Source organism: Triticum aestivum, chromosome 7B (genome assembly GCF_018294505.1).
Source record: "Triticum aestivum cultivar Chinese Spring chromosome 7B, IWGSC CS RefSeq v2.1, whole genome shotgun sequence".
NCBI classification, from domain to species: Eukaryota; Viridiplantae; Streptophyta; class Magnoliopsida; order Poales; family Poaceae; genus Triticum; species Triticum aestivum.
In genome coordinates this window covers 486842712-486914800 of record NC_057813.1, presented here as the reverse complement: position 1 = coordinate 486914800, position 72089 = coordinate 486842712, and the positions used below count along the sequence as shown (strand labels likewise).

Genomic DNA, 72089 nt, shown 5'->3' with positions numbered 1-72089 from the left:
AGAAAAAGAAATTATAAATCATTCAGGAATCCGGATACTTACGATCTCGCCGGAGGCCTGGCCCTTGAAGGCCATTCTTCCTCGCCAACGTTGATGTTGGCGGAGCTGTCCGGGGGAATAGTCCTTCCCCTCTTGGACCCTTCGGCCTCCCCTGTTGGGGAAGCCTTCCTCTTCCTCTCTCCCTCCTCTGGGAGAGAGTCCTCTTTCTCCTCCTCGTTTTCGGGGGAGGAGTCCGCCCCGGAGTCGTCGGACACCTGAAAACGGGAACTCTTTCGAGCACCCGTGGCCTCCTTCTTGGCCTTCTTCTCCGGCACCACGTGCGGTGCCGGAACCAGCAGCCTCGCTAGATGGGCGTCTACTGGGTTTTCTGGCATAGGAGCCGGGCAGATAATCTGCTCCGCCTTCCTCATCCAGTCCTGTCAAAGGAAAAGGGGAAATTAAAACCCGCATAGAGTCAAACTATGAAAAGCAAGTGTCCCGTAAAGGGGTAGAATCACTTACCTCGTCGGCTTGACGCTGCGAGCGAAATCCGCGATCTTCAGTCGCGGATGCGGGGGCTTCGGCGCCCTTAAACAGCACCCTCCAGGCGCCTTCGTACGTCGTGTCGAAGAGCCCGCTCAGCGCCTGGTGCTGCTCCGGATTGAACTCCCACAGATTGAATGCCCGCTCCTGGCATGGGAGAATCCGGCGGACGAGCATGACTTGGACCACGTTAACCAGCCTGAGCTTCTTCACCAGCTTCTGGATACAGGCTTGGAGTCCCGTCAGCTCCTCCGAACTACCCCACAGCAAGCCCTTCTCTTTCCAGGAGGTGAGCTGCGTGGGGATACCAGATCTGAACTCGGGGGCCGCCGCCCACGTAGGGTCGCGCGGCTCGGTGATATAGAACCACCCCGATTGCCACCCCTTGACGGATTCCACGAAGGCCCCTTCGAACCAAAGGACGTTGGGCATCTTGCCCAACATGGCGCCTCCGCACTCCGCTTGAGTGCCCTTCACTACCTTCGGCTTGACATTGAAGGTCTTGAGCCACAAGCCGAAGTGGGGCTGGATGCAGAGGAAGGCCTCGCACACGACGATAAACGCCGAGATGTTGAGGATGAAGTTCGGCGCCAGATCATGGAAATCCAGGCCGTAGTAGAACATGAGCCCCCGGACAAAGGGGTGAAGTGGAAAGCCCAGTCCGCGGAGGAAGTGGGGAAGAAAAACGACCCTCTCATGGGGCCTGGGGGTGGGGATGAGCTGCCCCTCGTCGGGCAGCCGGTGCGCAATGTTGCCGGACAGGTAGCCGGCGCTGCGCAGTCTTTCGATGTGCTCCTCCGTAACGGAGGAGGTCATCCACTTGCCTCCCGCTCCAGACATAACTGGGGAAGGTTGAGACGAGATGTGCGGGCTTGGGCGCTGGAGCTCGAGTGCGCGGAGATGGATAAGCAAAGGAGGAAGAAGGCGTAGGTGAAAAGGTGAATCCTTATCCCTTATATGGGCGGGCGAAGTCTACGCGTCCCCCACCGGCCTGGTAAAACTCGCTTATCCCCCAAGCGTCACCATCAATGGCGCGGATGGGTTACCCACATCCGTATTGATGAGAATCCCGGATTAAGGGGGAACATGATCTCTGCTTCGACAAGACGTGCCAAGGAAACCGCTTCGCTAAATGCGCTGAGGTGGTAGAGTAAAAAACGATTCAAGTAATGGCTTGGTAGTGGCGTGACGTCATGCCGCAAAGAACGTCAGCAGATTGAACTTGTGTATATATTATTCTCTCTACGGTGGAATGTGGAATTTATTTTGCAGAGCCGGACACTATCCTGGTGTTCACAATCTTCTATCATTCGGAGGAGGAACCCGCCTTGCAATGCCAAGCAATATACGCGCCGGACTTATCGTCATTGAAGCCTGGTTCAGGGGCTACTAAGGGAGTCCCGGATTAGGGGGTGTCCGGATAGCCGGACTACCATCATCGGCCGAACTATCATCGGCCGAACTATCATCATCATCGACCGAACTCCAAGACTATGAAGATACAAGATTGAAGACTTCGTCCCGTGTCTAGATGGGACTTTCCTTGGCGTGGAAGGCAAGCTTGGCGATACGGATACGTAGATCTCCTACTATTGTAACCGACTCTATGTAACCCTAGCCCTCTCCGGTGTCTATATAAACCGGATGGCTCTAGTCCATAGGACACAACAACAACCATTACAATCATACCATAGGCTATCTTCTAGGGTATAGCCTCCTTGATCTCGTGGTAGATCCACTCTTGTAAACATCCACAATATCAATATCAATCAAGCAGGACGTAGGGTTTACCTCCATCAAGAGGGCCCGAACCTGGGTAAAACATCGTGTCCCTTGTCTCCTGTTACCATCCACCTAGACGCACAGTTCGGGACCCCCTACCCGAGATCCGCCGGTTTTGACACCGACAATAGGAATGGAATATCTTGGCCTCAACACATGAGTAGGTCGTTCTTTCTCAGAAATGGTAAGTTGGAAGTGTAGGTTTAGTCTGATGCCTCTCTCCACGAATGAAGAGGAGGTGGAGGGGTATATATAGCCTCCACACAAAATCTAACCGTTACACACAGTTTACCAAACTCGGTGGGACCGATTCAACAGACTCGGTCGGACCGATTTAGTAAACCTAGTGACTGTTAGTGATTTTTGGTGGGACTGACATGCAACTCGGTGAGACCGATTTGGTTAGGGTCAGGTCATAACGTAATCTCGGTAAGACCGATTACACAAACTCGGTGAGACCGATTTTGGTAATAAGCTTTCCAGAGAGTTGGTTAGGTAAACTCGGTGGGACCGATTTGCTCTTTTCGATGAGACCGAAATGTTACAAAAGGGAAACAGAGAGTTTACATTGCAATCTCGGTGGGACCGATCGCTCACTTCGGTTTGACCGAAACGTTACGAAGGGAAACAGAGAGATTACAATCCCATCTCGATGAGACCGAGATCCCTATTGTTAGAACCAATTTGCCTAGGGTTTTTGGCAGTGGCTATGACATTTAAAATCAGTGGCGCCGGATAGGAAGAATCGGTGTGACCGATTTTGGCTTTGGGTTTAGGTCATTTGTGGATGTGAGAAAGTACTTGAGGGTTTTGGAGCATATCACTAAGCACATGAAGCAAGAGGCTCATTAAGCAACACCTCATCCCTCCTTGATAGCATTGGCTTTTCCTATAGACTCAATGTGATCTTGGATCACTAAAATATAAAATGAAGAGTCTTGAGCTATTGAGCTTGAGCCAATCCTTTGTCCTTAGTATTTTGAGGGATCCACTTTCATCATCCATGCCATGCCATTCATTGAGCTTTCCTGAAATATATGTCTTGGAATAGCATTAGCTCAATGAGTTATATGTTGTTATGAATTACCAAAACCACCTAGGGATAGTTGCACTTTCAATCTCCCCCTTTTGGTAATTGATGACAACATATAGATCAAAGCTTCGACAAATGATAATAAGATTGAAAAACATCATCGCTTTGAGAAGTATGTGATAAGCAAGAGCTCCCCCTAAATTTGTGCATAGTTTAAGATTTGCTTTGGACTGCAAATGCACAAGGAATTAGGCTCATGGGTTACTCTTCCATGTCACATACATCTTGGTGGAGCGCTCAAAATGATAAAGATTGAATACATGCACTCATCACCAAGCAAAGTGAATGATCACATAGGATAGATAGGATAATATCATCAATCATGCATAAGTGTAGCTTATGATTAAACACATGATCATCAATGTCTCACAAGAATAGCATAGTATCTCAAGCACTCAAAAGCAAACAAGTTTTAAACCACCAAAGCAAGAGAGAACGAAAGCAACACACTCTCTCTCGAAGCCTATGATCTATACATGTTTCTCCCCCTTTGGCAACAACTTACCAAAAAGTTCATAGAAAATGCATAGTGCTAGATTGACTCTCAGGCTTGATCTTCAGTTGGTGGTGTAGAGATGGCTCCTTGGACAAAGGCTTCAGTTGATGTAGAGGGAGCTGGAGGAGTTGGTGCTGGAGCTGGTTGCATTGGAGCTGTGGCTGGTGCAGATGATGTTGCTCTAGTGTCTGGCACTGACACTGCAGCTGACCTCTGAGCTCTAGGCACTCAGGCTGCATGTCATCCTGCAGCTTCTCCACAACTGACTGAATCTCAGTTACCTTGACATCAAGATCATAGAATTTTTGTTCCATGATTCTTTCCAAGCTTTCCTAATTCTGAGTTAAGGTGGCCAATCCCTTCTCATCCTTAGTGTTGATGCTATCAAGTAACCAAGCTGCCCCTGCTTGTTCTTCAAGAAATACTCAGATGCCTCCTCTTGAGTTGGCATCTTGGCAGCCTTCTCCTTCCTTGCCTTATCTGTCTTCTCTTGAGCTTGAAGTGATGATGGATCATCCTCATTCATGACAACCTCATTGTCCTCAAAGTCTGGATAGAGAGGAAAATGTTCCCTATCCAATAGATATTTGCTTGTGCCCATCTTTGAGTTAATCAACTCCTGAATCTGAGGGGCATATCCACAACTCCTCTTATGATCTGCTGCAGTCCTCTTAATGGTTTCTACTATAAGGCTCATGACCTTGAATTTCTGAGGCACATCAAACAAATTCAACATGTTGATTGCATGCCCTCTGATCATGTTGTGGTCACTAGACTTAGGCAATAGAGTGTGCCTTAGGATCCAGTTGACTGTAGGCAGCCCTCACAGAAGAAAGTGGACTGATCCAAAAGAGAAAGTCTCTAGGGCTTTGTCTGGGATCTCCTTGTACATATGTGCCATGGTATTGTGTCCCATTTTATTGTTGGCATATACATCCAGGTCATCATCATTTTCCTTTGGGGCATTTATCAAATTTGCCCACTCCTCAACAGTTGACTGGTACCTTGTACCTTCAGACATCCAAACTATCCTTCCATCTGGATAGAAGTGTGCTGTGGAGTAGAATTGCATTATGAGTTCATCATTCCAGTTGGTGAGATTCTGCCCAACAAAATCTGCAACTCCACAAGCAACAAAACTGTCTTGTACTCCTGGATAGTGTTCTTCATTTTCCTTCATGTAGGTCCAGTCGACCCACCTCATATCACACACAATGGGCTTTTTGTCCAACAAGATTGTCTCATAGAAGTCCTGCTGTTCCTTTGTATGGAACCTGTAATCAACAGCAGTTCTTCTCCTTGTGGCATATGGATCTGCCATCCTCCATAGCCTCAGCTCTAAATCTTTTCTGATGTTCATGTCCTCAACTACACGATGGGCATCATTATGGTCTGGTATCTTGGGCTTGAGCTTCCTCAGAACTTGTCCTTCTTCATCTTCCTCCTCAGCAACCTCAGGCACTGGGGCCTTGTTCTTCTCAGCAACTGGAATACTCCTGGTATTCCTCTTTGGTGCAGACTTGGCCTTGGGGGCAGCTTTGGGTGCTTCCTTGGGCTTAGATGTTGCAGCCCCTGATCTAATAGCATCTCCCATAAGCTTTGGTGCCTTTGGTGCTGGTGCAGCAAACTCTCCTTCTTCTTCCATCATGGAAGGTTGCCCAACAACTCTGGCCATGGTCTTCTTGACTCTTTCCTTCCTTTTCTTTCCTTCAGCAGCTGGCTCTTTGGGATCAGGATTTTCAGGAAGTTAAGTTGATGCTCTGGCTTTGGACATTGGTTGTCTTCCTGCAGGCCTTTTAGTCTTCATGCCTGGCTTTATGTTCTTTGCTGAGCCATACTCCTTGTTGAGTACTACTTTCTTGGAAGTAGCTTCATCCTCTTCAGCTCTATAATCCTCATCTTCAGAGTCTGAAGTTCTCTTCTTCCTTTGCCTGGTAGCAGCCTTAGGCAGGTTGCTAGGAGTGCTCCTGCTGCCTTCATCTGAAGTGCTGGAGGGACTAGTGCCCTCACTCATTTGCATCTGCCCTTCTGACCTGTTCTGACTGTCACTCTGGTCTGACATGCTACAAATTCTGACTGCTAACCCTGTGAAGAGTTATAGATGAGATGGAGTGGATGAGCATCACAAAATGCAGAGATTTTTGCAAAAGAATGATTCAAAAATTCAGTTTTAGTTCTCCATAGAAAGCATTTCAGATCAACCGATTTTCAAACTCGGTGATACCGAAGCAGTTTTGGAACCTAAACTGATGAACTCGGTTGGACCGAGTCACAGTTCGGTGGCACCGAGACTGCTAGGGTTTCACAAAGTCCTAAAATCGGTTGCACCGATTAGCAATTCTCGGTCAAACCGAGAGTCACTAGTGCAATGGCATAAGCCAAATCGGTGGGACCGAGTTTTTCAACTCGGTGGGTCCGAGATGGTTTCGGCGGAAACCTAACCCTAAATTTTCAAATCTCATCTAATCTACGGATTGCATTGACTGGATAGGAGTGTTTCAATCGTGGCAAGAATCAATAAGAACACAATGTGCTAGGAATCGGACGAGGATAGCACTGTGATCGAGTCCATACCCTAGCTTGGCGATGAACTCGCTATGGCGGCAACGGCGGGGTTGAATTCCATTGACGGCGGCGGAGACCAGCGACAGGAGGCGGCTGGCGACGAGGAGACGATCCGGAGACCTTGGAGGCAGAGCGAGCTATTGCGCGGGCGAAGGGGTTCGGAGAAATTTCCAAATTTTGCCCGTGACTATATATAGCCCGACCCTGTCGGTGTGACCGAGTGGAACAACTCGGTGGCACCGAGATGCATAACTGTGTTCAGTTACAGCAACTCGGTGTGACCGAAAAGTTCAAATCGGTTGCACCGAGATTGAAAACCTAGATCGACTTAGTGATCTCGGTAGGACCGAAATGGAGGAATCGGTCAGACCGAGAATCACAAAGAAGTTTTGGAAGTTTAAGTCTATGACGAATCGGGGACTCCGAGTGCTCCTCACACAGAGTGGTTCGAATCTGACTTGATCAAATTTTGTGATGTAGCATGAATAGAGTTTGAGACAAGAAGAGCATAGATAGCTAGAGAAAGTTCTTAGGCATTCTTGTCCATCCACTTGGCCAAAAGAAGGAAGAACCAAACAATCAAAACAACAAGTGGATGTCCTTGAATGAGTAAAATATGCACCAACATGCTCACACAATAAGATGGCAAATGAAATATGTGGCAAAGCATGCATACCAATTCTAGCATCTATCAGACAATTGGCGATGACTAGGTCATCTATATATATGAGTATATTAACTTAGGAGTCAAATGATAAACATTTGATCATAGGTCATACTCATCGTTTAAGCCCAAGTGGGGTTACCACTTTTACATAATGCATTGATGTGTTCACACCATTAGAGTTGCTTTGACTCAAGTCTTAGAGTTAAGCTCCCCCTAGATGTGAGATCCCCTTTTAGAGGGATGAACTAACCTTGGGTTTTGTCGATGATGACTTCATGTAGGTGTTGGAGATGTGGATGCTCAATGTTGATGTAGATCATTTGGAGCAATCCATTGGAGTGAGTTGCACTTTCAACATACCTACATGGGTTAGTCCCACAAGGAACAAACAAGAATATCCATAGACATAGAGTGATGCACACACAAGATGATGTCCATGAAAAAATTAGGTTACCTTGTTCCTAACCTTACCAACATGAGGGTTTGTGACTCCTTGGACTAGTGCAAGATGTGGAAGTTGATTGCACTTGTCCTTGCCATAATAATATGAGTGAAGAATGTTGGCGGAGTCACCCTCAAGAACTCTCTAGTTCTTCTTCTTCGGGATCCACATCATCTTGATGGGAATCCTTGGAGTTTTAGTTGTACTTGATGAGGTAGAACTTGACGTAGTCTTGGGAATCCACTTGACCGAGACCTTAGGTGCTTCTTCAAATGCATCAATCTCTTCTTGAAGCTTGTCCTTGCCTTTATGGTCTTGTGGTGGAATATCATCTTGAGCTTGCGTTCCCTTGAAGGAAGTAGGATCATACTTCTCTTGTTGAGGAACAAACTTCATCTTGGGGTATTGATCTTCTTCCCACTCAACTCCATTGGCATTGAACTTTCGTTCAAAACCAACACCTTGATTCTTCCGGTGCCTTCCTTGCTTGCGTACAATTTCCTCGAATTGCTTACTCCCGGCAAGGCTCTTGTAAACACCTTTCTCTATAATTCCCTTCAATAAGCTATTTTCTTGCTCAAGTGTAACTTGGCTAAGAGAATCATTAGTGGAATCAAGAGAACTACTAGAAGCAACAATATTGGATTTGACATTATTATTGTTACTACTAGAGGAAGTATCTTTCTTGTACTTGTTACTGGACTTGACTTGAGGCATGTAAGTAGATAGGAGTAAATGCTTGGCAATGTAAGAAGAACTTTTCTTACGGAGATCATCATTGATTGCTTTTAAGAACTCATGCTCTTGTCAAGATTGAGCTTTTCAAAGCGTAACTTCTCATGAGCCCTTAAAAGTTCTCGATGATCTTCGAAGATAGTTTCATGAGGCAACTTAAGAGTGTTTAGTTCTTTAGTTAGAAGCTCAATCTTCTCCTTATCATTGTTATTCGTTTTATCTTGATTAGCATGATTAATTGACGTTTCATCATAGTATTCATTACTAGAGTTGTCAACAAGTAAATCATCATCCACAAGCAAGTCATCTTCATCACTATTGAAATCAACATATTCAGGATGTGTTACCTTTGGACCTTTGGCCATGAAGCATCTTCCAATTCCTTCATTAAGTGAATCAAATATGTCATAGGAGTTGGTTGACACAAGTGCTATACCGGCAACACCTTCATCTTGAGTATATTCGGAGTCGGAGTGATAGGTTCTCTCGGAGTGTTTGTCGGAGTCGGAGCCGGAAACCCATTCACCAACATGAGCTTGATGTCTTCGTTTTGTGTAGCTGCTTGATGACTTGTCCTTCCTTTCCGAATCCTTGCTTCTCCGTGAGGATCTTCGTTCATAACGATCATCTCTACTCCTCCTCTCTCTTGGTGGTGATTCTTCTCTTTTGCTTCTTATTTTTAGAGAATCCTCTCTTCTTTTGTAGGGTGCCGTACACTCATTGGAATAGTGTCCAGGCCTCCCACAATTGTAGCAATTGCGCTCTCGACTGGAAGAACTTTTGTCATGGTAAGACCTTGACTTGGAGCTTCTTTCTTTGCTTCTACTCTTGTAGAATTTGTTGAAGTTCTTCACCATTAAGCTCAATTCTTCATTGAAGGCTTGTTTCTCACTTGATGATGTGGGGGCTTCACTTGAGGCTTTGTAAGCACCACTTGACTTGTTGTGAAGTTCCTCCTTATCCTTGAGTGACATCTCATGAGGAACAATTCTTCCAATGACTTCCGTTGGCTTGAGATCTTTGTAGTTTGGCATCATTTGGATCAATGTGCACACGGTATCATACTTTCCATCCAATGCTCTTAGGATCTTCTTGATGATGAATCTGTCGGTCATCTCTTCACTCCCTAAGCTGGCAATCTCATTTGTAATAAGAGCAAGCCTAGAGTACATTTCAGCGACACTTTCACCATCCTTCATTTTGAACTTATCAAGCTGAGTTTGGAGCACATCCAACTTGGATTCCTTGACGGATTCGGTACCTTCGTGCATATCAATCAAAGTGTCCCAAATTTCCTTTGCATTCTCAAGACGGCTGATTTTGTTGAATTCTTCGGGGCACAATCCGTTGAAGATGACATCACAAGCTTGAGCGTTGTATTCAGAATCTTCAATTCTTCCGCATTAGCTTCACGGTTCGGCTCTCTCCCATCAAATAATTCACCTTGCAAGCCAATACAAATAATAGCCCAAACGGCGGGGTTATGTCTGATAATATGCATTTTCATCTTATGCTTCCAACTAGCAAAATTAGTACCATCAAAGTAAGGACCTCTACGGTGATAATTTCCCTCGCTAGACGCCATACTCTCCTAGGTTGTGAAACCAAGGCTATGACCACCAAAAGCTATGGAAATCAAAGCAAATGGAGACCAATGCTCTGATACCACTTGTAGGACCTTGAAGTATGTCTAGAGGGGAGGGTGATTAGACTACTTGACCAATTAAAAACTTAACCTTTTCCCAATTTTAAAGTTTGGCAGATTTTAGCTATCTTAGGACAAGTCAAGCAATCATCACACAGTTCAAGCAAGCATGCAAAGAGTATATAGGCAGCGGAAATTAAAGCATGCAACTTGCAAGAAAGTAAAGGGAAGGGTTTGGAGGATTCAAACACAGTTGGAGACACGGATGTTTTGGCGTGGTTCCGATAGGTGGTGCTATCGTACATCCACGTTGATGGAGACTTCAACCCACGAAGGGTAACGGTTGCACGAGTCCACGGAGGGCTCCACCCAAGAAGGGTCCACGAAGAAGCAACCTTGTCTATCCCACCATGGTCGTCGCCCACGAAGGACTTGCCTCACTAGCGGTAGATCTTCACGAAGTAGGCGATCTCCTTGCCCTTACAAACTCCTTGGTTCAACTCCACAATCTTGTCGGAGGCTCCCAAGTGACACCTAGCCAATCTAGGACACACCACTCTCCAAGAAGTAACAAATGGTGCGTTGATGATGAACTCCTTGCTCTTGTGCTTCAAATGATAGTCTCCCCAACACTCAACTCTCTCTCATAGGATTTGGATCTGGTGGAAAGAAGATTTGCGTGGAAAGCAACTTGGGGAAGGCTAGAGATCAAGATTCATATGGTAGGAATGGAATATCTTGGCCTCAACACATGAGTAGGTGGTTCTTTCTCAGAAATGGTAAGTTGGAAGTGTAGGTTTAGTCTGATGGCTCTCTCCACGAATGAAGAGGAGGTGGAGGGTATATATAGCCTCCACACAAAATCTAACCGTTACACACAATTTACCAAACTCGGTGGGACCGATTCAACAGGCTTGGTCGGACCGATTTAGTAAACCTAGTGACCGTTAGTGATTTTCGGTGGGACTGACATGCAACTCGGTGAGACCGATTCGGTTAGGGTTAGGGCATAACCTAATCTCGGTAAGACCGATTACACAAACTCGGTGAGACCGATTTTGGTAATAAGCTTTCCAGAGAGTTGGTCAGGTAAACTCGGTGGGACTGATTTGCTCTTTTCGGTGAGACCGAAATGTTACAAAAGGGAAACAGAGTTTTTACATTGCAATCTCGGTGGGACCGATCGCTCAACTCGCTTTGACCGAAACATTACGAGGGGAAACAGAGAGATTACAATCCCATCTCGGTGAGACCGAGATCCCTATCGGTAGAACCTATTTGCCTAGGGTTTGTGGCAGTGGCTATGACATCTGAAGTTGGTGGCGCCGGATAGGAAGAATCGGTGTGACCGATTTTGGCTTAGGTCATTTGTGGATGTGAGAAAGTACTTGAGGGTTTTGGAGCATATCACTAAGCACATGAAGCAAGAGGCTCATTAAGCAACACCTCATCCCTCCTTGATAGTATTGGCTTTTTCTATAGACTCAATGTGATCTTGGATCACTAAAATATAAAATGAAGAGTCTTGAGCTATTGAGCTTAAGCCAATCCTTTGTCCTTAGTATTTTAAGGGATCCACTTTCATCATCCATGCCATGCCATTCATTGAGCTTTCCTGAAATATATGTCTTGGAATAGCATTAGCTCAATGAGCTATATGTTGTTATGAATTACCAAAACCACCTAGGGATAGTTGAACTTTCACCATTATTATCATACTACTTTGCTACTAAATACCTTGCTGCAGATACTAAGTTATCTAGGTGTGGTTGAATTGAGAACTCAACTTCTAATACTCAAGAATATTCTTTAACTCCCCTTGTGTCGAATCAATAAATTTGGGTTGTACTTCACCCTCGAAAGCTGTTGCGATCCCCTACACTTGTGGGTTATCTAGCCTCTCAGATGAGTTGTGAGTAGTTTACCACAGACCTTCGGATCCATAGTTATTAGCTAGATGGCTTCTTCTCTCTTTGAATCTCAATACAAAGTTCTCCTCGATCTTCTTGGAGATCTTTTCGATGTATCTCTTTTTGCGGTGTGTTTGTCGAGATCCGATGAATTGAGGGTTTATGATCAAGTTTATCTATAAGAAATAATTGAATCTTCTCTGAATTCTTTTATGTATTATTGGTTATCTTTGCAACTCTGTTCGAATTATCAGTTTGGTTTGGCCTGCTAGATTGATCTTTCTTGCAATGGGAGAAGTGCTTAGCTTTGGGTTCAATCTTGCAGTGTGCTTTCCTAGTGACAGCAGGGGCAACAAGGCACGTATTGTATTGTTGCCATCAAGGATAAAAAGATGGGGGTTTATACCATATTGCTTGAGTTTATCCCTCTACATCATGTCATCTTGCTTAATGCATTACTCCATTCTTATGAACTTAATACTCTAGATGCAGGCACGAGTCGGTCGATGTGTGGAGTAATAGTAGTAGATGCAGAATCGTTTCGATCTACTTGTTGCGGACGTGATGCCTATATACATGATCATGCCTAGATACTCTCATAACTATGCACTTTTCTATCAATTGCTCGACAGTAATTTGTTCACCCGCCATAATACTTATGCTATCTTGAGAGAAGCCACTAGTGAAACCTATGGCCCCCGGGTCTATCTTTTATCCTATAAGTTTTCCATCTACTTTTATTTGCATCTTTTACTTAGGGTTTTGTTTGTTTGTGTAGGTGCGTGGGACTTTCGAGGAGCCTCCTACTGGATTTATACCTTGGTTCTCAAAAACTGAGGGAAATACTTACGCTACTTTGCTACATCACCCTTTCCTCTTCAAGGGAAAACCAACGCATTGCTCAAGAGGTAGCAAGAAGGATTTCTGGCGTCGTTGCCGGGGAGGTCTTCGCTCAAGTCAAGACATACCAAGTACCCATCACAAACTTATCTCCCTCACATTACATTATTTGACATTTGCCTCTCGTTTTCCTCTCCCCCACTTCACCCTTGTCGTTTTATTCGCCCTCTCTTTCCCGTTCGCCTCTCTCTTTCGCTTGCCTTTTGTGTGCTTGTGTGTTGGATTGCTTATCACGATGGCGCAAGATAATACCAAATTGTGTGACTTTTCCAATACCAATAATAATGATTTCCTTAACACTCCGATTGCTCCTCTTAATGATGTTGAATCTTGTGAAATCAATGTTGCTTTGTTGAATCTTGTTATGAAAGATCAATTCTCTGGCCTTCCTAGTGAAGATGCCGCTACTCATCTAAACAACTTTGTTGACTTGTGTGATATGCAAAAGAAGAAAGATACGGTTAATGATATTGCTAAATTGAAGTTATTTCCGTTTTCACTTAGTGATCGTGCTAAAACTTGGTTTTCGTCTTTGCCTAAAAATAGTATTGATTCATGAAATAAGTGCAAAGATGCTTTTATCTCTATGTATTTTCCTCCCGCTAAGATCATCTCTCTTAGAAATGATATTATGATTAAACAACTTGATCGTGAGCATGTTGCCCAATATTGGGAAAGAATGAAATTAATGATTCGCAATTGCCCTACTCATGGTTTGAATTTATGGATGATCATACAAAAAAATTATGCCGGATTGAATTTTGCTTCTAGAAATCTTTTAGATTCGGCCGCGGGAGGCACTTTTATGGAAATCACTTTAGGAGAAGCTACTAAACTCCTAGATAATATTATGGTCAATTATTCTCAATGGCACACTGAAAGATCTACTAGTAAAAAAATTCATGCTATAGAAGAAATTAATGTTTTGAGTGGAAAGATGGATGAACTTATGAAATTGTTTGCTACTAAGAGTGCTCCTATTAATCCTAATGATATGCCTTTGTCTACTTTGATTGAGAATAATAATGAATCTATGGATGTGAATTTTGTTGGTAGGAATAATTTTGGTAACAACGTGTATAGAGGAAACATTAATCCTAGGCCGTTTCCTAGTAATTCCTCTAATAATTATGGTAATTTCTCCAACAACTCTTATGGAAATTTTAATAAGATGCCCTCTTATTTTGAGAATAGTATTAAAGAATTTATGATCTCTCAAAAGAATTTTAATGCTTTGCTTGAAGAAAAATTGCTTAAAGTTGATGAATTGGCTAGGAACGTCGATAGACTCTCGCTTGATGTTGATTCTGTGGAACGTAGATCTATTCCACCTAAGTATGATATCAATGAGTCTCTCAAAGCCATGAGAATTTCCATTGATGAGTGCAAAGAAAGAACCGCTAGGATGTGTGCTAAGAAAGATTGCTTTGTAAGAGCGTATTCTTCTAGTTTCCATGAAAATAATGATGAAGATCTAAAAGTTATTGATGTGTCCCCTATCAAATCTTTGTTTTGCAATATGAATATTGATAATGATGGGACTGAGGATGAGTCAACTTTAGTTAAAAGGCGTCCCAATGATTCGGAGTTTTTAGATCTTGATGCTAAATTTGGTAAAAGTATGATTGGAGAGGTCAAAACTTTACATAGCATTGAACCCACTATTATGGATTTCAAGGAATTTAATTATGATAATTGTTCTTTGATAGATTGTATTTCCTTGTTGCAATCCTTGTTGAATTCTCCACATGCTTATAGTCAAATAAAGCTTTTACCAAACATATTGTTGATGCCTTGATGCAATCTTATGAGGAAAAACTTGAATTGGAAGTTTCTATACCTAGAAAACTTTATGATGAGTGGGAACCTACTATAAAAATTAAAATTAAAGATCATGAATGCTATGCTTTGTGTGATTTGGGTGCTAGTGTTTCCACAATTCCGAAAACTTTATGTGATGTGCTAGGTTTCCATGATTTTGATGATTGCTCTTTAAACTTGCACCTTGCGGATTCCACCATTAAGAAACCTATGGGAAGGATCAATGATTTTCTTATTGTCGCAAATAGGAATTATGTGCCCATAGATTTTATCATTCTTGATATAGATTGCAATCTTTCATGTCCTATTATTCTTGGTAGACCTTTCCTTAGAACGATTGGTGCAATTATTGATATGAAGGAAGGGAATATTAGATTCCAATTTCCATTAAGGAAAGGCATGGAACACTTCCAAGAAATAAAGTCAAATTACCTTATGAATCTATCATGCGAGCTACTTATGAATTTAATGCCAAAGATGACAATACTTAGATCTATTCTTGCTTTTATGCCTAGCTAGGGGCGTTAAACGATAGTGCTTCTTGGGAGGCAACTCAATTTTATTTTTGTTTCTTGCTTTTTTCTTCTATTATTAATAAATATTTCATCTAGCCTCTGTTTATATGTGGTTTTATGTTTTAATTAGTGTTTGTGCCAAGTAGAACCTATAGGATAACCTACGGTAATAGTTAATTTGATTTTGCTGAAAAACAGAAACTTTTGCGTGCACGAGAATAATTTTAATAAATCACATAAACGTGTTTTTCGTTGATTCTTTTTGCAGTAGATAAATAGACAAATTGCCCAGGACTTCCTATTTTTGTAGGAGTTTTAGAGTTCCATAAGTATTCGAAAGTTACAAATTGCTACAGACTGTTCTGTTTTTGACAGATTCTGTTTTTTGTGTGTTGTTTGCTTATTTTGATGCATCTATGGCTAGTATCAGGGGGTATGCACCATAGAGAAGTTGGAATATAGTAGGTTTAACACCGATATAAATAAATAATGAGTTCATTACAGTGCCTTATGTGGTGGTTTTTCTTTCTTGCACTAACGGAGCTCATGAGATTTCCTGTTGAGTTTTATGTTGTGAAGTTTTCAAGTTTTGGGTAAAGATTTGATGGACTATGGAATAAGGAGTGGCAAGAGCCTAAGCTTGGGGATGCCCATGGCACCCCAAGATATTCAAGGACAACCAAAAGCCTAAGCTTGGGGATGCTCCGGAAGGCATTCCCTATTTCGTCTTCGTCTATTGCTAACTTTACTTGGAGTTATATTTTTATTCGCCACATGATATGTGTTTTGCTTGGAGCGTCTTGTATGATATGAGTATTTTCTTTTTAGTTTACCACAATCATCCTTGCTGTACACACCCTTTGAGAGAGAGACATGATTTGGAATTTATTAGAATACTCTATGTGCTTCACTTATATCTTTTGAGCTAGATAATTTTGCTCTAGTGTTTCAGTTATATCTTTTTAGAGCACGGTGGTGGCTTGATTTTGTAGAAATTGTTGATATCTCATGCTTCAATTATATTATTTTGAGAGTCTTTTAGAACAGCATGATATTTGCTATGGTTATAAAATTTGTCCTACAGTGATGAGCATCCAAGTTGGGTATAATAAAAACTATCATAGAAAGTGCATTAAACACTATGATCAATTTGATGCTTGAAAATTGTTTTGAGATATAAAGGTGGTAATGTTAGAATCATGCTAGTTGGGTTATTATGAAATTGAGAAATATTTGTGTTAAGGTTGGCAAGTCCCGTAGCATGCACGTATGGTAAAAGTTGTGTGAAAAATTTGTTGCATGGGGTGCTCTTTTAATTGTCTTCCTTATGTGTGGAGGTCGGGATCGCACGATAGTTAACTCCTACCAACCCTTCCCCTAGGAGCATGCGTAGTAGTACTTTGCTTCGAGGGCAAGTAGAATTTTGCAATAAGTATACGAGTTCTTTATGACTAATATGAGTCCATGGATTATACACACTCTCACCATTCCACCATTGCTAGCCTCTATTATACCGCGCAACTTTTGCCGGTATCATGCATCCACCATTTACCTTCCTCAACACAGCCACCATACCTACCTATTATGGCATTTCCATAGCCATTTCGAGATATATTGCCATGCAACTTTCCACTATTCCGTTTATTATGACATGCCCCATCATTGTCATATTGCTCTTTGCATGATCATGTAGTTGACATCGTATTTGTGGCAAGGCCACCTTCATAATTTTTCATACATGTCACTCTTGATTCATTGCATATCCCGGTACACCGCCGGAGGCATTCACATAGAGTCATATTTTGTTCTAAGTATTGAGTTGTAAATCAATAAAAGTGTGATGATTTTCATTATTAGAGCATTGTCCCAAGTGAGGAAAGGATGATGAATACTATGATTGCCCCACAAGTCGGGATGCGACTTCGGACTTTATAAAAATAAAAGAGGCCAAAGAAGCCCATACAAAAAAAGAGGCCAAAGAAGACCACCAAAAAAAGAAAAAAAGGAAAAAAAGAAAGAAAAAAAAGAGAAAAGAAAAAAATAAATGAGAGAAAAGAGAGAAGGGACAATGTTACTATCTCTTTTCCACACTTGTGCTTCAAAGTAGCACCATGATCTTCATGATAGAGAGTCTCCTATGTTCTCACTTTCATATACTAGTGGGAATTTTTCATTATAGAACTTGGCTTGTATATTCCAATGATGGGCTTCCTCAAATGCCCTAGGTCTTCGTGAGCAAGCAAGTTGGATGCACACCCACTTAGTTTCTTTTGTTGAGCTTTCATACATTTATAGCTCTAGTGCATCCGTTGCATGACAATCCCTACTCACTCACATTGATATCTATTAATGGGCATCTCCATAGCCCATTGATACGCCTAGTGTTGGGGAATGTAGTAATTTCAAAAAAAATCCTACGCACACACATGATCATGGTGATACATAGCAACGAGAGGGGAGAGTGTGTCCACGTACCCTCGTAGACCGAAAGCGGAAGCGTTAGAACAACGCGGTTGATGTAGTCGTACGTCTTCACGGCCCGACCAATCAAGCACCGAAACTACAGAACCTCCAAGTTCTAGCACACGTTCAGCTCGATGACGTCCCTCGAACTCCGATCCAGCCGAGTGTCGAAGGAGAGTTCCGTCAGCACGACGGTATGGTGACGATCCTGATGTTCTACCATCGCAGGGCTTCGCCTAAGCACCGCTACAATATTATCGAAGAGGACTATGGTGGAGGGGGGGGGGGCACCGCACACGGCTAAGAGATCAAGAGATCAATTGTTGTCTCTCCCTGGGGTGCCCCTCTGCCCCCGTATATAAAGGAGCAAGGGGGAGGCGGTCGGCCAAGGAGGAGGGAGTAGGACTCCTCCTTTCCTTGTTGGAGTAGGAGAGAAGGAAAGAGGGGGAGAGGAAGAAGGAAAAGGGGGCTGCGCCCCTTGTCCAATTCGGACCAGAGGGGGGGCGCATGCCTCCTTCCTTTTGGCCTCTCTCCTCTATTCTCGTATGGCCCAATAAGGCCCATATACTCCCCGACGAATTCCCGTAACTCTCTGGTACTTCGAAAAATACCCGAATCACTCGGAACCTTTCCGAAGTCCGAATATAGTCGTCCAATATATCGATCTTTACATCTCGACCATTTCGAGACTCCTCTTCATGTCCCCGATCTCATCCGGGACTCCGAACTCCTTCGGTACATCATGACACATAAACTCATAATATAACTGTCATTGAAACCTTAAGCGTGCGGACCCTACGGGTTCGAGAACTATGTATACATGACCGAGACACGTTTCCGGTCAATAACCAATAGCGGAACCTGGATGCTCATATTGGCTCCTACATATTCTACGAAGATCTTTATCGGTCAAACCGCATAATAACATACGTTGTTCCCTTTGTCATCGGTATGTTACTTGCCCGAGATTCGATCGTCGGTATCTCAATACCTAGTTCAATCTCGTTACCGGCAAGTCTCTTTACTCGTTATGTAATGCATCATCCCGCAACTAACTCATTAGTCACATTGTTTGCAAGGCTTATAGTGATGTGCATTACCGAGAGGGCCCAGAGATACCTCTCCGACAATCGGAGTGACAAATCCTAATCTCGAAATACGTCAACTCAACAAGTACCTTCGGAGACACCTGTAGAGCACCTTTATAATCACTCAGTTATGTTGTGATGTTTGGTAGCACACAAAGTGTTCCTCCGGTAAACGGGAGTTACATAACCTCATAGTCATAGGAACATGTATAAGTCATGAAGAAAGCAATAGCAACATACTAAACGATCAAGTGCTAAGCTAACGAAATGGGTCAAGTCAATCACATCATTCTCCTAATGATGTGATCCCGTTAATCAAATGACAACTCATGTCTATGGTTAGGAAACTTAACCATCTTTGATTCACGAGCTAGTCAAGTAGAGGCATACTAGTGACACTCTGTTTGTCTATGTATTCACACATGTATTATGTTTCCGGTTAATACAATTCTAGCATGAATAATAAACATTTATCATTATATAAGGAAATAAATAATAACTTTATTATTGCCTCTAGGGCATATTTCCTTCAGTCTCCCACTTGCACTAGAGTCAATAATCTAGTTCACATCGCCATGTGATTCAACACCAATATTCACATCTATATGTGATTAATACCCATAGTTCACATCGTCATGTGATCAACACCCAAATGATTTAGTAGAGTCAATTATCTAGTTCACATCGCTATGTGATTAACACCCAAAGAGTACTAAGGTATGATCATGTTATGCTCGTGAGAGAAGTTTAGTCAACGGGTCTGTCACATTCAGAGCCGTATGTATCTTGCAAATATTCTATGTCTACAATGCTCTGCACGGAGCTACTCTAGCTAATCTCTCCCACTTTCAATATGTATCTAGATTAAGACTTAGAGTCATCTGGATCAGTGCCAAAATTTGTATTCCACTAAGGATAATTTTGACCAATATCTAGTGATCTACTCCTAGATCACTATTGTACTCCCTTGCCAAACCAGGGCAGAGTATATAATAGGTCTGGTCCATAGCATGGCATACTTTTATAGAACCTATGACTGATGCATAGGGAATGACTTTCATTCTCTTTCTATTTTCTGTCGTGGTCGGGATTTGAGTCTTACTCAATTTCATACCTTTGCAACACAGGCAAGAACTCTTTCAAAATCTTGTCAAGGTATGTACTCATTGAAAATCTTATCAAGTGTCTTGATCTATCTCAATAGATCTTGATGCTCAATATGTAAGTAGCTTTATTGAGGTCTTTCTTTGAAAAACTCCCTTCAAACACTCCTTTACGCTTTCTAGAAAATTCTACATTATTTCCGATCAAAAATATGTCATTCACATATACTTATCAGAAAGGTTGTAGTGCTCCCACTCACTTTCTTGTAAATACATGCCTTTCCAAAAGTCTGCATAAAACCATATGCTTTGATCAACTCATCAAAGCGTATATTCCAACTCCGAGATGCTTGCACCAGTCCATTGATGGATTGCTGGAGCTTGCACACTTTGTTAGCACCTTTAGGATTGACAAAACCTTTTGGTTGTATCATATACAACTCTTCTTTAATAAATGCATTAAGGAATTCAGTTTTGACATCCATTTGCCAGATTTCATAAAATGTGGCAATTGCTAACATGATTCAGACAGACTTAAGCATCGATATGAGTGAGAAAATCTCATCGTATTCAACACCTTGAACTTGTCGAAAAACCTTTTTGCGACAAGTAGAGCTTTGTAGATAGTAGCACTACTATCAGCGTCCGTCTTCCTCTTGAAGATCCATTTATTTTCTATGGCTTGCCGATCATCGGGCAAGACAACCAAAGTCCACACTTTGTTCTCATACATGGATCCCATCTCAGATTTCATGGCCTCAAGCCATTTCGCGTAATCTGGGCTCATCATCGCTTCCTCATAGTTCGTAGGTTCATCATGGTCTAGTTACATGACTTCCAGAACAGGATTACCGTACCACTCTGGTGCGGATCTTATTCTGGTTGACCTACGAGGTTCGGTAGTAATTTGATCTGAAGTTTCATGATCAATATCATTAGCTTCCTCACTAATTGGTGTAGTGGTCACTGGAACTGATTTCTGTGATGAACTACTTTCCAATTCGCGAGAAGGTACAATTACCTTATCAAGATCTACTTTCCTCCCACTCACTTCTTTCGAGAGAAACTCCTTCTCTAGAAAGGATCCATCTTAGCAACGAATATTTTGCCTTCGGATCTATGATAGAAGGTGTACCCAACAATTTCCTTTGGGTATTGTATGAAGACGCACTTCTCTGATTTAGGTTCGAGCTTATCAGGTTGAAACTTTTTCACATAAGCATCGCAGCCCCAAACTTTAAGAAACGACAACTTTGGTTTCTTGCCAAACCACAGTTCATAAGCTGTCGTCTCAACGGATTTTGATGGTGCCCTATTTAAAGTGAATACAACTGTCTCTAATGCATAACCACAAAACGATAGTGGTAAACCGATAAGAGACATCATAGGTTGCACAATATCCAATAAAGTGCGGTTACGACGTTCGGACACACCATAACGTTGTGGTGTTCCAGGTGGTGTGAACTGTGAAACTATTCCACATTGTTTTATATGAAGGCCAAACTCATAACTCAAATATTCTCGTCCACGATCAGATCGTAGAAACTTTATTTTCTTGTTACGATGATTCTCCACTTCACTCTGAAATTCTTTGAACTTTTCAAATGTTTCAGACTTGTGTTTTATTAAGTAGATATACTCATATCTGCTCAAATCATCTTGTGAAGGTCTGAAAATAACGATACCCGCCACGAGCATCAATACTCATTGGACCGCATACATCAGTATGTATTATTTCCAATAAGTCACTAGCTTGTTCCATTGTTCAGGAGAACGGAGTTTTAGTCATCTTGCCCAAAAGGCACGGTTTGCAAGCATCAAATGATTCATAACCAAGTGATTCCAAAAATCCATCTTTATGGAGTTTCTTCATGTGCTTTACACCGATATGACCCAAACGACAGTGCCACAAATAAGTTGCACTATCATTATAAACTTTGCATCTTTTTGGCATCAATATTATGAATATTTGTATCACTACGATCGAGATCCAATAAACTATTTTCATTGGGTGTATGACCATCGAAGGTTTTATTCATGTAAATAGAACAACAATTATTCTCTGACTTTAAATGAATAACCATATTGCAATAAACATGATCAAATCATATTTATGCTCAACGCAAACGCCAAATAACATTTATTTAGGTTCAACACTAATCCCGAAAGTATAGGGAGTGTGAGATGATGATTATATCAATCTTGGAACCACTTCCAACACACATCGTCACTTCACCCTCAACTAGTTTCTGTTTATTCTGTAACTCCTATTAGCAACCGAACAAGTATCAAATACTCAGGGGTTACTATAAACACTAGTAAGGTACACATCAATAACCTGTATATCAAATATACCCTTGTTCAGTTTGCCATCCTTCTTATCCACCAAATATTCAGGGTATTTCCGCTTCCAGTGACCATTTCCTTTGCGGTAGAAGCACTCAGTTTCAGGCTTTGGTCCAGCTTTGGGCTTCTTCACGGGAGTGATAACTTTCTTGCCGTTCTATTTGAAGTTTCCCTTTCTTTCCCTTTGCACTTTTCTTGAAACTAGTGATCTTGTCAATCATCAACACTTGATGTTTTTTCTTCATTTCTACCATCGTCGGTTTCAGCATCACGAAGAGCTCGGGAATCGTTTTTGTCATCCCTCGCATACTATAGTTCATCATGAAGTTCTACTAACTTGGTGATGGTGACTAGAGAACTCTGTCAATCACTATCTTATCTGGAAGATTAACTCCCACTTGATTCAGTGATTGTATTACTCAGACAATCTAAGCACTTGCTCACTAGTTGAGCATTTCTCCTCCATCTTTTAGGCGAAGTATTTGTCAGAGGTTTCATACCTCTTGACACGGGCATGAGTATGAAATATCAATTTCATCTCATGGAACATCTCATATGTTCCGTGACGTTTCAAAAACGTTTTTAGTCCCAGTTCTAAGCCATAAAGCATGGTGCACAAAACTATCAAGTAGTCATCATATTGAGGTAGCCAAACGTTCATAACGTCTGCATCTGCTCCTGCAATAGGTCTGTCACCTAGCGGTGCATCAAGGACATAATTCTTCTGTGCAGCAATGAGGAAAATTCTCAGATCACGGACCAAGTCCGCATCATTGCTACTTAACATCTTTCAACTTAGTTTTCTCTAGGAACACATATAAAAATATAGGGAAGCAAAAACATAGGGAAGCAATAACGCGAGCTATTGATCTACAACATAATTTGCAAAATACTACCAGGACTAAGTTCATGATAAATTAAAGTTCAATTAATCATATTACTTAAGAACTCCCACTTAGATAGACATCCCTCTTTATCATCTAAGTGATCATGTGATCCAAATCAACTAAACCATGTCCGATCATCACGTGAGATGGAGTAGTTTTTAATGGTGAACATCACTATGTTGATCATATCTACTATATGATTCACGTTCGACCTTTTGGTCTCCGTGTTCCGAGGCCATATCTGTATATGCTAGGCTCGTCAAGTTTAACCTGAGTATTCCGCGTGTGCAACTGTTTTGCACCCGTTGTATTTGAACATAGAGCCTATCACACCCGATCATCATGTGGTGTCTCAGCACGAAGAAATTTTGCAACGGTGCATACTCAGGGAGAACACTTCTTGATAATTAGCGAGAGATCATCTTAAAATGCTACCGTCAATCAAAGCAAGATAAGATGCATAAAGGATAAACATCACATGCAATCAATATAAGTGATATGATATTGCCATCATCATCTTGTGCTTGTGATCTCCATCTCCGAAGCACCGTCGTGATCACCATTGTCACCGGCGCGACACCTTGATCTCCATCATAGCATCGTTGTCGTTTCGCCATCTATTGCTTCTACGACTATCGCTACCGCTTAGTGATAAAGTAAAGCAATTACAGGGCGCTTGCATTTCATACAATAAAACGACAACCATATGGCTCCTGCCAGTTGCCGATAACTTGGTTACGAAACATGATCATCTCATACAATAAAATATAGCATCACGTCTTGACCATATCACATCACAACATGCCCTGCAAAAACAAGTTAGATGTCCACTACTTTGTTGTTGCAAATTTTACGTGGCTGCTACGGGCTGAGAAAGAACCGTTCTTACCTACGCATCAAAAGCACAATGATAGTTCGTCAAGTTAGTGTTGTTTTAACCTTCTCAAGGAACGGGCGTAGCCATACTCGGTTCAACTAAAGTTGGAGAAACTGACACCCGCCAGCCACCTATGTGTGAAGCACGTCGGTAGAATCAATCTCGCGTAAGCGTACGCGTAATGTCGGTCCGGGCCACTTCATCCAACAATACCGCTAAACCAAAGTATGACATGCTGGTAAGCAGTATGACTTGTATCGCCCACAACTCACTTGTGTTCTACTCATGCATATAACATCTATGCATAAAACCAGGCTCAGATGCCACTGTTGGGGAACGTAGTAATTTCAAAAAAATTCCTACGCACACACAGGATCATGGTGATGCATAGCAACGAGAGGGGAGAGTGTGTCCACGTATCCTCGTAGAACAAAAGCGGAAGCGTTAGAACAACGCGGTTGATGTAGTCGTACGTCTTCACGGCCCGACCGATCAAGCACCGAAACTACGACACCTTCGAGTTCTAGCACACGTTCAGCTCGATGACGTCCCTCGAACTCCGATCCAGCCGAGTGTCGAAGGAGAGTTCCGTTAGCACGACGGCGTGGTGACGATCTTGATGCTCTACCATCGCAGGGCTTCGCCTAAGCACCGCTACAATGTTATCGAGGAGGACTATGGTGGAGGGGGGGGGGCACCGCACACGGCTAAAAGATCAAGAGATCAATTGTTGTCTCTCCCTGGGGTTCCCCTCTGCCCCCGTATATAAAGGAGCAAGGGGGGAGGCGGCCGGCCAAGGAGGAGGGAGTAGGACTCCTCCTTTCCTTGTTGGAGTAGGAGAGAAGAAAAGAGGGGGAGAGGAAGAAAAGAAAAGGGGGATGCGCCCCTTGTCCAATTCGGAATAGAGGGGGGCCGCACGCCTCCTTCCTTTTGGCCTCTCTCCTCTATTCCCGTATGGCCCAATAAGGCCCATATACTCCCCGACGAATTTCCGTAACTCTCCGGTACTCCGAAAAATACCCGAATCACTCGGAACCTTTCCGAAGTCCGAATATAGTCGTCCAAATATTGATCTTTATGTATCAGCCATTTCGAGACTCCTCGTCATGTACCCGATCTCATCCGGGACTCCGAACACCTTCGGTACATCAAAATACATAAACTCATAATATAACTGTCATTGAAACCTTAAGCACGCGGACCCTACGGGTTCGAGAACTATGTATACATTACCGAGACACGTTTCCGGTCAATAACCAATAGCGGAACCTGGATGCTCATATTGGCTCCTACATATTCTACGAAGATCTTTATCGGTCAAACCGCATAACAACATACGTTGTTCCCTTTGTCATTGGTATGTTACTTGCCCGATATTCGATCGTAGGTATCTCAATACCTAGTTCAATCTCATTACCAGAAAGTCTCTTTACTCGTTATGTAATGCATCATCCCGCAACTAACTCATTATTCACATTGTTTGCAAGGCTTGTAGTGATGTGCATTACCGAGAGGGCCCAGAGATACCTCTCTGACAATCGGAGTGACAAATCTTAATCTCGAAATATGTCAACTCAACAAGTACCTTCGGAGACACCTATAGAGCACCTTTATAATCACCCAGTTACGTTATGACGTTTGGTAGCACACAAAGTGTTTCTCCGGTAAACGAGAGTTACATAATCTCATAGTCATAGGAACATGTATAAGTCATGAAGAAAGCAATAGCAACATACTAAATGATCAAGTGCTAAGCTAACGGAATGGGTCAAGTCAATCACATCATTCTCCTAATGATGTGATCCCGTTAATCAAATGACAACTCATGTCTATGGTTAGGAAACTTAACCATCTTTGATTCATGAGCTAGTCAAGTAGAGGCATACTAGTGACACTCTATTTGTCTATGTATTCACACATGTATTATGTTTCCGGTTAATACAATTCTAGCATGAATAATAAACATTTATCATGATATAAGGAAATAAATAATAACTTTATTATTGCCTCTAGGGCATATTTCCTTCACCTAGTTGATGTGAGACTATCTTCTCCCTTTTTGTCTTCACAACCACCACCCTATTCCACATATAGTGCTATGTCCAGGGCTTGCGCTCATGTATTGCGTAAGAGTTGAAAAAGCTAAAGCGCATTAAAAAGTATGAACCAATTGCTTGGCTGAAATTGGGGTTGTGCATGATGGGAGTATTTTGTGTAATGAAAATGAAGCATGGCCTAACTATATGATTTTGTAGGGATAAAATTTATTTGGCTATGCTATTTTGATAAGATATGATTACTTGTTAGTATGCTTGAAGTATTACTATTTTTATGTTTTATGAGCTTTTATCTTGAATCATTTGGATCTGAACATTCATGCCACAATAAAGAAAAATACATTGAGAATTATGCTAGGTAGCATTCCACATCAAAAATTCTGTTTTTATCATTTACCTACTCAAGGACGAGCAGGAATTAAGCTTGGGGATGCTTGATACGTCTCCAACGTATCTATAATTTTTTATTGTTCTATGCTATTATATTACCCGTTTTGGATGTTCATGGCTTTACTTTAAACTTTTATATCATTTTTGGGACTAACCTACTAACCGGAGGCCCAGCCCAAATTGCTGTTTTTTTTGCCTATTTCAGTGTTTCGAAGAAAAGGAATATCAAACGGAGTCCAAATGGAATGAAACCTTCGGGAGTGATCTTTTTGGAAGAAACGCAATCCAGGAGACTTGGAGTGGACATCAAGAAGCAGCCGAGGCGGCCACGAGGGTGCCCGGCGTGCCCCCACCTTCGTGGGGCCCTTGTGGCTCCCCTGACCTACCTCCTTGGCCTATATATATCCACGTACCCGAAAACATCTAGGAGCACCACGAAAAACTATTTCCACCATCGCAACCTTCTGTATCCGCGAGATCCCATCTTGGAGCCTTCGCCGGCGCTCCGCCGGAGGGGGAATCGACCGCGGAGGGCCTCTACATCATCTCCAAGGCCTCTCTGATGAGTTGTGAGTAGTTTACCACAGACCTTCGGGTCCATAGTTATTAGCTAGATGGCTTCTTCTCTCTCTTTGAATCTCAATACAAAGTTCTCCTCGATCTTCTTGGAGATCTATTCGATGTAACTCTTTTTGCGGTGTGTTTGTCGAGATCCGATGAATTGTGGGTTTATGATCAAGTTTATCTATGAGAAATAATTGAATATTCTCTGAATTCTTTTATGTATGATTGGTTATCTTTGCAAGTCTCTTCGAATTATCAGTTTGGTTTGGCCTACTAGATTGATCTTTCTCGCAATGGGAGAAGTGCTTAGCTTTGGGTTCAATCTTGCGGTGTCCTTTCCCAGTGACAGCAGGGGCATCAAGACACGTATTGTATTGTTGCCATCGAGGATGAAAAGATGGGGTTTATAACATATTGCTTGAGTTTATCCCTCTACATTATGTCATCTTGCTTAATATGTTACTCTGTTCTTATGAACTTAATACTCTAGATGCAGGCACGAGTCGGTCGATGTGTGGAGTGATAGTAGTAGATGCAGAATCGTTTCGATCTACTTGTTGCGGACGTGATGCCTATATACATGATCATGCCTAGATACTCTCATAACTATGCACTTTTCTATCAATTGCTCGACAGTAATTTGTTCACCCAACGTAATACTTATGCTATCTTAAGAGAAGCCACTAGTGAAACCTATGGCCCCCGGGTCTATATTTTATCCTATAAGTTTTCCATCTACTTTTATTTGCATCTTTTACTTTCCAATCTGTATCATAAAAATACCAAAAATATTTATCTTATCTATTTATCTCTATCAGATCTCACTTTCGCAAGTTTCCGTCAAGGGATTGACAACCCCTTTATCACGTTGGTTGCGAGGTTCTTGTTTGTTTGTGTAGGTGCGTGAGACTTTTGAGGAGCCTCCTACTGGATTGATACGTTGGTTCTCAAAAACTGAGGGAAATACTTACGCTACTTTGTTGCATCACCCTTTCCTATTCAAAGGAAAGCCAACGTAGTGCTCAAGAGGTAGCAGGAGCCGCTGCTCTTGGAGCGGCCCGACTCGACCCGCTGCTCAGTGAGAAGGAGGCGGGAAAAGACCTTGTGCGCCATCATGGGGTTTGAGTTGCCCCACTCATTGATGATCTCGACCAAGGCATCATACTCCTCGTCAAGACCATTGACAATGAACGAGTTGAACTCAGAGTCGGTGAGCGGCTGTCCGATGGAGGCCAACGTGTCGGCACGACCCTTGACCTTGTTGTAGAACTCAGTGGTCGTGGAGTCAAGCTTTTCACACTCCCCAAGTTGATGACGGAGCGCAGAGACACGAGCCTGCGACTGCGCCGCAAACGAGTGCTCGAGGATGGTCCATGCCTCATGAGACGTCTTGGCGAAGACAACAAGGCCGACAACAGCCGGAGTGAGCGACCCCTGGATGGAGGAGAGGTTCGCCTGGTCCTGCCCCGTCCAAACACGGTGCGCCGGATTGTAAACCGGGCCGTGCACGCTATCAACCAGCGCAGGGGGACAGGGGAGAGAGCCGTCGACGTAGCCAAGCAGGTAGTGGCTCCCAAGAAGCGGGAGGACCTGCGCACGCCAGAAGATGTAGTTGTCCAACGACAACTTGATGGTGATGAGATTGCCGAAGTGAAACGGCGGCGGCGGCAGGGAGCCCGTGGAGTAGGCTGCCGGAGGCGTATGCACCATAGGGGCAGGTGCCACGGGTGCGGCCGCGGGAACGGGCGCGCGGTAGCCGGGCCAGACGTAGCAAGGCAGGCCATCAGGGCCGACGTGGAGGCCGACAGTGGGGCGACGGCGGCATCGCCGATGAAGGCGGGCGAAGAGGCGCCCGTCGTGGCGCCGGAGGTGTGAACCACCAGCGCGTTGCCCGGCATCGAGGAGAAAAAGGAGCTGACGCTCCTCGTCCCGATCGGGAGTGTCGCAGCCGCGGCGGAGTTGAGGGGCCGGGAGAGGAGAGCCACGAGGGAGGCCGGCAGATAGCTGGCCGTGGAGGAGCCGGATGCGGCGGAGCCCGACATGGCGGCGGCGGCGCGATCAACAAGGACGGCGGCGGCGCGACGCGATCGAGGAGGACGGCGACGGCGGCGTAGGGTTTAGGCGGAAGCGATTGACCTAGTCTGATACCATGTAAGACAATAGGTTTGGGGGAACTGGCTCAACCCTCTAGAGGTGGCCTATATATATATATACATGTATATATATATATATATATATATATATATATATATATATATATATATATATATAATGAAGAGGTACAACGTTACATCATACGTACACATACGTACACATATACAGAAGCTATACAGTTTAACAAATTGTGATTATGTTTTGAGGTGGTTTGTACTTCTTATTAATAACCTTTGTAATAAAATAGATCTCGGTTCTTTCCGCCAAAATAAAAATAAAAATAAGGTAGAGATAATTAAGATGATGTGCCCTCACATTATGGTGTTCGAAATGTTGCATATGCTATGCATAGCAACCCAAGAATAGTATGATAAGAGACTCTAAACACCGGAGCGAGAGGCATGCAGGGGCCGAGCACGCTCCCTGAATCACCTTCACTCATGGGCATGGCGACAAGGTACCGAAGCATGCGCGAGTTGCGCTCTCCTCTATCGTCGCTTCACCACTCCCTAATTATACACCACTCTCTTCTAGACACGCCCGGCCGAGCTATATATTCCTCCCCGTTCCTCGTCACCTGGATCGAGCAATGTCCCTGATGGAGCTCACCGTCCTACCTTCATACACCTAAAAATCAAGGCCATCACGAGGTAGGAGGAGGGGAGCTCGATCGATCCTAACGGTGAGTAATAATCTACTACAGCAATAAAGGAACCATGGAGGGGTTCCAGTGGAGCAGGCCCGTCTCGTTGCTCTTGTACGCCGTCTTCTTCCTGGCGGCGGCGGCCGTGTCGGAGGCCAACATCGGCGAGTTCGACGAGTACTGGCAGCGGCGCCAGCTGGAGGCCAGAGCCCGCGCGGAGGCCACCTACCATCCCAACCCCATCGAGGTCGCCAACAGCTTGAACCGCGCCGTCCACAGGACCGTTCGGGAGGAGAGCGGCTCGAGGAGGAAGTTGCTGGGACTGCACAAGAAGTTCGCCGGGCCGTGCAAGGCGACGAACCCGATCGACCGGTGCTGGCGGTGCCGCGACGACTGGGCGACGGACCGGATGCGTCTGGCGCGGTGCGCGCAGGGGTTCGGGAGGCGGGCCACGGGCGGGCTGGGCGGGAAGATTTACATCGTCACGGACGGCGAGGACGACAACGTGGAGGAGCCGCGGCCGGGCACGCTCCGGTGGGCCGTGATCCAGAATGAGCCCCTGTGGATCATCTTCGCCAGGCCCATGCTGATCAAGCTCAAGGAGGAGCTGCTGGTCGGCAGCAACAAGACCATCGACGGCCGCGGTGTGCAGCTGCGCATCGCCGACGGCGCGCAGGTGACCGTGCAGTACGCGCACAACGTGATCATCCACAACATCCACGTGAACGACCTTATCGTGGGCAAGGGCGGCAGGATCCGGGACTCGCCGCAGCACATCGGGTTCCGCACCCAGTCGGACGGCGACGGCGTGAGCGTCTTCGGCTCCACCGACGTGTGGCTCGACCACCTCTCCCTCGCCACCTGCCAGGACGGCCTCATCGACGTCATCGACCAGTCCACCGGCGTCACCATCTCCAACTGCCACCTCACCAACCACAACGACGTCATGCTCTTCGGTTCCAGCGACAGCAACCCCAAGGACGAGATCATGCAGATCACCGTCGCCTTCAACCACTTCGGAAGAGGCCTCGTGCAGAGAATGCCAAGGTCATCATCATAATGTCAAGCTAAAATTAAGCTGGTTAATTTGTGCTCACAACATTTATAAATCATTTTCTCTTGCTTAATTATCAGGTGCCGATGGGGATTCTTCCACGTGGTGAACAACGACTACACCCACTGGCTCATGTACGCCATCGGCGGCAGCAAGAACCCGACCATCATCAGCCAGGGGAACCGCTACATCGCGCCGCCGAACCTGGCGGCGAAGCTGATCACGAAGCGGCTGTACGCGGAGGAGGCCGAGTGGAAGAACTGGGTGTGGCACTCGGAGGGGGACCTGATGCTCAACGACGCCGTCTTCACCGACAGCGGCGGCCCCAACCAAAGGAAGTTCGAGAAGGATGACCTCATCCCGCCCAAGCCGGGATCGTACGTCACCAGGCTCACGCGCTTCGCCGGCTGCTTGCCGTGCAAGCCCGGCAAGCCCTGCTAAACCTTGGTGGCCCCGCCGGCCGGCCGGAGCCGATCCCTTCCGAATCTTCAATTCTCTATATAGCTTTGTTCAATTCTTTTACTCAAAGATTCGTGTATGTATTACTAGGACATTTGAGTAGTCTACGGGGTTCAGATCAGAGGACCCTGTAGGTTGTTCTTGTACATGCATTCGCCGTGTCAGCAGCCAGGCGACGCGGAGGGGATGAAGGGCAGAGAGAGAACATGTTTCTGTCTAGGTCATCCTGCTTACTTAGGGGAGGTGGAGGGCCCGACAGAAGGCATGCAAATATTGAAGAGGGCCGAGACTAATTTGTTAACGGTTATTTTTAAGGTTTATTGTCTGTTTATTTCTATTTTATTTCAACTTTCTATACATACATACATGCAAAATGCGCAAGTGAACATGTGTGCAATTTTCCCCGCGTCGATGAAAACATTTTTAGAAACAAGCTTGTTATTGTTGGGGCTGGACAATCACCCACTTCCTACAATCCGGCATGAACCTTTGGGCCAGGTTGTCTCTTACCTGCTCATGAAGTCAGCAGTCAGTTCAAAAGATTGACCTATTTGAAATGGAATCTCCGGATTTATGTTTATTTTTAATGCACAAGTTCACCGACACAACAAATATACAAACGACCCTTTTCACTCGTAGTGAATTTTGAGGATAGTTTCAACCAATTAGTTAGCAATGTTCCATCAAAAAAACTAGCAAGCAACAGAATAAACTCAAACAACATATGCATGTGACACTTAATTTAACGTGGAAAAACACCATTGTGGCTCACACAACTTCACCATTAGGATGCTAAGAACAAAGTCATCTCTAGGACCTCTCTCAATGTTGCCAACCGGCACAGTAGCGGAGCTAGAAGCAGATTGCGCCTGGGGCTAAGCTATATGAGTGAAAAATTTCTACGATTTTCTATGCTTTCTCTAAAGGAATTACAAGGGAATTTCTTAGTAGGCCGGGCTACAGCCCCAGCTGCCCCAGGCCTGTCTCCGCCACTGAACCGGCAACAACAACCACCATCACGAGAAGTAAAACATTCCAGCAAAGCTGAGTAACACAACTTGTGTCTGTTTTTGAATGTTACAAACGGCTTTCAAATCGCTGAATCAAACAATATCAAATTTGGCATGCACACATACACACGAATTCATGAGACCCCCTAAAGAATTTAGCTCAGTACGACATTGTTTGCTTACCCAATCTATGCATCTCCTAAAACTACTTTGTGTTGAGACTACAACGGTACGAACTGACAAAACCACCCTCAATTAGATGCTCCACTGACCCAATCTTCAAACCAGCTAACCACATCGAAATACCTAAAGTAAGGACGACCCCATCAAATTTGTTGTCAATTCAAGCACGTTTGAGGTTCCAATCACCAACTTAAACATCTTCTAGTCAGATGCGGCAAATCTAGACAGAACCTCTCTCCTCCTCCTCCTCCTTCTCTCTCTCTCTCTCTCTCTCTCTCTCTCTCTCAGGTTGTGCTCTTATTGTGTGATCTCTTTCACTCTCACAATGGAAGCCACCACCAGCTGAGTGGAGTGACTAGGGTTTTCTTCTTCCCTCACTTCACTAGGAAGCACTCACAATAGTTGGATGCAAATGCACGTTTGACTTATGCGCTGATGTTGGGCTGCTAACACACCTCCATGTCTTCTTGTTGTGTGCCCTCCTTCACTCTCACGATGACAACCCACCAGCTGAGTGCAATGGGTATGATTTTCTTCTCCCATCACTTCACTATGGTGCACTCACAACTGTTGGATGCAAATCAGATCAATGGATCACATGTGTTGGACTTTGTGGGTTGATGTTGGGCTTTCAACACACCACCATGTGGGGATACTTGGACCAACAATTGTTCGGCTTTAAGAATGAAGCCCTTAAGTAACAAACAAGAGTGTCGACTAACAACTAAAACAAGGACACGTATCTACTATCGTGTTGATGGGGGCGTGGTTTGATGATATGGTAATTTGGCCAATAGCACATAATGATAACCGCATGAGCAATATTAGGCCTTGCGCACACCATAACATTTATCAAACTAAACCTAGGACCTAATACTCGTTTACGAATTGTACAAAGTAGACAAAATATATTTTGACCATCATTCTTATGTATTTTTTCTACAAATAACATATGCTTGTATTCGAATAAATTGTATATATGTTTACTAATACTTGTAGGTAGTGTATAGTTGTTCCTTTAGAAATGATAAAACAAGTCCAATATAGATAACAAAGAGACTTAGATGAATACAAGAAACATAACTTCTTTATAAGACACAAGTTACACTAAGGTCGTCGGAAGTCGTGGTCTCCAAGTCCTTCTCATCTCGATTTTCCTCTAAGCCTCTAGTACCAGAAGTTGCACAAAGAAAATCCTACATAAAGTACGACTAATCTCAGGGGATCTTAAGAGCCACCTGAGAGGCCCACCTCAATATGAAGAACATAAGATTATTTAACGCATGAGTAGGCGACCCCTCTTGCAAGCATGATGGTTGACTGCTAGATACCACAAGTCACTGCAAACTACTATATAGAGCACGGCGAAATGGAATCAAAGACCACAATCACTGATGCCTCTACCAAGTTAAGGCATAACATCGAACGAGAAATTACCGGGTTAGGGTCGATCCGAGTACCATACACACCATTGGCTCTTCGATGTACTGTGAAGACTAAATCGTGACTGGGATATAACTAGATGGATGCCAATCATTGATCAGGAGTTCCCCAATCAACTCCTGGCACCATGAAGGTCACCAGAGGCGAGAAGAATCGGTGGAAAACATAAATTATGATGTCTTCCTCTGATCCCTGGTACCTAGTGTTATACACGCCATCCACTTATATAACCCTGGCCACATAGTGTATGATGATGGATGCGCGTAGGGAGGTGGCGTTGTCTGGCTCCATGGTGGCGTCAACGGCAGACTTGCCAAGGTCGATGCGTCAAAATGAAGATGGGTCAATGGAAGATGGCGGCAATGGCCTGTCAGAGTGCGTCGGACCAGTGTGTGCCCTAGACCCTCCAAGAGGCTAGGCTAAGGCCTCCGACTTTAGATGTTAGGTTTTGGTGCGAGGTCTATTTGGTATTCGGCTTGGACTTTCGGCCCCCCTTCATCAAGTGGTTAGGAGTTGCTACAGATGTTGTCATGATGGTGGCTTCAGACTTACTGATGTATTACTTTTTAAGGTCTTTGTGAATAATTAATAAAATAACTGCATGCATCGGCTAGATGCAGAGGCCGGGGGTCATCCTCCTTTTCTAAAAAACATAGTCTTGATTATTTGTGAAAAAAAAAATCAAATTGTGTGAGTGTGAATAGTCGCATATATACTAATGTCTCCTTTGAATTACATGTTTTCATCCTTTTTCTGTTTAGGTTCACTTGGATCACATGAACATTATTGAAAACTATCCATAGATTAGCAGAATACCCGAGGTTAGCAGAATATGTGGGAAAACATAAATAATGATGTCTACCTCTCCTTGGCATCGTGGTGTTTGTGCATGCCATCCACTTATAAGCCTGAACACATGGTTGTCGAAGAAAAAACAATCAAAACATGCAAATGTGAATAGTTGCTACCGATGTTAAGGTTTCATTTGGATTACAAGATTTTCGTAGGACCTCTACCTTATTAGACTCCTTTGGATCACATATTCACATGGTCGTTGTTGATAAGCCTCCATACTTATTGCTTCTTGTTCTGTCAAAGTTTCAGTATCACTAACTTCTTGTTTACTCATCATCTAGGATCGATGCACTTTTGCGTGTTTCCTAGTATATGTTCTTCGACAAGGTGGTGGTGGTTGGGGGGGATCCGGATTCTGGGTTTGTTTTGTTGTCTTGCCCTGGCTTTGGCCAGGGCTCAGTTTAAGTGTTTGATTGGCGGAAATAAGGTCTCCCATCATCCTCGTTCTGTGGCAGTGATTGGCATTGGCAGAGGGCATGTGGAGCTTCAGTCAGGTGAAGGAAATATGCCCTAGAGGCAATAATAAAGTTGTTATTTATATTTCCTTATATCATGATAAATGTTTATTATTCATGCTAGAATTGTATTAACTGGAAACTTAGTACATGTGTGAATACATAGACAATACATAGTGTCCCTAGTATGCCTCTACTTGACTAGCTCATTAATCAAAGATGGTTATGTTTCCTAACCATAGACATGTGTTGTCATTTGATAAACAGGATCACATCATTAGGAGAATGATGTGACGGACAAGACCCATCCGTTACTTAGCATTATGATCGTCACAGTTTCATTGCTACTACTTTTCTCATAACTTATACATGTTCCTCGGACTATGCGATTATGCAACTCCCGAATACCGGAGGAACACCTTGTGTGCTATCAAATGTCACAACGTAACTGGGTTATTATAAAGATGCTCTATAGGTGTCTCCGAAGGTGTTTGTTGGGTTGGCCTAGATCAAGATTAGGATTTGTCACTCCGTGTATCTGAGAGGTATCTCTGGGCCCTCTCGGTAGTGCTCATCACTATCAGCCTTGCCAGCAATGTGACTAATGAGTTAGTTGCAGGATGAAGTATTATGGAACGAGTAAAGAGACTTGCCGGCAATGAGATTGAGCTAGGTATGATGATACCAATGATCGAATCTCGGGCAAGTAACATACTGATGACAAAGGGAGCAACGTATGTTGTTATGTGGTTTGACCAATAAAGATCTTTATAGAAATGTAGGAGCCAATATGAACATCCAGGTTCCACTATTGATTTTTTTGAACTGCACTATTGGTTATTGATCGGAGATGTGTCTCGATCATGTCTATATAGTTCTCGAACCCGTAGGGTCCGCACGCTTAATGTTTGATGACGATTTATATCATGAGTTATGTGTTTTTGATAACCGAAGTTTGTTCAGAGTCCCGGATGAGATCACGAACGTGACGAGGAGTCTCAAAATGGTCGAGACATAAAGATCGATATATCGGAAGGCTATGTTCGGACACCAGAACGGTTTCAGATAGGTTCGGGCATTTTTCGGAGTACCAGGAAGTTACCGGAACCCCTCAGGGCATTGATGGGCCTTAATGGGATTTAGTGGAAAAGGAGAGGAGGGCCGCAGGGTGGCCGCGCCCCCCCTCCCATGGCTGGTCCGGATTGGACTAGGAGGAGGCGGCGCCCCCCTCTTTCCTTCTCCCTCTCCACCTCTTTCCCTCTCTCCCTCTCTTGGAAAATGAAGGGGACTCCAACTAGGATTGGGAATCCTAGTTGTACTCCCCCTATAGGTGCGCCCCTCCTTGGACGACCTCCTCCTCCTCCCTCCTTTATGTACGGGGGCAGGGGCACCCGAAAGCACAACAGTTGTTCTCTTAGCCATGTGCGGTGCCCCCCTCCACAGTTTAACACCTGGGTCATATCGTTGTAGTTCTTAAGCGAAGCCCTGCGCCGGTAATATCATCAACACCGTCGCCACGCCGTCGTGCTGACGGAACTCTCCCTCGTCCTCAACTGGATCAAGAGCTTGAGGGACGTCATTGTGCTGAACGTGTGCTGAACACGGAGGTGCCGTACGTTTGGTACTAGGATCAGTTGGATCGTGAGGACGTTCGACTACATCAACCGCGTTAGTCAACGCTTCCGCTTTCGGTCTATGAGGGTACTGGACACACTCTCCCGTCTCATTTCTATGCATCTCCTAGATTGATCTTGCGTGTTCGTATGATTTTTTTAATTACTACACTCCCCAACAGTGGTATCCGAGCCAGGTTTATGCATAGATGTTTTATGCACAAGTAGAACACAAAGAGTTATGGGCGATTGTAGTCATAATGCTTACCACCAACGTCTTACTTTGATTCGGTGATATTGTTGGATGAAGCGGCCTAGACTGACATTACATGACTGCGTTCATGAGACTGGTTCTACCGACGTGCTTTTGCACATAGGTGGCTGGCGTGTGTCTGTTTCTCCAACTTTAGTTGAATCAAGTTTGACTACGGCCGGTCCTTGTTGAAGGTTAAAATAACACACTTGACGAAAAATCGTTGTGGTTTTGATGCGTAGGTAAGAACGGTTCTTGCTAGAAGCCCATAGCAGCCACGTAAAACTTGCAACAACAAAGTAGAGGACGTATAACTTGTTTTTGCAGGGCTTGTTGTGATGCGATATGGTCAAGACATGATGAGATATAAATTGTTGTATGAGATGATCATGTTTTGTAACAGAATTATCGACTATTGGCAGGAGCCATATGGTTATCGCTTTATTATATGAAATGCAATCGCCATGTTATTGCTTTACTTTATCACTAAGCGGTAGCGATAGTCGTAGTAGCAATAGTTGGCGACACGACAACGATGCTACGATGGAGATCAAGGTGTCAAGCCGGTGACAATGGAGATCATGACCATGCTTCATGGATGGAGATCATGAGCACAAGATGATGATGGCCATATCATGTCACATATTTTATTGCATGTGATGTTTATATTTTATGCATCTTACACAAGTAGAAAACAGGGCATTTGTCCCGGTTGGTGAGGGCCTTTTGTCCCGGTTCTTGAACCGGGACTAAAGGGTCGTTACTAATGCCTCCCCCCTTTAGTCCCGGTTCTAACACGAACCGGGACAGATGGGCCTCAACGTGGCCGGTGCGCCGAGCCCAGGCAGGAGGGCCTTTGGTCCCGGTTGGTGGCACCAACCGGGACCAAAAGGCATCCATGCGTCAGCATTTCAGTGGCTGGGGTTTTTGTTTTTTTTGAAGGGGGGGGGGGGTTGGGGGTTTTGGGGGGTTAATTTAGGTGTTTCATATATTGTGTTAGTTAGCTAATTAATAGAGAGAAGTGTCCTCTCTTATGTCCGTGCTTGGTCGACGCTACGTACTGTACATAGAGAGGCCCTCGACACGCTAGCTAGTAAGAAAATGAAGGGAACCATTAAGTATAGAAGTTCGTCATGCATACCGAGAGAAGTGATCGATCGACCTCTCCTTCTCCGAGAGATTGGTCGAACAACAAGTTTTCATATTATCTATTCGATGCTACTGGCTACATACATATACAATGTGTAAGATCTCTTAGAATCCCCTAGCAATTGAAATCAACTTCCACATGGTATTCTCCGGCTTTATTGATGACGTGGTCAAGAAAGAATCCCGCCAATTCCTCTTGAATTGCTTTCATGCGATCTTGTTCTAGGAGTTCATTTCGCATCTGCCACGTCTAATTTGAAGAAGGGGGTTAATACATATATGAATGAAACTCAACAGAAATGATGGTGTAATAAAATGAAATTGTGAATATTATTGCTTACGCACTTCATATTGTATTTTAGAGTAGCCCCGCTTATTTTTCAAAGTCGCGTTGTAGATGAACTCGCACACGTAGTATCCACAAAAATTATTCCCTTCTTCCTGCCACAAGCACTTTACGAGAAATAGAGGTCAATCAATCTGATAATGAAGCATTATAAATGGCATTGATGAAAGTACAGCTATAGAATCAACGGGAGATGCGCGCAACTAGCTAGCTAGTAGTACTTACTTTCGGGCATGTATACCGCAGCTCCTTCGGCAGTCCCGGAACTTCTGCGGTGAATTGTTTCCAAACCCTGCAAGACAAAGAAAATAATTATTATTACTTGAGATATCAGGAAATGAACAAAAAGTTGCCGATATGGTGCGATAATGATCGATTGAACTTACTTGTTGAGCAAATTAGTCATGTTCGCATAAGTTTCGGGATCTTTTCGTCTCGAGTCTAAGACGTTTACTACTCTCCGCTCAAGCTTAATCTCCAGAAGAACATAGTGGAATCTACGCAAGCATGCATAACTTATCAATTACATTACTATAACCTTGCTCGAGTAATAAGGGAAACCGAATATGCACACGCCAGTAACACTCACTGGAAGTTGTAAGGAAAGAGTATTAAATCATTGTTTTGATTTTTGATCAACGATTGTAGCGAGTTGCCCTCGGCTTCTTCGGTGTGCTTTGTAACCTGAATTTCATCTATGATATTTGTGTTAATGAACCCAATAACATACATTTCTTGTTTTTTGCACTCGACGATCTTCAATCTGCATAATATAGTGAGGATAATTAATTATAAATACATGCAATGAAAGAGCCAACCTATATATAGAGACTTAATGATAGAAATAGTACTTACAGACAGTAGCAAAAGACCGTTAATTTATCGAGGGCCTTTTGATTGAAGAACTCGAAGAACTCCTCAAATGGAACAGTCAACAGATCAGTTCCAACGAGGTTGTGCTCCTCTTTAATATTCAGATACAAAGCATTCGTCCCCCAGACTCTCTACAGGTTTTCATGTACCAATTATGGAATCTTCGCATCATAGTTGTTAGAGATTTTTCATCTTTGACGAGAGGCTTCCCGTACTCGTATCTGTGTTTGTCCACCTCCAAGAAATCAGGAAGTTGATCGTCAGGCAGGTAATCTACAAGATTGCCATAACCGGCCACCGTCCCCGGAGCATTAGCAACGATGTCGCCGCTAGACACATTGAGTGGGGGGGGCACGATTGCTTTGCTTGTTCGCCGAGCTGGGCAATTTTTTCCCAGCTGCTCGTTCTTTTAACCTTTTATCACTGACAGTACTTCCCGACCGCTCCGCTTCGAGATATGTCTGTTCAGTAATGCGCTCATAGTTGGTTCTCGGTGGAGACTTTGGTGGTTTCCTCAGGGCATCGATAGTGCGCTTTGCTTTCACCGGATCTAGCTTATCCTCCGGAGGTGGATGTCTCTTTGCTTTCAACCCTTCAAAGAAGTCATCCACTTCGGCCTGCACGATCTTTGCATTTTCCTCCTTGGTCCTCTCATACGGTAACTTCTCTAGAGGCTTGAGAGAAGGACCGTATCTGTATTGCCTCCCGCCTCTACTGGCTGTACTGCTAGACGCCGGAGCAGACGGAGCGTCTGCGACGCCTGTCTTCTTTCGTGCTTGCTTACAAGGTGGAGGAGAAGGACTATGACTCGTCGGAGCAGCCGGGGCAGCGGCGGGTCTCTTCCGCCCTTGCTGGCAAAGCGGAGAAGGAGGAGGCTGCTGGCTGCTCGGGCGCGCCGGCGCAGGTGGAGAAGGAGGCGGAGTGCCGCCACGCGTCGAAGAAGGAGGCCGAGTGCCCTGATCGTCACTCGCCGGAGGAGGAGGCGGTGGAGGAGGTAGAGTGCCCTGACTCGCCGGAGGAGGAGGAGGAGGTGTCCAGTTCGGAAGCTTGATGAACTCCTTCCGCCATAGGCATGGAGTCTTCAGAGCAGAACCCAGCCGAGTCTCCCCTTCACCGGTAGGGTGGTCAAGCTGGAGGTCCTCAAATCCCTCCGTTATTTCGTCCACCGTCACCCTAGCATATCCTTCTGGAATCGGACGATAGTGAAAAGTTGCACCGGGTTCAGAAGGTCAAACTTGGCCGACAGCCGCCTTGACTTTTAAGTTCTGCCATTGCGTCATAAGGTGGCAATTTTGAGCCTCCGTGATAAAATCCATGGGGTAGCTAGCAGGAGCCGTCAAGACATGCTCCGGCTGAAGCAGCTTGGTGGAAGCCAGGCTGCTTCTCTGTTGAGATGGTGGGGTAGATTCGGGGGAAGCTTCGGCAGGTCGTTTGCTGCGATCTGCTTCTCTTTCCTCTAGCCCTTGTACCCTTTCGTGCAGCGCCTGCAGTTGGCTCTGCTCCAGTTTGTTCCTCCTCTCGTGGGTTTTGTAACCCCCTGCGTCCGGAAAACCAACCTTCCACAGAATGGAGCCTGGCGTGCCTCGTGTCCATCCAGGGTGCTCAGGATTCCTGAGGGCCATTGTGAGCTCGTCCTTCTCCCTGTCTGGAACGAACAACCCTTGCTGCGCTGCATCGATATAGTGCCGAATCCTGTTGACTGGTGTTTTCAGTTGCTCGTCCGTCCAACGGCACTTCCCTGATACAGGGTCCAAGGTTCCGCCAGCCCCAAAGAACCAAGTCCGGCAATGGTCTGGCCATCTCATTGTCTCTGGTTCGATCCCTTTATCAAGCAGATCATTCTCAGCCTTGGACCACTTAGGCCGGGCTTTGAGGTAGCCACCTGACCCCGTGCGATGGTGAAACTTCTTCTTCGCAGCATTTTGCTTGTTTATCGCCGACATCTTCTTACTCTTTTCCGATGTCGTGTGGGCCACAAATGCGGGCCAGTGATCTCTGATCTTCTCATATTTGCCGATGAATTCTGGTGTCTCTTCTTTGTCAACAAACTTTTTCAGCTCTTTCCTCCACCTCCTGAATAGGCCTGCCATCTTCTTAAGAGCACAAGACTTGATTAATTGCTCTTTAACTGGCTTCTCCGGATCCTCCTCTGGCGGTAGGGTGAAATTTGCCTTCAGCTCAGTCCAAAGATCATCTTTCTGCATATCATTGACATAAGACACCTGAGGGTCTTCCTCCTTAGGCTTATACCATTGGTGGATGCTGATCGGGATCTTGTCCCTAACAAGAACCCCGCACTAAGCAGAAAATGTGTTCTTTGTCTGGATGGGTTCGATCGGTTCGCCGTCGCGCGTGATTGCTGTGATCTCAAACCTTTCATCCGAGCTCAACTTTTTCTTCGAGCCTCGTCTCCTTACCGAAGTTGTGCTCGATCCGGAGGGCTAGAAAAAGAAGAAAGACGAGAGTTAATTAATATGTGTACATATACCAAAACAATGAATGCATCAATTAGCTAGTCAGCACAGGCTTAACTAATATATATACCTGGCCAGACTCGGTTCGGTCACCGGAGCCGTCATCACGGTCTCCTTCTTGCACCGTCATTGGGTCACCGGAGTCGTCCTCATGGTCTCCTTCTTGCACCGGCATTGGGTCAAAGGAGCCATCATAATTGCCTGCTTCTTCATCCTGTCCTTCCAGACCATCGGTGTCGTTCAGAAACGATAAGACGACATCACTTTCATGTGCGATTATCTCCTCCAACATCACTTTTGTTGCTTCATCTCGGGGGGTGTCCATAGTTTCTACAAATATTTACAACATGGCAATTATTATTCAAACATGACAGATATGGATATATTAGTGACAAACGTAGAACTAGCTAGCTAATCACAGTAAGGAATCTTATTAATTAGTGGCCTCGACGCTGCTTCTCTAGGGTTTGGGGTGGCCTCGACAACGCTTCAAGGGTTTGGGGTGGCCTCGACACAACGCTTCAAGGGTTTGGGGTGGCCTCGACGACAACACTCTTTTAACTTGGTAAATTTGGGTGGCCTCAAGAGAGTTTGTCGGGTAGGGGCGCGGCAGGAGGGGGTAGGAGACCAACATCATTTTTTCTCTAGGGTTTGGGTGTCCTCGAGAGTTTTGGTCGAGCGAGAGGGCCGAGGGGGTGCTGCCGTGGTATAAGTTATCACGGTCGAGAGGGGGTATATATATCGACCGCCCCTCATGTCGAAGTTATCCAGGAGGGGTTATATCGACAACGACGCGACATACATATACATGGGAAAATAAAATTATCGGGGAGGGGGTATACCGACCCCCCCCCCCTCATGTTGAAGTTATCGGGAGGGGTATATGGACGACGACAGACCCGATAAAACATAAGAAAATGAAGAAGAAATGAAAAGAGGAGAAGAATAAAGGAATAGAGGAGAAGATCGAAGAAAAAAAAGAAGAAAAAAAAGAGGAGAAGAAGAAAGGAATAGAGGAGAAGAAGAAAAAATAGAAATTTTTTTCTTCTTCTCCTCTATTCCTTTCTTCTTCTCCTCTTCCTTTTCTTATTTTTTCTTCTTCTTATTTATTTCTCCTCTTCTTCCTCTTCTTATTTCCTTTTTCCTCTCATTCTTTTTCTTCTTCTTCCTTCTTAAAAATACATGAAGTAGCATTGCTTGTTTTATTTAAATAATGTTGAAATAGAAATTTTAGAAAAAAAGTAAAGGTTTTGCCTAATTCATTGTTCATATGAATATACAAACATTTGCATATTTACAATAATTAATATCACCAAAAAAATCTATGAACAGAAAAAAATACTATTTTTTCTAAAAATCTATCTTTTGCATATATACATGAACATATATATACACAGAGAACATATATACATACATATATGCATTTTTATAAAAATGCAAAAAACAAAAAATCTAAAAAAAGGACATATAAACAGATATACACACATACATATACTCATACATATAAATATAATCAGGAATAAAACATCTATATATGCAGGGCAGGGCGGCGGGGCGGCGCGCGGCGCCAACGCAGGGCAGGGGCGGCGGCGCGGTGGCCGCACAGGACAGGGGCGGCGGGGTGGCGTGCGGCGCCAGCGTAGGGCAGGGGCGGCGGCGCGGCGGCCATGCAGGACAATGGCGGCGCATGGCGGCCGCGAAGGGCAGGGGCGGCGGCGCGGCGGCCGCGCAGGACAGGGGTGCAGGGGCGCGCGAGCAGGCTATGCTCATAGGGGGCGGCGGCGACGGCGAAGGCGAGCAGCCTGACGGCGTCGGTGGCGGCGGCGACGGCGAAGGCGAGCAGCCTGACAGCGTCGGCGGCGACGACGACGGCAAGGTGGAGCAGGGGCGGCGTCGGGCAGCGACGGCGACGAGGAGGAGCAGGGGGCATAGGGGGAGAAGTGGGGGATTTGGTCGATACTGCTAAGTGCTGATTATATAGCAAAGCCTTTAGTCCCGGTTGGTGGCACCAACCGGGACTAATGCACCCTTTAGTCCCGGTTGGTGCCACCAACCGGGACCAAAGGCCTCTTTTCACCAGCCCAAAGGGCGGGAAGCGGCGGCCTTTGGTACCGGTTGATGCTATGAACCGGGACTAAAGGGGGGGCATTGGTCCCGGTTGGTGCCACGAACCGGGACCGATGCACCCCTTTAGTCCCGGTTGGTGGCACCAACCGGGACCAAAGGCCTTGTGCTGGAACTGGTGCGGTGGGATGTTTAGTCCCACCTCGCTAGTTGAGAGCGCCCCGCACCTGTTTATAAGCTCCGCTGCCTCTTCCCACTCGAACTCCTCTGAACTGTAGGCCTATGGCCTAATCTGACACTGCTTTGCCTGTGGGTCTGCTGGGCCTTCTACGGGCCTGAATCCTGGCCCATGGTAGGGTTTCTAGTCATATTCAGGCCATGGGGGGCCCAGTAGGAGGCACTTTTTTTTGTTTTCTCTACTTATTGTTGCTATTTTTATTTTTTTCCAGTTTTTTTGTTTTGTTTTCTGCATTATTTATTTTCTTTTGTTTTTTGTTTTTTTAATTCTTTTTTGCTTTTAGTTTAGGAAAATTATAAACTTTCTGTTAGTGCCATTAGTTTTCAAATTTGAAAACACTTTTTTTATTTTTTTGTTTTCTTTCTTTTATTTATTTTATTTTGTTTCTACTTACATACTTATTGTTGCTATTCTTAATTTTTCCCCAGTTGTTTTGTTTTGTTTTTCCAGTTAAAATTTGAATTCTTTGAAATTTGTGTGAATCACAAGTTTGTGATTAACTTTACTAAAAAAATGAACATAGATGCGCCTATAGAGAAAATTCAACGTAAATTCATAATAAATTTCTATGAATTTTAGAGAAATTCACTATGAATTTAGGTCAAATTCCCTGTATAGGGGCATGTATTTTCACTTTGAGAGGAGCTCAACAAGGCAGAGAGGGACGGGCTGATAAACCGGTGTGATCTCCCTTCGGTTGGCGAGGTGGGACTAAACTCTGAGCGCAACAAGGACCAACCCTTTAGTGTCGGTTTGTGGCACAAACCGGGACTAATGGTCATGGGCCAGGGGCGAGGCGCATTGGGCCCGGTTCGTGCGTGGAACCGGGACCAAAAGGTCCAGACGAACCGGGACCAATGGCCCACGTGGCTGCCCTCTTGAGAGTGTTCTTGGTGAGAACATAGTTGACAAGGAGCGAACCTGGATTAATGGTATTACGAGGGCCGAACCATAAGACATTAAAGCATTTCAAATGAACTCTGAAAAAGTTGAAAGTTGGCATGGTATCATAATTTCACCCACATAGCATGTGCATGTACAAAACGGACAATGGTATCATACTCATCTGTTACAAAGTTGGCATGGTATCATCATAATAGTTGCGGGAGAAAGTCTTCACTTTTTCTTTGCTTGTGTCATTTGCTTATTCCGCCGTAACCATGGATAATCTTCATCGTTTATCAGGATGCTGGAGTCAGCCTTGACTTTGAAGGGAAGAATTTCATGAAACTTTTCATAATCTTCAGACATGTCTGTCTTGCCCCCCACTCCCATGATGTCCCTTTTTCCTGAAAGAACTATGTGGCGCTTTGGCTCATCGTATGATGTATTCACTTCCTTATCTTTTCTTTTTCTTGGTCTGGTAGACACGTCCTTCACATAGATAATATGTGCCACATCATTGGCTAGGACGAACGGTTCGTCAGTGTACCCAAGATTTTTCAGATCCACTATTGTCATTCCGTATTGTGGGTCTACCTGTACCCCGCCTCCTGACAGATTGACCCATTTGCACTTAAACAAAGGGACCTTAAAATAATGCCCGTAGTCAAGTTCCAATATGTCCACTATGTAACCATAATATGTGTCCTTTCCCCTCTTGGTGGCTGCATCAAAGCGGACACTGCTGTTTTGGTTGGTGCTCTTTTGATCTTGGTCAATCGTGTAAAATGTATTCCCATTTATCTCGTATCCTTTCCAAATCATAACAGTCGAAGATGGTCCCCTGGACAACAAGTACAGCTCATCACAAACAGTGTTGTCACCTCTGAGACGTGTTTCCAACCAACTGCTGAAAGTCCTGATGTGTTCACATGTAATCCAGTCGTCGCACTGCTCCGGGTGTTTGGAGCGCAGACTGTTCTTGTGTTCATCGACATAAGGGGTCACCAAGGTAGAGTTCTGTAGAACTGTGCAGTGTGCTTGAGACCAAGAATATCCGTCCCTGCATATTATTGAGTCCCTTCCAAGCGTGCCTTTTCCAGTCAGTCTCCCCTCATACCGTGATTTAGGAAGACCTATCTTCTTAAGGCCAGGAATGAAGTCAACGCAAAACCCGATGACATCCTCTGTTTGATGGCCCATGGAGATGCTTCCTTCTGGCCTAGCACGATTATAGACATATTTCTTTAGGACTCCCATGAGCTTCTCAAAGGGGAACATATTGTGTAGAAATACGGGCCCTAGAATGACAATCTCGTCGACTAGATGAACTAGGACATGCGTCATGATATTGAAGAAGGATGGTGGGAACACCAGCTCGAAACTGACAAGACATTGCACCACATCACTCCTTAGCCTTGGTACGATTTCTGGATCGATCACCTTCTGAGAGATTGCATTGAGGAATGCACATAGCTTCACAATGGCTAATCGGACGCTTTCCGGTAGAAGCCCCCTCAATGCAACCGGAGGCAGTTGCATCATAATCACGTGGCAGTCATGAGATTTTAGGTTCTGAAACTTTTTCTCTGCCATATTTATTATTCCCTTTATATTCGACGAGAAGCCAGTCGGGACCTTCATACTAAGCAGGCATTCAAAGAATATTTCCTTATCTTCTTTGGTAAGAGCGTAGCTGGCAGGACCTTCATACTGCTTCAGAGGCATGCCGTCTTTTTCGTGCAAACGTTGTAGGTCCTCCCGTGCCTCAGGTGTATCTTTTGTCTTCCCATACACGCCCAAGAAGCCTAGCAGGTTCACGCAAAGGTTCTTTGTCACGTGCATCATGTCGATCGAAGAGCGGACCTCTAGCTCTTTCCAGTAGGGTAGGTCCCAAAATATAGATTTCTTCTTCCACATGGGTCGTGTCACCCAGCGTCACTCGGAACAGCTAGTCCGCCGGGACCCTTTCCAAAGATTACGTGTAAATCATTGACCATAGCAAGTCATGATCACCGGTACGCATGGCGGGCTTCTTCCGGTGATCTGCCTCGCCTTTGAAATGCTTGCCTTTCTTTCGACATTGATGGTTGGCCAAAAGAAATCGACGATGGCCCGGGTACACATTCTTCCTATAGCTTCCCAGGTATATACTTTTGGTGTCAAGTAAACAGTGCGTGTATGTGTGGTATCTCTTGTTTGTATGTCCTGAAAGGTTACTGAGAGCGGGCCAATCGTTGATGGTCACGAATAGCAATGCCTTTAGGTCAAATTCCTCCTGTTTGTGCTCATCCCACGTACGTACACCGTTTCCATCCCACAGCTGTAAAAGTTCTTCAACTAATGGCCTTAGGTACACATCAATGTCGTTGCCGGGTTGCTTAGGGCCTTGGATGAGAACTGGCATCATAATGAACTTCCGCTTCATGCACATCCAAGGAGGAAGGTTATACATACATAGAGTCACGGGCCAGGTGCTGTGATTGCTGCTCTGCTCCCCGAAAGGATTAATGCCATCCGCGCTTAAAGCAAACCATACGTTCCTTGGGTCACGTGCAAACTCAGCCCAGTACTTTCTCTCAATTTTTCTCCACTGCGACCCGTCAGCGAGTGCTCTCAACTTCCCATCTTTCTTACGGTCCTCACTGTGCCATCACATCAACTTGGCATGCTCTCCGTTTTTGAACAGACGTTTCAACCATGGTATTATAGGAGCATACCACATCACCTTCGCAGGAACCCTCTTCCTAGGGGGCTCGCCATCAACATCACCAGGGTCATCTCGTCTGATCTTATACCGTAATGCACCACATACCAGGCATGCGTTCAGATCCTTGTACGCATCGCGGTAGAGGATGCAGTCATTAGGGCATGCATGTATCTTCTGCACCTCCAATCCTAGAGGGCATACGACCTTCTTTGCTGCGTATGTACAGTCGGGCAATTCGTTATCCTTTGGAAGCTTCTTCTTCAATATTTTCAGTAGCTTCTCAAATCCTTTGTCTGGCACAGCATTCTCTACCTTCCGCTGCAGCAATTCCAGTACGGTACCGAGCTTTGTGTTGCCATCTTCTCAATTGGGGTACAACCCTTTTTTGTGATCCTCTAACACGCGATCGAACTTCAGCTTCTCCTTTTGACTTTCGCATTGCGTCCTTGCATCGACAATGACCCGACGGAGATCATCATCATCGGGCACATCGTCTGGTTCCTCTTGATCTTCAGCAGCTTCGCCTGTTGCAGCATCATCGTGCACATCGTCTGGTTCCTCTTGATGTTCAGTAGCATCACCGTATTCAGGGGGCACATAGTTGTCATCGTAATCTTCTTCTTTGCTGTCTTCCATCATAACACCTATTTCTCCGTGCCTCGTCCAAACATTATAGTGTGGCATGAAACCCTTGTAAAGCAGGTGGGTGTGAAGGATTTTCCAGTCAGAGTAAGACTTCATATTCCCACAAATAGGGCATGGACAACACATAAAACCATTTTGCTTGTTTGCCTCAGCCACTTCAAGAAAATCATGCACATCCTTAATGTACTCGGAGGTGTGTCTGTTACCGTACATCCATTGCCGGTTCATCTGCGTGCATTATATATAATTAAGTGTGTCAAAAATCATTACAGAACATCATGAATAGATAATTAAGTGACCAAATTAATAGAAGTTCATCATCACATTAAAACCAAAGTACATACATATTTCTCATCTTCAAGCGAAAATCATTACATAACAACATAAAGCTCTGCAGAGCATCTAAATTAATTAAACCATACATTGAAACTATGTAAAACATTTCTGAAAGGACATGCGGTGCCCCCATGTGTGGTTTTGGTAATTGATGACAATCTCTATGGACTAATGGTTGCCTTGAGTTATATTTGAAGGGTTTGCCCATAGGCTTTTCTTGGAGCCCATTTGTTGGTTTCAATGAGAGTGTGTGATGACCAAGGTGCTATTAAGGAATTATCCAAAGATTGGTCATATGAGTGTTGAGCTTATTGCAAGCATATCTTGAAGAAGAAGGTTGTGTGATCATTCATGTTTACGTTCAAGACATCATCCAAATGAAGAGAGATGCAAAGATTCAAGGTTGATCAAGACTAAGTCAAGAGTGAATCAAGTTGATCAACTCACAAAGCGTAGAAGATGTACCGAGAGGGATCAAGTGATCCCATGGTATGGTAAGCATTGTCCATTGCACTTTATGTACTAACCCATGGTCTATGTGAGAGTTGGATGTGGGGTTAGGGACATATCCATGGGCTTGCGTCAAGAGGAAGATATCATACAACCCATGGAAAGGATGACATCAAGTGGTGATCGTCATCAAGATTGTTGTGTGCAAGTTCAAGTGGAGCATCACGAAGAGATCAAGTGCTTGAATCTTGCCATCCATTGTGGTGTCAATGGACTTGTGAAGATGTGCCGAAGAGTGGCTCACCCATAGTGAACTATGGGGGAGCAATCATCTAGTCTTCATCGAGCCAACGCAATCAAGAAAGGTGGTCCAACTTGAGGGAGTCAAGATCGTCTTCATCTAGCTCAAGTGGACCATGTGCAAGGCAAAGGTTTTCCCTTGATAGGTTTTCTATTTTACCGGTCTTGTGGTGGTAGTTGGGAGACCGAGTTATAGGATCGTTTGCCGTACTATCAAGGGGGCTCTCAAGTTGGTAGCTTGATCGTATCGTTAGTAGAGAGCTCAAACCATTGCATCCTTGCATCATGTTTCTTGGTTCTTGTTTGGTTATCTTTGTGAGTCTTAGAGCTTATGGTCATCTTGATGACAAGCTTGAGTTCATCGAAAACGGAGTTCGCATGCGTCTTCTATGATGTTTTCGGTGTTGGAGGTTTTACCGGTCTTATCCGATGAAGGGTTCTCACCATTTTCTTATGGGACTTTTCTCATTTGCTTATCCTTGATATTTCTATCAATATTGTGTTAGCCCATGTCGTTAGCTTTCCAACAAACTTGGTTTCGTTAAATTCGGAGTCCGTTTGCAAAAGTTGTGGCTGTTTTGGTAAAGGCTGCAGCGGTACTACCGCGACTAGAGCGGATGTAATTTTTTACTACCGCTCCAGAGCGGTACTACCGCGGCTCCTGAGCGGTAGTACCGCTCCAGAGCAGTACTACCGCGGCTCCTAAGCGGTAGTACCGCTCCGGACCAAAATCTCGTGTTTTGCTCAGCGGAAGTAGGCACAGAAGTATTTTTTTAGTACCGCTCACACGCAGTAGTACCGCTACCATTTGCGGTAGTACCGTGAGGTCGAGCGGTAGTACCATGAGGACGAGCGGTAGTACTGTGAGGACGAGCGGTAGTACCGCTCCGGCGGTTCTACTGGCCTGTTGCCTCCTCGCTGTTGTTTTTCAAAGGGGTTCTACCGCCCTAGCGGTAGTACCGCTCCTTGGAGCGATAGTACCACTCTGTGCGGGCTGTGAGCATAACGGTTGGATTTTTTCCCACCTATAAAAGGGGGTCTTCTTCCCCATTGAACCCTATCCCCTTGAGCTCGTGTTCTTCCCCCATTGTTGACCTTCTTCGAGCTTGCTAACTCTCAATCCCTCCATGGATTCTTGCTAGTTTTTGAGAGGAAAGAGAGAGGAGATCTAGATCCACATTTCCACCAATCACTTTCTCCTCTAAGTGAGGGGAACCCCTTGGATCTAGATCTTGGAGTTCTTCGTGTTCTTATTTCGTTCTTCCTCTCATTTTCCTCCCTAGCATTAGTGGCTTTGGTGGGATTTGGGAGAGAAGGACTTGGGCACTCTGTGTGCCCTTGCCATTGCATTTGGTGCATCGGTTTGAGTTCTCCTCGGTGATACGTGGAAGTGAAGTTTGACAAGCTTATTACTCTTGGGTGCTTGGGAACCCTAGAGCTTGTTCCTCTTGGGTGCCTTGGCGCCCTAGACGGTTGGTGGTGTTCGGAGCTCAATCATTATGGTGTAAAGCTCCGGGCAAGTGTCGAGGTCTCCAATTTGGTTGTGGAGATCGCCCCGAGCAATTTGACGGGTTCCGGTGACCGTCCCCAAGGGTTGCCAAAGTGTACGGGTTCGGTGACCGCCCCCAAGGGTTGCCATTTGTACGGGTTCGGTGACCTCCCTCAAGGGTCCCTTAGTGGAATCACGGCATCTTGCATTGTGCGAGGGCGTGAGGAGATTACGGTGGCCCTAGTGGCTTCTTGGGGAGCATTGTGCCTCCACACCGCTCCAAACGGAGATTAGCATCCGCAAGGGTGTGAACTTCGGGATACATCATCGTCTCCGCGTGCCTCGGTTATCTCTTACCCGAGCCCTTTACTTATGCACTTTACTTTGTGATAGCCATATTGTTCTTTGTCATATATCTTGCTATCACATAGTTGCTTATCTTGCTTAGCATAAGTTGTTGGTGCACATAGGTGAGCCTAGTTGTTTTAGGTTTTGTGCTTGACAAATTAACCGCTAGGTTTATTCCGCATTTGTTCAAGCCTAAACCGTAATTATTTTAAAGCGCCTATTCACCCCCCCTCTAGGCGACATCCATGATCTTTCAATTGGTATCAGAGCCTCGTCTCTCTTTGTTAGGCTTAACCGCCTAGAGAGTAAAGATGTCGACTAGGGGATTAGGATTCTCTGACACTCTTAGTTTCGATGGCACAAATTTTGATGTTTGGGTAATTCGCATGCTTAATCTCTTTAGGGTCATGGACCCAAATTTAGAGCGAATTGTAGATATGGGTTTTTCTCCTCCAAAGGATCCCCAAAGATTATCTTTAGAGGATGAGAAAAACTCTTATCTCAATGCTCAAGCTTCTAATGTGCTTTTTGATGCTTTGAGCAATGTAGTTATTTTTCAACTCATGCCGTTCCGGGATGCTCATGAGTTGTGGACAAAGCTTCAAGATAAATATGGTGTGTCCAATATTTGTGGGGATGATTGTTCTCCCTCCACCTCCGGTCGTATAGTCTTCTCAACTTCTTCTACTTCACCTACATGTGGTTTGCCACAAGGTAATGATATGGTGAGTAGTGTTGGTCATTGCAATGATGATAGTATGCTTATTGTGGATGATCCTTCATCACTATCTTATTGCAATGCTCCCTCTTTGGGCTTTAACACTTCGAGCACTCCAAATGTTTCACATGCTTGTGTTGATAATCCTTGCATATCATGTAGAAATTGCTTGACTAGATCTCATGATGATATGCTTGCTATGTCTTGTTGCCATGATAAAAATGCATCTATTTCCTCGAATTGTTGTGCTAACAATGTAGAGGAAACCGAACACTCCATGGAACAAGATGTGGTGTTTAATGGTGCCTCAAGGGATCCTACATCATCATCTATTGCTTTTTGCCTTATGGCTAGGGCGTCAAAGGTATCTCCTACTTTGTACCCCAATATGTCTCTTGATGATGATGTTGAGGATAATGATGAAGAGAATGATAATGTTGCCTCCTTAAAAACTAAGGGGGAAATGATTTTTAGAGCTCTTCATAAAAATAAAATTGCCCGTTCCAACTTCATGGAAATAATGTCCATTGCCATTGATGGCAAGAAATACATTGAGGAGTTGGAATCTCATCTAGAGGATCATGAGGTCACCATTGAGAAAATGGAAGGTCATGGGCGTGATTACGCTAATGAGATTGCGGACCTCTCTCAAGCTCTTGAACTTGAACAAACCACCAAGGAATCTCTTGAGGAGACTTTTGCTCTAGAATTGTCTAGAGTGAAGGAATCTAATGATAGAGCTCTTGAGGTGGCCAATGTTTTTGAAACTAAAAATGCTAAGCTTGAAGTTGCTCATGCTAGACTCCTTGAGGATTTTGAGCACCTCGAAAATGGCTCAAGGGTCATCAAGGGTGAGCTCATCAAACTCACCGAGTCTCATGCTCAACTTGAAGCTTCTTATTTAAAAGAGCTTGCCAAGTTGTCCTCTCCTATTGTTGTAAATGATGATGCTTGTGCTACTAACTCTATTACTTGTGAAGCATCCATTTTGAAGGAGAATGTTGAGCTACGGGCTCAACTTGAGGTGCTATCTAGCAATTATGGGAAATTGGAAGAAAGTCATGAAAAGCTCTCAAGCTCTCATGATGATCTTCTAGTATCCCATAGTGTGCTAAAGATAGCTCATGAGGCCATGATTGCTAAGGTAACATCTAGTGAGCCTCATGTGGATATTAGCACTACTTCTAGTCAAAATAGTATATTGCCATATGCTAGTCCTTGTAATTCATCTACTCACAATGTTGGTACATCTTGTGATGAATTGCTTTCCTTGCCTCGTTGCTCTAACGATGAGGCTTAGACTTCCTCTAGTACTTGTGTTGAGACTAACCATGTAGAGGAAATCAAAGAGCTCAAGGCCCAAGTCACTTCTTTGAAGAAAGACTTGGAAAAGAGTCATCAAGGGAAATCTACACTCAACAATATCTTGAGTGTGAAAAAATCCCCCAATGACAAAGGTGGACTTGGATTCAACTCCAATAATAAGAAGAAGTCCAAGATGAACAAAAGGAAGGGCCAAGAACAAGTCAAGAATTCGGCCAAGATTGTTTGCTTCAAGTGCAAAGTCGAAGGGCATCATGTTAGATCTTGCCCATTGAAGAAGAAGACCATTAGTGTCAAGCAACAAGGGAAGAGGGCACAAGTTCAATCTCATGCTCAACATCAAGTTGAAGAAAGGCCTCTTCCCAAGAAGACTCAAGTTAATGCTTCTCAATTGAGAAATCAAGTGAGAAGAAAGTGAAGAGTAGACGTTGCTACTTATGTCGTGAGAAAGGTCACGTCGCTTCTTCATGCACTAGTGGTAACTTATCCAACCCAATTATTATTGATGATATCTATTCTCTTGGTAAGGATAAGGTTGGCAATGTGTTTGCCAAGTTTGTTGGTACTCAAAGTGGTGTCAAGCAAAGAACCATTTGGGTAGCCAAACCTATTGTGACTAACCTCTTAGGACCCAACTTGGTTGGGGACCAACAAGCTCAAACTTGATCAATAGGTGTTGTTGGAGGGCATTGGAGACTTGGCTACATTATGAAGAATTAAGGGGACTTCATCACTCTTATTGTCTCAAGCCAAGTCAATTGGATCATCAAGTTTATATCTTATATCCAATGTGCCTCCTTGCGGTAACTTGTACTTAAATTGCTTACATTGAAAGTTACTTGCCCCCTTGCATGTTTTGGTTTTGTTCCTTGCATGTGTTTGTATATGTTGTGATTCCAACTTGCTTATCTTGAGCAATCAAGTATGTGTGTGTTGGTTTGCACATCATGTACGTGTGTGTCGTGCGTTGAGCCTTTATGCTTCTTGTTTGTATCCTAGTTGGCTCGTGTGAGAGATTAATGGAACATCCCATTTTGGGGGAGTGATGTGCTTTGTGCACCTCACAATCCTATAAATGTGTGTACATGAGGAATACCATCTAGTATTGATATTACAAGATTATCTAGTCGCTAGGTGGTATATCTCTCATGAGAAATTCAAATTCTAAATAGTCCATTAATTATCTCTTGTTTGTTCCTCTTATTGCCTCTTGTTAAGTTCTTATTGGTATCACATTATGGGGGAGTAATATGCTAAGTGCATATTACAAGCCTAGAAAATGTGTACATTTGAGATATTGTCACCTAGAATTGATATTGTAGATTATCTTGTTCCTAGGTGGCATGTTAGCTCTACAAGTTGCAATTTGCTTGTGTTTGGTGTGAAGATGATGTCGGATATCCTTGTTATCTACCACCGGGAATTATTTCCAAATACTTCTTGTCTTTGACAATTGGTAGTCTTATGTGTGGTAGAATTTGTTGATCATCTTTACATTGGCTTTTGTTTTATTGCCTTTTCTCTTGCCAAGGTTTGTGTCAACTCCCGTTGTCTTCCATACCACTTGTGGATCTTGTTTATTTCTTGTTCTTGTCTAGTGTTTTCTAGATATAGTGAAAGTGGTGATCCCACCTTGTGCATTTTGTATTCAAATACCAATCCTATATAATGCACAACTCGTGGGGGAGCTATCCTATTTTCTTTAGAACACTCTTCTTGTGATCCTTATCAAGTGTGTTTTGGTGGAAGGCAAGCCATTTCTTTTTGGTACTTTGTGCCATCATGAAACTTTGTTGAGAGCTTGGTTTGTTTGGAACCATCCTCTCTTTGGGAGTTTGACATCTTTAGTTTAGTGTGTATCAATGGATATCTCATTCCTTGATGTATCTTTAATGATATCTTCCAAGTGATGATTTCTCCATTTGGTATCCTTTTCACTTGGCATTTCTTTGTCTTTTGGTTTCGGGTTTTGAAAGTCTTGAGCATGCATGTTTACTTCATGTATTTCATTTGGCATGCTTTCTTTCTTTGACTCAATATATAGGGGAAACTCCACCTAGTCTCAATTTGGATGAGATGTGCATGAAATTCATTTTCATATCTATATGCACATATTTATGTGGAGTTTGTCCTATGTATTGGTGTTTCTAACTATTTGGTCCCGATGAGTTTGGGTACCGTTTAGTTTGTGTTGTTCTTCTAGGAACATTTGGAGATGCATTGGATGCTCGGCTCACTCACAAGGAAGGTGTTGTCACCATGTGCATATTGGAGTCAATCTAGGATGATCAATGAAGTACTATCTACCTTCAATTGGTATCTACTACATCCTTCCAATGATATCTCGGTAACAAGTATCTATTCATGCTTTCTCCTCTTGCATTCAACCTTGTGTAGGTTGCATCTTGGCATGATATTCATTTCATATCTTGTGATACTTGTTTCCTTTCTCAAAGCATCCCAACGATGATATCTTGTTGCTAGTTGTGATGCCTTTGATGGATGTGTGTTTGGACTTCATTTATATACAATAAGACCATATCTAGCCAAATGCTATGCTTTCAAGCAAATATCTTATTGGTATATTTATGACTTCCTTATGAATATCTTGTTCCTTCGTGTTGTAACTATTTCGGGTGTACATCCTTCTTTGTAGATATATATATATCATCATGATTTCGTCTACATAGAACCTTATACACTTGAGAGAAATTACATCTCTAGTTGATATCCTTTCTTTCACGTCCACCTTGTCTTTCTTAGGTTATTTCTTTGGTGGCCACGTGAAAGCTTTTGCCTTGAGTGCGTGTCCTCTATCGTTGCATCTTGTTGCACTCTTGTGTGGTGAAGATTATTTTACTCTTGCTTATCTTTACGAGGTTTTTGCCATCTTAATTGGTATCCCTCGTCTTGATGAGCCTCCCCTCGTCTATCTTCACCACGGGTTGTCACAAGCATAGGTTCTCTTTTGCTTATTAGTAAGCTTGTGAACCCATTTGCCAGTTGTGTGTGGGAATGATAGGCCTTGCACCGTGTGCCTCATTCTTTCAAGACTATGTTGATGCTTAATGCTCATCCTAATTTTATTCTTCTCAAGTGCTTCGCCATGACTCACACATCATTTTGGTTGAGCCTATTCTTAAGTTGCCTCTTTTACATGTTGCTCAACCATGTGCTTGTTGCAAGCACTAGGCTTTGTTTCCTATTTGCTCACTTGCACTGGATGTGAGTTTCTATTGATTTTGGGGGAGCTATGATCCTATTTTGTGCACTTTGTATTCAAATACAAAAATTCTTATGTGTGCACAAATCATGGGGAGCTTCTCTAGTTTCTTTAGAATGCTCCTTTGCGCTTTTCATAATATCTTTATTCTTGTGGCATGTAGGATCATTGGTCTAGTTGGTTCAATTGATATCCGTTGATTGCTTGCTTCAATTGGTATCTTCTGATTGCTTGTGTCTCTCTTTGTTATGTCCTTGTGGCATATCTTTCTGTTGCAATCTTTGGGCATCAATATAGTTTGTCTTCCTCCAAGTATTAGCAGTTGGGTATGTGTATTGCATTCCACTCTCTTGTTGAGAAATACACAATTTATGGAGGACCACAATTTATATTGGCCTTCTAAGCTTTTCGCCCATTTTGGCAATCGATGCCAATGGGGGAGAAGTTTCAGAGAGTTTTGTGGAGTAGCTTTGGTTTTTGTTTCCTTAGCATTTGCATCTCATTCGCATGCATTATTGGTTGGTGCATTGCATGGTGATGCATAATTCCTTGTATAAACTCTCTTGAAAGTGATCATCAATTACCAAAATGGGGGAGATTGAAAGGACATGCGGTGCCCCCATGTGTGGTTTTGGTAATTGATGACAATCTCTATGGACTAATGGTTGCCTTGAGTTATATTTGAAGGGTTTGCCCATAGGCTTTTCTTGGAGTCCATTTGTTGGTTTCAATGAGAGTTTGTGATGACCAAGGTGCTATTAAGGAATTATCCAAAGATTGGTCATATGAGTGTTGAGCTTATTGCAAGCATGTCTTGAAGAAGAAGGTTGTGTGATCATTCATGTTTACCTTCAAGACATCATCCAAATGAAGAGAGTTGCAAAGATTCAAGGTTGATCAAGACTAAGTCAAGAGTGAATCAAGTTGATCAACTCACAAAGCGTAGAAGATGTACCGAGAGGGATCAAGTGATCCCATGGTATGGTAAACATTGTCCATTGCACTTTATGTACTAACCCATGGTCTATGTGAGAGTTGTATGTGGGGTTAGGTACGTATCCATGGGCTTGCGTCAAGAGGAAGATATCATACAACCCATGGAAAGGATGACATCAAGTGGTGATCGTCATCAAGATTGTCGTGTGCAAGTTCAAGTGGAGCATCACGAAGAGATCAAGTGCTTGAATCTTGCCATCCATTGTGGTGTCAATGGACTTGTGAAGATGTGCCAAGAGTGGCTCACCCATAGTGAACTATGGGGGAGCAATCATCTAGTCTTCATCGAGCCAACGCAATCAAGAAAGGTGGTCCAACTTGAGGGAGTCAAGATCGTCTTCATCTAGCTCAAGTGGACCATGTGCAAGGCAAAGATTTTCCCTTGATAGGTTTTCTATTTTACCGGTCTCGTGGTGGTAGTTGGGAGACCAAGTTATAGGATCGTTTGCCGTACTATCAAGGGGGCTCTCAAGTTGGTAGCTTGATCGTATCGTTAGTAGAGAGCTCAAACCATTGCATCCTCGCATCATGTTTCTTGGTTCTTGTTTGGTTATCTTTGTGAGTCTTAGAGCTTATGGTCATCTTGATGACAATCTTGAGTTCATCGAAAACGGAGTTCACATGCGTCTTCTATGATGTTTTCGGTGTTGGAGGTTTTACCGGTCTTATCCGATGAAGGGTTCTCACCATTTTCTTATGGGACTTTTCTCATTTGCTTATTCTTGGTATTTCTTTCAATATTGTGTTAGCTCATGTTGTTAGCTTTCCAACAAACTTGGTTTCGTTCAATTCGGAGTCCGTTTGCAAAAATTGTGGCTGTTTTGGTAAAGGCCGCAGCGGTACTACCGCGACTAGAGCGGATGTAATTTTTTACTACCGCTCCAGAGCGGTACTACCGCGGCTCCTAAGCGGTAGTACTGCTCCAGAGCAGTACTACCGCGGCTCCTAAGTGGTAGTACCGCTCCGGACCAAAATCTCGTGTTTTGCTCGGCGGAAGTAGGCACAGAAGTATTTTTTTAGTACCGCTCGCAAGCAGTAGTACCGCTACCATTTGTGGTAGTACCGTGAGGTCGAGCGGTAGTACCGTGAGGACGAGCGGTAGTACCGCTCCGGCGGTTCTACTGGCCTGTTGCCTCCTCGCTGTTGTTTTTCAAAGGGGTTCTACCGCCCTAGCGGTAGTACCGCTCCTTGGAGCGGTAGTACCGCTCTGTGCGGGCTGTGAGCATAACGGTTGGATTTTTTCCCACCTATAAAAGGGGGTCTTCTTCCCCATTGAACCCTATCCCCTTGAGCTCGTGTTCTTCCCCCATTGTTGACCTTTTTCGAGATTGCTAACTCTCAATCCCTCCATGGATTCTTGCTAGTTTTTGAGGGGAAAGAGAGAGAAGATCTAGATCCACGTTTCCACCAATCACTTTCTCCTCTAAGTGAGGGGAACCTCTTGGATCTAGATCTTGGAGTTCTTCGTGTTCTTATTTCGTTCTTCCTCTCACTTTCCTCCCTAGCATTAGTGGCTTTGGTGGGATTTGGGAGAGAAGGACTTGGGCACTCTGTGTGCCCTTGCCATTGCATTTGGTGCATCGGTTTGAGTTCTCCTCGGTGATACGTGGAAGTGAAGTTTGAGAAGCTTATTACTCTTGGGTGCTTGGGAACCCTAGAGCTTGTTCCTCTTGGGTGCCTTGGCGCCCTAGACGGTTGGTGGTGTTTGGAGCTCAATCATTGTGGTGTAAAGCTCCGGGCAAGCGTCGAGGTCTCCCATTTGGTTGTGGAGATCGCCCCGAGCAATTTGACGGGTTCCGGTGACCGTCCCCAAGGGTTGCCAAAGTGTACGGGTTCGGTGACCGCCCCCAAGGGTTGCCATTTGTACGGGTTCGGTGACCTCCCTCAAGGGTCCCTTAGTGGAATCACGGCATCTTGCATTGTGCGAGGGCGTGAGGAGATTACGGTGGCCCTAGTGGCTTCTTGGGGAGCATTGTGCCTCCACACCGCTCCAAACGGAGATTAGCATCCGCAAGGGTGTGAACTTCGGGATACATCATCGTCTCCACGTGCCTCGGTTATCTCTTACCCGGGCCCTTTACGTATGCACTTTACTTGGTGATAGCGATATTGTTCTTTGTCATATATCTTGCTATCTCATAGTTGCTTATCTTGCTTAGCATAAGTTGTTGGTGCACATAGGTGAGCCTAGTTGTTTTAGGTTTTGTGCTTGACAAATTAACCGCTAGGTTTATTCCGCATTTGTTCAAGCCTAAACCGTAATTATTTTAAAGCGCCTATTCACCCCCCCTCTAGGCAACATCCACGATCTTTCAATTTCAATGCGAAAACAAATGCGATCATAATTGCAACCAAGGTAACAATTGATCCAACGGCATAATGATACCAAGCCTCGGTATGAATGGCATATTTTCTAATCTTTCTAATCTTCAAGCGCATTGCATCCATCTTGATATTGTGATCATCGACGACATCCGCAACATGCAACTCCAATATCATCTTCTCCTCCTCAATTTTTCTTATTTTTTCCTTCAAGAAATTGTTTTCTGCTTCAACTAAATTTAACCTCTCGACAATAGGGTCGGTTGGAATTTCCGGTTCAACAACCTCCTAGATAAATAAAATCTGTGTCACGTTGGTCAGCATAATTTTCATAAACAATAAATGAACCAATAGTTATGAAAAGATAATATATACCACATCCTAATCATAGACAGGACGAGGGCCGACGGGGGCGGATACCAAAACCATCGCACTATATAAGATGCAATAATAAAAGTAAGAAAATAATACAAGTATCTATCTAAACATACAAGTAAGAATATTTTTCCTTTCAGAAAGAAGATAAGAACAAGAGGCTCACCACGGTGGTGCCGGCGATGAGATCGGCGCGGGTGATCGACGGCGGTGAAGACGGGGACGGGGCGTGACGGACCGCTAAACCTAGACAAATATTGAGGAAAATGGAGCTTGGAGGTCGAGCTTGGAGAGGAGAAAGCTTAAGTAGTGTGGCTCGGGCATTCCATCGAACACCTTGTGTGCATAGGAGGTGAGCTAGAGCACCACCAAGCCCTCTCCCCCTCGGCGGCCAGAAAAAGCAGAGCAGTGTGCTCTACTCTTACGCGAGGGGTATATATAGGCACCTCATTGGTCCCGGTTGGTGGAATGAACTGGGACTAAAGGGCAGCCTTTGGTCCCGGTTCAAACCACCAACCGGGACCAATGGTGGTGGGCCAGGAGTGAGGCCCATTGGTCCCGGTTCGTCCCGCCAACCAGGACCAAAAGGTCCAGACGAACCGGGACCAATGGTCCACGTGGCCCGGCCGCCCCCCGGGCTCACAAACCGGGTCCAATGCCCCCATGGGTCCCGGTTCTAGACTGAACCGGGACTAATAATCTGACCCGACCTGGACCTTTGCCCCCTTTTCTACTAGTGTTATTTTGCTTAGTACGGCGGTAACATTATAAGATGATTCCTTACTGAATTTCAAGTTATAAGTGTTCTCCCTGAGTATGCACCGTTGCTACAGTTCGTCGTGCCGAGACACCATGTGATGATCGGGTGTGATAAGCTCTGCGTTCACAAACAATGGGTGCAAGCCAGTTTTGCACGTGCAGAATACTCGGGTTAAACTTGACGAGCCTAGCATATGCAGATATCTCCTCGGAACACTGAGACCGAAATGTCAAACGTGAATCATATAGTAGATATGATCAACATAGTGATGTTCACCATTGAAAACTACTCCATCTCACATGATGATGGGACATGGTTTAGTTGATTTGGATCACGTGATCATTTAGATGACTAGAGGGATGTCTATTTAAGTGGGAGTTCTTAAGTAATATGATTAATTGAACTTTAATTTATCATGAACTTAGTCCTGATAGTTTTTGCATGTCTATGTTGTTGTAGATCAATGGCCCATACTACAGTTCCTTTGAATTTTAATGTGTTCCTAGATAAAGCTAAGTTGAAAGATGATGATAGAAATTACACGGACTATGTCCGTAACTTGAGGATTATCCTCATTGTTGCACAGAAGAATTACGTCCTGGAAGCGCCGCTAGGTGTACCACCCGCGCCACCTACTACAGACATTGTGAATGCCTGGCATACGTGTGTTGATGACTACTCGATAGTTCAGTGTGCCATGCTTTATGGCATAGAATCGGGACTTCAAAGACGTTTTGAACGTCATGAAGCATATGAGATGTTCCAAGAGTTGAAGTTAATATTTCAAGCAAATGCCCGAGTTGAGAGATATGAAGTCTCCAACAGGTTCTATAGCTGCAAGATGGAGGAGAATAGTTCTGTTAGTGAACATATACTCAAAATGTCTGGGTATCATAACCACTTGACTCAACTGGGAGTTAATCTTCCTGATGATAGTGTCATTGACATAGTTCTTCAATCACTGCCACCAAGCTATAAAGGCTTCGTGATGAACTATAATATGCAAGCGATGACAAAAACGATTCCCGAGCTCTTCGCAATGCTAAAGGTTGCGGAGGTAGAAATCAAGAAGGAGCATCAAGTGTTGATGGTCAACAAGACCACTAGTTTCAAGAAAAAGGGCAAAGGGAAGAAGGGGAACTTCAAGAAGAACGACAAGCAAGTTGCCGTTGAAGGGAAGAAGCCCAAGTCTGGACCTAAGCCTGAAACTGAGTGCTTCTACTGCAAAGGGACTGGTCACTGGAAGCGGAACTGCCCCAAGTATTTGGCGGATAAGAAGGATGGCAAAGTGAAAGGTATATTTGATATAAATGTTATTGATGTGTACCTTACTAATGCTCGTAGTAGCGCCTGGGTATTTGATACTGGTTCTGTTGCTCATATTTGCAACTCAAAACAGGGGCTACAGATTAATTGAAGATTGGCTAAGGACGAGGTGACGATGCGCGTCAGAAATGGTTCCTAGCTCGATGTGATCGTCGTCGGCACGCTACCTCTGCATCTACCTTCAGGATTAATTTTAGACCTAAATGATTGTTATTTGGTGCCAACGTTGAGCATGAACATTATATCTGGATCTTGTTTGATGCGAGACGGTTATTCATTTAAATCAGAGAATAATGGTTGTTCTACTTATATGAGTAATATCGTTTATGGTCATGCAGCCTTGTTGAGTGGTCTATTTTTATTGAATCTCGATCGTGGAGATACACATGTTCATAATATTGAAGCCAAAAGATGCAAAATTGATAATGATAGTGCAACTTATTTGTGGCACTGCCGTTTAGGTCATATTGGTGTAAAGCGCATGACGAAACTCCATACTGATGGGCTTTTGGAATCACTTGATTATGAATCACTTGGTGCTTGCGAACCATGCCTCATGGGCAAGATGACTAAAACTTGGTTCTCTAGAACAATGGAACGAGCTACTAACTTATTGGAAATAATACATACCAATGTATGCGGTCCAATGAGTGTTGAGGCTCGTGGCGGGTATCGTTATTTTCTTACCTTCACAAATGATTTGAGAAGATATGGGTATATCTACTTAATGAAGCATAAGTATGAAATGTTTGAAAAGTTCAAAGAATTTCAAAGTGAAGTGGAAAATCATCGTAACAAGAAAATAAAGTTTCTACGATCTGATCGTGGAGGTGAATATTTGAGTTACGAGTTTGGTCTTCATTTGAAACAATGTGGAATAGTTTCACAACTTACGCCACCTGGAACACCACAGTGAAATGGTGTGTCCGAACGTCGTAACCGTACTTTATTGGATAATGGTGCGATCTATGATGTCTCTTACTAATTTACCGCTATCATTTTGGGCTAATGCTTTAGAGATGGCTGCATTCTCTTTAAATAGGGCACCATCAAAATCCGTTGAGATGACGCCTTATGAACTGTCGTTTGGTAAGAAACCAAAGTTGTCATTTCTTAAAGTTTGGGGCTGCGATGCTTATGTGAGAAAGCTTCAACTTGATAAGCTCGAACGCAAATCTGAGAAGTGTGTCTTCATAGGATACCCAAAGGAAACTGTTGGGTACACCTTCTATCACAGATTCGAAGGAAAGATATTCGTTGCTAAGAATGGATCCTTTCTAGAGAAGGAGTTTCTCTCGAAAGAGGTGAGTGGGAGGAAAGTAGAGCTTGATGAGGTAATTGTACCTTCTCCCGAATTGGAAAGTAGTTTATCACAGTCAGTTCTAGTGATTCCTACACCAACTAGTGAGGAAGCTAATGACGATGATCATGAAACTTCAGATCAAGTTACTACAGAACCTCGTAGGTCTTCCAGAGTACGGTCCGCACCAGAGTGGTACGGTAATCCTATTCTAGAAGTCATGTTACTAGACCATGATGAACCTACGAACTATGAGGAAGCGACATGAACCCAGATTCAGCGAAATGTCTTGAGGCCATGAAATCTGAGGTGGGATCCATGTATGAGAACAAAGTGTGGACTTTGGTGGATTTGCCCAATGATCGGCAAGCCATAGAAAATAAATGGATCTTTAAGAGGAAGATGGACGCTGATAGTAGTGTTACTATCTACAAAGCTCGACTTGTCGCAAAAGGTTATCGACAAGTTCAAGGTGTTGACTACAATGAGATTTTCTCAACTGTAGTGATGTTTAAATCCGTCCGAATCATGTTAGCAATTGCCATATTTTATGATATCTGTCAAATGGATGTCAAACTGCATTTCTTAAATGGATATTTCTTAAAGAAGAGTTGTATATGATGCAACTAGAAGGTTTTGTCGATCCTAAAGGTATTAACAAGGTGTGCAAGCTCGAGCGATCCATCTATGGACTGGTGCAAGCATCTCGGAGTTGGAATATACACTTTGATGAGTTGATGAAAGCATATAGTTTTATACAGACTTGCGGTGAAGCCTGTATTTACAAGAAAGTGAGTGGGAGCACTACAGCCTTGTTGATAAGTATATGTGAAAGACCTATTGTTGATCGAAAATGATGTAGAATTTTTTGGAAAGCATAAAGGAGAGTTTGAAAGGAGATTTTCGAAGAAAGACCTCGGTGAAGCTGCTTACATATTGGGCATCAAGATCTATAGAGATATATCAAGATGCTTGATAAGATTTTTTTTAATGAGTACATACCTTGACAAGATTTTGAAAGAGTTCAAAATGGATCAGTCAAAGAAGGAGTTCTTGCCTGTATTATAAGGTGTAAAGTTGAGTAAGACTCAAAATCTGACCACGACAGAAGATATAAAGAGAATGAAAGTCATTCCTTGTGCCTCAGTCATAGGTTCTATAAAGTATGCCATGCTATGTACCAGACCAATTGTGTGCCTTGCTATGAGTTTGGCAAGGGGGTACGATAGTGATCTAGGACTGGATCACTGTATAGCGGTCAAGGTTATCCTTAGTTACCTAAGAGGACTAAGGAAGTATTTATCGATTATGGAGGTGATAAAGAGTTCATCATAAAGAGTTACATTGATGTAAGCTTTACACCGATCCAGATGACTCTGAGTCTCAATATGGATACATATTGAAAGTGGGAGCAATCAGCTAGAGTAGCTCCATGCAGAGCATTGTAGACATAGGATATTTGCAAAATACATACGGATCTGAATGTGACAGACCCGTTGACTAAACTTCTCTCACGAGCAAAACATGATCACACCTTAGTACTCTTTGGGTGTTAATCACATAGCGATGTGAACTAGATTATTGACTCTAGTAAACCCTTTGGTTGTTGGTCACATTGCGATGTGAACTATGTGTGTTAATCACATACAGATGTGAACTATGGGTGTTAAATTACATGGCAATGTGAACTAGATTATTGACTCTAGTGCAAGTGGGAGACTAAAGGAAATGTGCCCTAGAGGCAATAATAAAGTTGTTAATTATATTTCCTTATATCATGTAAATGTTTATTATTCATGCTAGAATTATATTAACCGGAAACTTTGTACACTAGATGATACCCCCGCATGTTGTTGCGTGAATTGTAGCAAGAAAATGGATATGTTAAGACAAATGAAAAATAAATAATTTGGATATACTTGTTAACCATACCGTTTCTTGGCTAAAATAAAACCATTTCATGAGATTGATCAATGAGAAACTGGCTAAGTCTAATAGCCATGGTTTGGGAAGTCAGGATAACTTGTTCCAAAACAACGGCATGCATGTAAACCAAACAAATATAACAATTAATGAAGAGAGAATGGTCAGGCTGAACATAATTAGATTAAAGTTGTAGAATGGAAGCAATTATGTAGGAATCAAAGAATAACAATTTGTAAGGCTAACTAAAGGAGGGTATGTTCTTACTTCTATAGATAGGGAAATTAGCAGTTGAGAGCACAACCACCAAAGTTCATCGTAGACTCTCAAGGAAAATTATTTAAGATAGAGGTTAGCAAACATAAGGAGTGATGAGCCCTAATGTTTATCCAATAGAATTTTGGCAACTTTCAAATAATATGTATTTTGTTTTGATAGTGATATTTTTTGGTCCATGCAAGACTAATGAGAATTGGATGAAAAATAGGCTGACCTTCCTTCAACTATTTTTGTATCATCTTCCTTCAACTATTCAGACCTATACTTGTCAACACTCTCAGCTGCCCATATATGTGGAATTAACTCGTAACATCAATACATGAAATGATTGGAAGAGAACTAATCCATACAAAATCTTTTTTACCCCATAATCCAGACATAAGTAACCTGCAACATCAATATATTTGATTATTATGAAATATGTCCAGAACACATCAATAATTAAAAATATAATATGTATTGAACAACAAATAAGATTAGACGCCATACCATCAAAAGAGATTTGCGCATTTTTGCAAGACAATTTCTTCAGAGGTCCTCTTTAGCAATGGGTAGTACAGTCTGTACAAATTAATGCAATCAGACCAACACAATGGAGTAGCAAGAGTTACCTCAAGTGGATGGTAGCATCGTCTATCACAAATAAATTCAGTAACATTAGTGATGTAATCTGCTAGAGGAAATCTACAACTTGAAAGTACTATTTGGTATCTCAGGTGTGCCTAGACCATGATGCAGTTGTCTAGAAAAACCATTTGAAGCAGTAGATGTGCTCCTCCTGACCAAGCCAACACTTCTTGTCGATTAGGTGGATTGTGAGGGTAGTCCATGGGATAGAGGGACATGGAGCCCTCCATCAAAGGAGAAGAAGAGACAGATCGAGTGGCATGGATGAGCGAGGATAGGGAGAGTATTAATGTTCAGATAACATGTTACTGTAGGTAAGCACGCGTCAAAAGCAGCAGCAGTCGGCGGCGGGGTGTGACCTGACACTATCGAGCGGCCGGCGGGAGGAGGCCACGACTGCGAGCAGCGATGCCAACGGCTCGAACATGACCACCAAGTAGGCCACTGCTCCAGTGAGCCGTCGCTCTGCCTCGCTGTTGGTCTAAACCTTGACCTGAATGTCAATCTCGACGTCTCATCTTCTTGGCTCTGATGATCTGATCGATTGATTGCTCCCCGTGTAAATATAGAGTTGCACCCTTTCCACTACCGTGATTTAATTGACATCGGAGAAGATGAAGCGGGGGAGAAGTTGATCTGGAGAAGGTAGCAGGTTGTGCTACATTGAAAAAAGAGGCCACGGGCCTGGGGATGGGGAAGCGCGCGACACGGAACCTCTCAGGCAAGCGTATGACCGGTGTGGAATCCTCTATAGAAAAAACATTTAATGGTTGAGAGGATTAGAAAAATAAAAGAAAGCAGTTGATGATGTGGCAGATTAGATGAGGTGAATGGCTGCATGTAGTTGCTGATGTGGATAGGTTGCATGTCAAGATAAATAGGTTAGTGGGGATGAACTATTTAGGTATTATAGATGTGTGAATACATAGACAATACATAGTGTCCCTAGTATGCCTCTACTTGACTAGCTCGTTAATCAAAGATGGTTATGTTTTCTAACCATAGACATGTGTTGACATTTGATAAACGGGATCACATCATTACGCGAATGATGTGATGGACAAGACCCATCCGTTAGCTTAGCATTATGATCATTACAGTTTCATTGCTACTCTTTCTTCATGACTTATACATGTTCCTCATACTATGAGATTATGCAACTCCCAAATACCGAAGGAACACCTTGTGTGCTATCAAACGTCACATCGTAACTTGGTGATTATAAAGATGCTCTACAGGTGTCTCCGAAGGTGTTTGTTGGGTTGGCATAGATCAAGATTAGGATTTTTTTTTCACTCCGTGTATCGGAGAGGTATCTCTGGGCCCTCTCGGTAATGCTCATCACTATAGGCCTTGCAAGCAATGTGAGTAATGAGTTAGTTACGGGATGAAGTATTACAGAACGAGTAAAGATACTTGCCGGTAACGAGATTGAGCTAGGTATGATGATACCAACGATCGAATCTCGGGTAAGTAACATACCGATGACAAAGGGAACAACGCATGTTGTTATGCGGTTTGACCAATAAAGATCTCCGCATAAATGTAGGAGCCAATATGAGCATCCATGTTCCACTATTGGTTATTGATCATAGACGTGTCTCGATCATGTCTATATAGTTCTCGAACCCGTAGGGTCCGTACGCTTAACATTTGATGACGATTTATATTATGAGTTATGTGTTTTTGATGACTGAAGTTTGTTCGGAGTCCCGGATGAGATCACAGACGTGACGAGGAGTCTCAAAATGGTCGAGACATAAAGATTGATATATTGGAAGGCTATGTTCGGACACCAGAAAGTTTTCAGATAGGAGGGCCGCAGGGTGGCCGCACCCTCCCCCATGGTTGGTCCGAATTGGACTAGGAGGGTGCGGCGCCCCCCTCTTTCCTTCTTCCTCTCCACCTCTTTCCCTCTCTCCCGCTCTTGGAAAAGGAAGGGTACTCCAACTAGGATTGGGAATCCTAGTTGTACTCCCCCTATAGGCGCGCCCCTCCTTGGATGGCCTCCTCCTCCTCGCTCCTTTATGTACGAGGGCAAGGGGCACCCCAAAGCACAACGGTTGTTCTCTTAGCCGTGTGTGGTGCCCTCCTCCACAGTTTAACACCTCGGTCATATCGCCGTAGTGCTTAGGCAAAGCCCTGCGCCGGTAACATCATCAACACCATCCCGACGCCATCGTGCTGATGGAACTCTCCCTCATCCTCAACTGGATCAAGAGCTAGAGGGACGTCACCATGCTGAACGTGTGCTGAACACAGAGGTGTTGTACGTTCGGTACTAGGATCAGTTGGATCGTGAAGACGTTCGACTACATCAACCGCGTTAGTAAATGCTTCCGCTTTCGGTCTATGAGGGTACATGGACACACTCTTCTGTCTCGTTGCTTTGCATCTCCGAGATAGATCTTGCGTGTCCATAGGAATTCTTTTGAATTACTACGTTGCCCAACAGTGGTATTCGAGCCAGGTCTATGCATAGATGTTTTATGCACGAGTAGACCACAAAGAGTTAGGGGCGATGATAGTCATACTGCTTACCGCCAACGTCTTACTTTGATTCGGCGGTATTGTTGGATGAAGCGGCCCGGACTGACATTACATGACCGCTTTCATGAGACTGGTTCTACGGACGTGCTTTTGCACATAGGTGGCTAGCTGGTGTCTGTTTCTCCAACTTTGGTTGAATCGAGTTTGACTACAGCCGGTCCTTGTTGAAGGTTAAAACAACACACTTGACGAAAAATCGTTGTGGTTTTGATGCGTAGGTAAGAACGGTTCTTGCTAGAAGCCCGTAGCAGCCACATAAAACTTCCAACAACAAAGTAGAGGACGTCTAAATTGTTTTTGCAGGGCTTGTTGTGATGTGATATGGTCAAGACATGATGAGATATAAATTGTTGTTTGAGATGATCATGTTTAGTAACAGAGTTATCGGCTACTGGCAGGAGCCATATGGTTGTTGCTTTATTATATGAAATGCAATCGCCATGTAATTGCATTACTTTATCACTAAGTGGTAGCGATAGTCGTAGTAGCAATAGTTGGCAAGACGACAACGATGCTACGATGGAGATCAAGGTGTGAAGCCGGTGATGATGGAGATCATGACGATGCTTCAGTGATGGAGATCATGAGCACAAGATGATGATGGCCATATTATGTCACATATTTTATTGCATGTGATGTTATCTTTTATGCATCTTATTTTGCTTAGTACGGCGGTAACATTATAAGATGATCCCTTGCTGAATTTCAAGGTTTAAGTGTTCTCCCTGAGTATGCACCGTTGCTACAGTTCGTCGTGCCAAGGCACCACGTGATGATCGGGTGTGATAAGCTGTACGTTCACATACATCGGGTGCAAGCCAGTTTTGCAAATGCAGAATACTCGGGTTAAACTTGACGAGCCTAGCATATGCAGATATGACCTCAGAACACTAATTCAGAAAGGTCGAACGTGAATCATATAGTAGATATGATCAACATAGTGCTGTTCACCATTGAAAACTACTCCATCTCACGTGATGATCGGACATGGTTTAGTTGATTTGGATCACGTGATCATTTAGATGACTAGAGGGATGTCTATCTAAGTGGGAGTTCTTAAGTAATATGATTAATTGAACTTTAATTTATCATGAACTTAGTCCTGATAGTTTTTGCATGTCTATGTTGTTGTAGATCAATGGCCCGTGCTACCGTTCCTTTGAATTTTAAACGTTCCTAGAGAAAGCTAAGTTGAAAGATGATGATAGAAATTACACGGACTATGTCCGTAACTTGAGGATTATCCTCATTGCTGCATAGAAGAATTACGTCCTGGAAGCACCGCTAGGTGTACCACCCGCGCCAGCTACTACAGACATTGTGAATGCCTAGCAGACGCGTGTTGATGACTACTTGGTAGTTCAGTGTGCCATGCTTTAGGGCTTAAAATCGGGACTTCAAAGACGTTTTGAACGTCATGGAGCATATGAGATGTTCCAAGAGCTGAAGTTAATATTTCAAGCAAATGCCCGAGTTGAGAGATATGAAGTCTCCAACAAGTTCTATAGCTGCAAGATGGAGGAGAATAGTTCTGTCAGTGAACATATACTCAAAATGTCTAGGTATCATAACCACTTGACTCAACTGGGAGTTAATCTTCCTGATGATAGTGTCATTGACAGAGTTCTTCAATCATAGCCACCAAGCTATAAAGGCTTCGTGATGAACTATAATATGCAAGGGATGACGAAAACGATTCCCGAGCTCTTCGAAATGCTAAAGGCTGCGGAGGTAGAAATCAAGAAGGAGCATCAAGTGTTGATGGTCAATAAGACCACTAGTTTTAAGAAAATGGGCAAAGGGAAGAAGGGGAACTTCAACAAGAACGACAAGCAAGTTGCTGCTCAAAGGAAGAAGCCCAAGTCTGGACCTAAGCCTGAAACTGAATGCTTCTACTACAAAGGGACTGGTCACTGGAAGCGGAACTGCCCCAAGTATTTGGCGGATAAGAAGGATGGCAAAGTGAAAGGTATATTTGATATACATGTTATTGATGTGTACCTTACTAATGCTCGTAGTAGCGCCTGGGTATTTGATACTGGTTCTGTTACTCATATTTGCAACTCGAAACAGTGGCTACAGATTAATTGAAGATTGGCTAAGTACGAGGTGATGATGCGTGTCGAAAATGGCTCCCAGGTCGATGTGATCGCCGTCGGCAGGCTACCTCTACATCTACCTTCGGGATTAGTTTTAGACCTAAATAATTGTTATTTGGTGCCAGCGTTGAGCATGAACATTATATCTGGATCTTGTTTGATGCGAGATGGTTATTCATTTAAATCAGAAGATAATGGTTGTTCTACTTATATGAGTAATATCTTTTATGGTCATGCACCCTTGTTGAGTGGTCTATTTTTATTGAATCTCGATCATGGAGATACACATGTTCATAATATTGAAGCCAAAAGATGCAAAATTAATAATGATAGTGTAACTTATTTGTGCCACTGCCATTTAGGTTATATTGGTGTAAAGCGCATGAAGAAACTCCATACTGATGGGGTTTTGGAATCACTTGATTATTAATCACTTGGTGCTTGCGAACCATGCCTCATGGGCAAGATGACTAAAACTCTGTTCCCGGAACAATGGAACGAACTACTAACTTATTGGAAATAATACATACTGATGTATGTTGTCCAATGAGTGTTGAGGCTCGTGGCGGGTATCATTATTTTCTTACCTTCACAGATGATTTGAGCAGATGTGGGTATATCTACTTAATGAAGCATAAGTCTGAAATGTTTGAAAAGTTCTAAGAAATTCAGAGTGAAGTGAAAAATCATCATAACAAGAAAATGAAGTTTCTACGATCTGATCGTGGAGGCGAATATTTGAGTTACGAGTTTGGTCTTCATTTGAAACAATGTGGAATAGTTTCACGACTTACGCCACCTGGAACACCACAACGAAATGGTGTGTCCGAACGTCGTAACCGTACTTTATTGGATATCACTACTTGGAAAATGCTTATAGGTAGACATTTAGCAGTAGCGTTGGTTAGATACCCCTCGCTACTGCTATTTAGCAGTAGCGCCGGCCAGCACCAGTGCTACAAGCGCACGTTAGC

The 72089-nt window shown here is 43.8% G+C and overlaps 1 protein-coding gene across 1 annotated transcript; it reads left to right on the top strand.

Moving 5' to 3' along the window:
* Positions 1-29604: 29604 nt before the first annotated feature.
* LOC123160072 (pectate lyase) lies at positions 29605-31520 on the top strand. The gene is made up of 2 exons (XM_044577893.1): positions 29605-30712; positions 30800-31520. The coding sequence occupies exons 1-2, from the start codon at positions 29739-29741 to the stop codon at positions 31158-31160; spliced, it is 1335 nt and encodes a 444-aa protein (XP_044433828.1). The 5' UTR covers positions 29605-29738; the 3' UTR covers positions 31161-31520.
* Positions 31521-72089: the final 40569 nt, after the last annotated feature.

Coding starts and splice junctions, on each gene's coding strand:
- LOC123160072 (XM_044577893.1), top strand. CDS start 29,739: ATGGAGGGGTTCCAGTGGAGCAGGCCCGTCTCGTTGCTCTTGTACGCC. Junction 30,713..30,799: donor CTCGTGCAGAGAATGCCAAG/GTCATCATCATA, acceptor CTTAATTATCAG/GTGCCGATGGGGATTCTTCC.